Source organism: Chanodichthys erythropterus, chromosome 8 (assembly GCF_024489055.1).
Source record: "Chanodichthys erythropterus isolate Z2021 chromosome 8, ASM2448905v1, whole genome shotgun sequence".
Classification (NCBI taxonomy): Eukaryota; Metazoa; Chordata; class Actinopteri; order Cypriniformes; family Xenocyprididae; genus Chanodichthys; species Chanodichthys erythropterus.
Genome location: NC_090228.1, coordinates 29,697,382 through 29,769,470, shown reverse-complemented (window position 1 = coordinate 29,769,470; position 72,089 = coordinate 29,697,382). Strand labels below are relative to the sequence as shown.

The 72,089-nt window shown below is 40.5% G+C and overlaps 3 protein-coding genes across 6 annotated transcripts; all 3 read right to left on the bottom strand.

The window, feature by feature from the left end:
- Window positions 1-8,311: 8,311 nt before the first annotated feature.
- LOC137024693 (E3 ubiquitin/ISG15 ligase TRIM25-like) lies at window positions 8,312-22,365 on the bottom strand. Its single transcript, XM_067392513.1, has 6 exons — window positions 21,787-22,365; window positions 20,568-20,663; window positions 20,255-20,488; window positions 14,161-14,320; window positions 12,955-13,002; window positions 8,312-9,139 (listed from the first exon to the last, which is right to left on the bottom strand). The coding sequence occupies exons 1-6, from the start codon at window positions 22,363-22,365 to the stop codon at window positions 8,595-8,597; spliced, it is 1,662 nt and encodes a 553-aa protein (XP_067248614.1). The 3' UTR covers window positions 8,312-8,594.
- Window positions 22,366-43,497: 21,132 nt separating this feature from the next.
- Window positions 43,498-52,631, bottom strand: arfgap3 (ADP-ribosylation factor GTPase activating protein 3). Its single transcript, XM_067392515.1, has 16 exons — window positions 52,187-52,631; window positions 51,693-51,811; window positions 51,526-51,598; window positions 51,310-51,441; window positions 51,153-51,233; window positions 49,704-49,779; window positions 49,555-49,623; window positions 49,438-49,487; window positions 49,147-49,280; window positions 48,826-48,963; window positions 46,262-46,381; window positions 46,118-46,186; window positions 45,920-46,037; window positions 44,566-44,653; window positions 44,351-44,481; window positions 43,498-44,258 (listed from the first exon to the last, which is right to left on the bottom strand). Exons 1-16 carry the CDS (start codon window positions 52,382-52,384, stop codon window positions 44,241-44,243), a joined length of 1,614 nt encoding a protein of 537 aa, XP_067248616.1. The 5' UTR covers window positions 52,385-52,631; the 3' UTR covers window positions 43,498-44,240.
- A 1,781-nt stretch (window positions 52,632-54,412) lies between these two features.
- On the bottom strand, window positions 54,413-71,476 carry pacsin2 (protein kinase C and casein kinase substrate in neurons 2). 4 transcript variants are annotated; one of them, XM_067392518.1, is made up of 11 exons: window positions 69,852-71,278; window positions 65,407-65,462; window positions 65,174-65,330; window positions 63,288-63,523; window positions 61,692-61,844; window positions 61,213-61,388; window positions 60,855-60,975; window positions 59,134-59,255; window positions 57,604-57,753; window positions 55,944-56,134; window positions 54,416-55,862 (listed from the first exon to the last, which is right to left on the bottom strand). In XM_067392518.1, exons 2-11 carry the CDS (start codon window positions 65,458-65,460, stop codon window positions 55,753-55,755), a joined length of 1,470 nt encoding a protein of 489 aa, XP_067248619.1. In that variant the 5' UTR covers window positions 65,461-65,462; window positions 69,852-71,278; the 3' UTR covers window positions 54,416-55,752. The 4 variants fall into 4 exon arrangements, with proteins under 4 accessions (XP_067248620.1, XP_067248619.1, XP_067248618.1 ...); XM_067392517.1 differs by lacking the exon at window positions 69,852-71,278 and adding an exon at window positions 66,702-67,180; XM_067392516.1 differs by lacking the exon at window positions 69,852-71,278 and adding an exon at window positions 71,319-71,475 and having other exon boundaries at window positions 54,417-55,862.
- Between the last annotated feature and the right edge of the window lie 613 nt (window positions 71,477-72,089).

Genomic DNA, 72,089 nt, shown 5'->3' with positions numbered 1-72,089 from the left:
ATATTTCTGGAGTTTCTGGCCTCCAACTAGATGATCCTAAAACAACAACAAAGGCACATTCCAGTAAACAGTACAGCAACAATGGAGTCTTTGCCAATAATACCTATTGTGGCTTTTCCTGAAAAAAAAAAAAAAAAAAGTTTAAAAAATAAATAAAACAATCTAAAAAAATCAACTCAAAGGCTAAAAATTTGTTTTTTATAAACACGGCATCCTTTGTTGCTGAAAATGTCTTCCTGCATTTGTTTCTCAGAATTACAAATGCACTGCTAAAGTTGTGAATCACCCTTTTTTTCATTTACGCATTTCATTAGTGTTTTTGTCCTCCACAAGTGAGCAATCCTTGAGATTAGCCCTTGATATTTTTCTGTCAAGTTTCAGACTTTTTTCTTGAATGATTTTCTAAAAACAAATAAATTAATTAAAGATATTCTTTGAACAAACAAAAATGAATTGCCCTCTGAGTGCAAGATCTCATTTGACTGGGTGTTGGTAAAGACATAAGATTCATCATTGCCCTTTATCCAGAAGGCTGGGCACCACTACACGACTAGATGCCACACGTCTGTTTAGATTTCAGAGATGTGTATGGATCTGTTAAAGAAACACATTTATGTAATGTACTAAAAGTGCAACTTCAATCCAGAACAATTAATAGTTTGAGTATGTTTAGAGTACTAGCTGTAGGTGGTGCTGTACAGTTCACCACTGGTCAACTTGAGGACATTTGAGCGAAAAAAGCTGTTTTACCACTATTAAACCTCATAATGCCCTCTGTCAGTTGGTCCAAGCTGCAAAAATCTCAATTTTGTATCAACCTGAAACAAAAATGAGAACTGAAATATGCCTTTTACATCTAGGGATTCTTTCAAAAAAAAAAAGTTTGTTTGTTTGTTTGTTTTTTACAATTAGTAGCCCTTTTAGCATATAGTTTACTCTGTTATTGACTTATAGACATATTCTTTCAATAACATGATTCTGTTTTATAAATGAAAAGAAAAATAAGACAGTAAAGTTTGATGATGCAAACTATGGTGTTGTGTTGGACAAAGACTAGTCTGCAATTTCTGAATGATTAAATGCTTAAAGTTTGAAAGTTTTACAGCAAAGACAGACAGTCATTAAGAGAGAAAGACTTGCCTTGCCTTATTACATAGTTTCAAAGACTTAGATGTCCAATCCTGTTCCTGGGGGGCCACTTTTCTGTACATTTCCCACTCACCTGCTCTAACAAACCTCCCTGGAAACTTATATTTGTGAAGGAGAACCAATCATTCATTCATGTTTCTCATCATTTATCTTTGGCTGCATTATAATGATTTCCTGATTCCAGATTGTAAAAATGTATGGGTGTTAAGAGAACTTAGCCACTGAAAATATGGCATTTTAATTCTGCTGAAAAAACTTGAATAAAGTTTAGTTAATTTTGCTTAACCTACAGGGTTCCAGTTTTCCAGTCTAGAGTATTACTATATTCGATTGTTCAGGTTTGTTTATTTAGGGTTAGTCTTAAACTGCAGGAAGGTGGCGCTCCAAGAGCAGGATTAGACACAATCAGTGCCGTCAACAAAGTATAGCATCTTAATAAAAAGTGTTAAATAAAACTCCTTCCCATGATCCTCCCTGACCTGGTCCCACATACCATATTCAATCACTGAACTTCTGAAAGACACAAAAAGTACAGGTCAGATAAAAGCACTGAAGGTAAAATGGCTGTTTAGACAGTCAAGTTATTGTTTCTCAGCTTTATGATGACTTCTTGCAGAACATGAATGTATGAACAGCAGTGCTCTGAAATGAGGAAAAGCCTAAACTATTTCTTTTAATCTAATGTAAATTCATGTTCCAAATATAGCTGCAAGCAGCAATTCGGGGCCAAGCCCCAGAAGGGGCAGTAGCGCAATACGGAGCAGGAAGAGCAAAAACAGCAGAAATTGAATGTACATGCAAAACAGCTGGTTCAGAAGGACAGGTGGAAATGAAATGAAAATCAATAGAAGTTCAGAGAATGAACAGGGAATGAACTAAAAACACTTGTATCTCATTCAAGAGGAATAAAGATTAGTACAATGCTTATTTGGATAAAAAAGGTATCAAAATGACTCATTACACACAATTGTATAAAGGCACCCCACACGGGATTCGAACCCACGACCTCCGAGTCCAGTGTCCATTTCTCATCTCATTGCACCACTGTGCAGGTGAATGTTGGCACACCTGCAGAAGTTCATTAGTTCATGTGAAAATGAACTCAAAATGAAGAATTTTTATAAAACTGCACTGAATGTTATATTTAATAACTACTTTAGATCATTCTGCAGCTCATCATGCTGTAGTGCAATACAGAGCAGGAAGAGGAAAAACAGCAGAAAATGAACAAACATGAAACAGCTGGTTCAGAATTACGGGCGAAAATGAACTCAGAATGTACATAAGCTTAGATGAAAATGAACACAGCATGAAACAAAAAGCATTTATTTCTAATCCAAGAGGCAGTAAAGGAATCAAAACACACTATTTCATAAAACCGCTCCACCTGGGATTCAAACCCACTATCTTGGGGTGCAGAGCTCATCAGGTAACTGGCTTTACACATTGAGCTACTTGAGGATGCACATTCAACAATCTGTGGAAGAGAACTTTTAGTGTAAGAAAGAATTTACAAAAAAGCATTACTTAGCATGCTAACCATATTAACATGCTAAGCTAACTTAATGCTAATGAAGCTCATGGTTAACTTGATAGCTGAAGAGCCACATTAAAGAGAATGACAACTGGTTAGCATGCTAAGCAATTAGCATGCTAAGCTAACTAGCATAAGACAACAAACACAAGCAAGGTCACATTCAGAGATGAATATCTTGGGAATGGTAGCGAATATCAAAAATCCGTTCTGTCATTTCTGTGCGGCTCGGTCCAAAGATCACCTGAGCTGATTTTGGACAAAATTGGACAAAAACTGTAGGAGGAGTAGTGAAAAAATGGAATACTGTACTTTTCAAAATGACCACTACTGTACTGGGTGGAGACTTAATGTAAGATATTGAATGTGATCAGTATGAAGAGAGGAATCAGTTGTATTGACATTCATTTTTCTGGAACAAAGGGTTCAAAAGTTATAACCTTTACAAAAGTGAATATTTGAACTGGTGGTGGCGCTATAGACTTAGTCCTAGATACTCCAAAGTTGGTCAAATTACTTTTAATTACTATCACTACAAGCATGCCAAATTTGATAATTTTCCTTCTTATGGTTCATTGATTACCATACAGGGGGAAGAAGAATAACTACGAATTTGGACATAAAGGAATTGCATGTGATAGCTTCAGATTAGACCAGTTTTAGGCAGAATGCCTAGAACAGACACAAGTTCTGCATCTTTTCCTGCCACAGTACCTCATGCGGTCTGGGCATGTGTCACACTGAGTTTCGAACCCACGATGCAGAGCATTCGGGATCCGTGGCGTAACACATTGAGCTAATCAGCCATGCAAGTTCATCAGTATGCTAAGCAGAGGTTTCAGTGTGAGAAAGAGTTCACAAAAAAAAAAAAAGCTTCATAGCATGTTAACCATATTAGTATGCAAAGTTATTTAATGCCAACTAAGTTTTGGTTAACCTGTTGACTGAAGACCACATTAGAAAGAATAGCAATAGTTTAGCATGCTAAGCAACTACTGTGCTAAGCTAACTAGCATAAGACAACAAACACAAGCAAGGTCACATTCAGAGATGAATATCTCGGAAATGGTAGTGAATATCAAAAATCTGTTCTGTCATTTCTGTGCGGCTCGGTCCAAAGATCATCTGAGCTGATTTTGGACAAAATTGACCAAAATTTGTAGGAGGAGTAGCGAAAAAACTGTTTTTCATTTACTTCAATAAGGCAGACAGGTACATTTAAGGAAAATGACAAATGATACATTGTCGGAATCGGCATAAGCCAGGGAATAAAATGACATGAAGCATACACATTTTGGAAAGTGTTTTCAAAAGTTATAAGTGTTTTTGAAATAATCATTACATCTGTGGAACAGTAGGTGGCGCTGTGCTGAAACTTCTCAGGTACCTTCACGACCTTCTAAAGGTCATACATACCAATTTTTGTGAAGATATGTCAAATTGTTTAAAAGATATCGCAATTTATGACAAAATTCAAAATGGCGGACACGTGATTCATCCAATATTGACAGAATCGGTATCGTCGGATTCGGCATGATCCAAGGAATCCATAGACACCAAGATCTTGATTTTCTGACAAACTGTTCAAAAGTTATTGGCTAAAATAGCCATTTTTCATATCTCATGACCTGTAGGTGGCGCTGTTCCCAAGTTTGGCATAGACCCTCAGACCATGGTTCTGATGAAGGGTACCAATTTTTGTTTCGATTGCTCAAAGTTTGGCCGAGATACAGCCTCTATACTAATTTTGGGTCGACCTCGTTAACTTTGTGACATCATAACCTTTGAACAAAGATGAATAAAAAAAATCTGTTCAGTCATTTCTGTGCGGCTCAGTCCAAAGATAATCTGATCAAAGATTGGACAAAATTGGACAAATTTTGAAGGAGGAGAAGCGAAAAAAACAAATACTGTACTTTTCAAAATGGCCGCTACTGTAATGGGTGGAGACTTAATGTAAGAAGTTGAATAGCATCAGCATGAAGAGACGAATCAGATGAACTAAATTTAATTTTTCTATGACAAACAGTTCAAATGTTAAAACCGTTAGAATGTTGAAATTTTGAACTGGTGGTGGCGCTATAGAGTTGGTTCTAGAGACTCCAAATTTGGTCCAATCACTATTCATGAGCATCTCTACAACTGTGCCAAATTTCATCATTTTCTCATGTTCCGTTGATAGGGCTGCCATAGACTCCCATTCGGGAGGAAGAATAATAATAATAAAAGGGAAAACATACAATTACAATAGGGGCTACAGCCCCTTCGGGGCTTGGCCCCTAATTACACTTAATGTTGACATTTTCAGGGTAAATTAAACATTACATAAACTATCAAGAAAACAACTGATACATTTCTATATAATAACTGTTCTATTTATTAAATCCATGTATAAATCTCAAAGTGTTTCATTTGTTCTAAAATAATAACTATAACAGTTGTTGTGTAATATGCATAAGAATGCAATTACCCTGCCTCATTGTTTGACGTATTTAGCTAATTATGTATAATGGTTTATTATTTTGTTTATTTCCTGGTAAAGCCTTATTGGGGCAATGATGTAACTGATATGTTTTACTGTAGGTATTGTATTTATAATACAATGAATATAACATTCATTTGATGTCTTATAGCATTCACCCAGTAGTGCTGTGAGTGTTTGGCTGGAGAGTGTTGCAGAGTTATGTGTGCAGAAGAAAAAGTTAATTCAAGGTAAAAGAGAAAAGGATGAGACTGCTCTACAAATATCTCTACAGATGACTTATTTATGCTCAAAGTAGAAAATATGTATTAGAGGAAGTATGTTGCAGTGGATGAAACATAAAGTCAACAATGGGAGAGGAACTCGCCAAATGAAGGAGAAGACATAAAACAGGCCTTTTAAAGAGGGGCCTTTCCAGTCTGGATCACCTCATATGGAGAGGTCTCTAATTTATCTTTAAATATCTGTGACATCAGATAACCACCTGAAGAGCTTCTCCGGCACCAGAACCATTGCTGATATTGCTTTAATTGAAAAAAACTTTTTGATATTTGTACTTTACTTAATACTTGTATTGAGTATTTGTAGAATACTGCTAGAGAAATGTAATAAATAAATTGAATTCTATTTTTATAACAATATATCCCTCCTGGGGCATTGATTTATGGGCCAAAACAGACCGTAAAGAAGACTGCTGTCTTCTGCTTATAATATAGGCCAGATTTGCTTTACTTTACCTGAGAATAATAAAATAAGGTAAAGGTGTCAAGTTACGCAAAGTAAAACGGCTGCTATCAAGGTTTTTACATAGCTGTTGCCGATACCTAAGTTTACAGAGGGAAAAGTCACAAGAAACAGCCGTAGTCTAATATTTTGTAAGAATTAAATGAGAAAGAAGGTATTCCATTAACTCTTTATTTTACAGTGTCATTGTTACATGTTACATGTTGTATATAACTATAGATTATGCATAATTATATGCAATTAACCCTAAATCAAACTCTAATCCTAACCCAAACCCTATAGTAAGGTGCTAAACACACAAACATAACACATAACAAACACACACATAAAAATAAATACAATACAATATTTTTGTATATAACATCCAGTAATGTGGGGGTTTTCAACCTATTAGGACACGCGGCCCCGTATGTTTATCTAATATCACTCATGCACCCCCACCCAACGTGACTTTAGAGTGACGGCTGAGCTTGTTTTTCATTCAGTTTATTAGTTTTTATCATCTCTGCTATTCTTGATTTTTACAAACTACCAGTCAATTTTGTTTTTAGTTGTTTTTGCTCAAATTCGTTTGCGCCAAACCTGCTGTAACCATAGCGAACGATTATCTGGGAGAATAGTCAAATTGCCCCCTCTAGTGGATAACTAAAGATTTGCTAATGAAATCCCACATTTACAGCTGTTTCACTCGAGTGTATGCTTCTGAACTAACAGGTGTTCGCCCCACAGGTTGAAAACCCCTGCAATAATGTACACTCATTGATGTATTTATTCTTGATGTGAGTTTTTAATAATTTATGGTTAGTTAAAGGATGATGAACAAATCATCACCCGAACCGTGAAAAACAAAACTTATATTTTTTGCATTAATATAACATCAGTTAAACTAAAGATGACACAGAGGCATGTATAATCACAAACTAAATGACATGAATAATAATAACATGAATACATGAATACACGTGTAAATCAAATGACAACTACATACATCACTAAGTATTATAAATGATTGAACTGAATATAAAATCAAAGAAAATAAAGCACAACACAGATGTATGGTTACACACAGGTTTTTGATCCTCAGATCCTTCATTTATAGGAATTGATCAATAAACTGTGCGATTGATTCATTCTCTTCAATCTGTCTATATTCCCTCAACTTTGACATTCTGTTCCTGTATTTCTTTCCTTGTTGCTTCTAACTCAATGTCTTCTTTAAACTCTGCAAATTCAGTTTCCATTTGTCTTTTGAGATCATCTTTGAATGTGTTAAATTCAGTTTTGAAAGTCTTGGATTTGCTGGTTTCATCCAGACATGTTTGCAGTGAGTCTCATTGTGTCTCCATCTTCTTTTGTCTCATATTTCCTCTTTAGTTAGTTTCCTTGCCTGTCTTTTCTGGGTTTCTTCACAAGGTGAAGAGCAAGAGACCTCTTCACCTCTCACTCATCCTTAAACCTTCTCTGACTATTATTATAGAGTTTATTGGGATCTCATGGTCTACTCAATCAATACGGCTCTAGGGCTCGACCGGAAGAACCTGAACATGTTATTTCAGTGACAGAAGTTCAGCGGTAGTATTAATGTAATGAAGAAAAAATAAGAGTGTTATGGTGTACCGGCGGTGAAGGTGTAAAATCAATTACGAGGAAAATAAAACATACAGTCCAGGGTGATTATGTTGGTGCAAAAATCATGGTTCCCTAGCAAAATGAATGAAACTGCAGAAGGCCACCAATGGCATATTACACCACATAAACCGAAAATTAACGACACATCTCCTATCCACCTTATTTCTGACGAGCCTACTGTGATTTGAATTATGGGTGGCACGTCCGGTTTGGGAACTTCCGTTCAAAAAGACTGAAACTAATCATTTCAAATCATAAGGTTGCCCTACAAATAAAGCTTATCTGTCAGTTTGACTGAATGAGCTGTCATTGTTCCTTCCTGTTTTATTTTCAGACATCAAGAGAATAATGTAAAGCTTGGTATTTGATCGTGACGTTATAACGAGAATACCTATGGCAAGAGCTGCATTCTTTTCCTTATTTTCTTTTTTTCCCTTTGCATTTCGCTGTAATAGTATGAAAAAGGACAACATATACTGCACATTTGTAGTCTGTTCTCTCAATTTAATTTATGATATATCCCATTAATAATTCACTGGAATGAACGAAGAATCTCTGTTTTTTCTCCTCAAATCCTCACGTCTCTTTCCAGGTTTGTTTTCACTGGTAAATACAATTTATTATCTGTCAAAATGACAGAAATCAATTTGAAATAATATCACGCAATGCTGAAGTTAATGAACATTTTTAATTAAGGCAATGTATGTTACATTATACACATATGTATTACTACAGTGATATTTAACCCGTCCGTTATCGCTGGGGAATATTTATCATCTGTTGAAAGTACTGATGCTTTTACATTTTTAAATGTCCTTTTAATGTTCGATGGTTGAAGGGTGAGTAGAAAAATGTCATTTCATTGTACCAGTTTTAAAAAAAAAACATTATTGTGTTTCATAGAGCGAGCCTTTCACTGTTTGCAGCTTAACAGAAGCTACACCCATAATTAGCGCAAAGCGTCATGAGGCGTAGGAATAAGGTGGATAAGTCACTGATTTATCATGCAGCTCAAAGTATTATGGTTAGAATGTCTCTACAGTCTATTCTGATTCATCAACACAGTTTCACTGATGAGTCATAATAAAGACTATATGGTCTCGAACCAACCCTAAACCCAGGATAGAGCGGTTGAGTGAATGTGGTCTGGACTGTGTGGATGAGGATCATTGTGTCTATGTTGACGCTGTAGAAGGACAGAGTTCCTGCACTGTGATCCACATACACTCCTATTCTACTGCTGATGAACTCTACAGGGAGATCAGTCTTTATGTTATTGTGTCTGAATGAGCAACTGAATTTAGAGCAGTACAAACTCCAGGACTGATCATTATATCCAAACAAACACTCATTACCCCGTCCCTTCCTGCTGATGCTCTTATATGACACTGCTATACGCACATCATCAATCCCCCTCCACTCAATCTCCCAGTAACAGCGTCCACACACACACTCTCTACACAACACCTGAAACACATCAAATCTGTCTGGATGATCAGGATACGCCTGCTCTGTTTCAGTGAATGTAAACACTGTGTTATTCTCAGAGAGACGGAGGCGTTTATTCAATGTGTTCGGATCCAGAGTGAGCTGATGAGAATCTGATGGAGATAAAACACATCACAATCAGGAATTATCAATCTGTTTGATCTTCACTGTAAAAATTATTTTACTGCTTATTTAATTTATTTAATTAAAATGTATTAAAAACACAAAATTATTGAATATTTTGTCTTTATTTAATTTTACTGTATAAAATCCACTAAAATATTGTATGTAAAATGTTTCGGTTACAACTGTAACCCTGGTTCCCTGGGAACAGGGAACGAGACACTCCGTTCAAGACACTTATGGGGAAACGCCCTCGCATGACTGATATCTGTAGCAATTGTTCAATCACGACAATCCTATGACTTCATACTTGTGCGACCAGAAAGTATAAAAGGAGCGCCCAGAGAATGTCATCCACTTATTATCTGAAGGGACTGATGCAGGCAGCCCAGAGGCATGGCAACGAAACGCAGTGTCTCGTTCCCTGTTCTCAGGGAACCAGGGTTACAGTCAGGACTCAGCAAAATGCTTCCTAACCCTCAGATCAAGGGGAATACTCTGCTGGACCTCGGATCCACAGAGCGCTTAAAACAGAGCACTCTGGAGGCTGGATATTCTACATAGAGTCCCAAATGTGGACAAACTTATAGCTCTACCAGAGGCTGGTCTGAAGGGAGCATAAGCGCCTTGGACGCAGTGCGAGTTTCCTTTCGAAAGGGAACTGAAGTTTACTTAATCAATTTTTGTTGGAACTACCTGAATGAATAGTGTTGTATTAACTGAAACTGGGCAGTGGATCTTTAGTTCCCAGCATGCTTTGCACAGGTCTGGATCAGGAGAGTAAATGTTGAAATTAAGTGTTATTTTATGTGTTTTTGAGGGAAAGGCCTGTTAGTGTTTAATGTTCAGTTACTGTATGTTTGACATGTAAAGAGTTTCTTTTATGTTATTTTTTTTTTTCAGAAGAGTGTTCAGGCTGTGTGAGGAGACATGACAAACATCATGTGTGTCGCTTCACTGAATGAGCAATAACTGCACTCATGCTAATATTGAGGCCCCGTTTACACCCATTTCAACTAGAAAAAGAAATTTTTTTTTGCATTTGGGCTGTTCATTTTTACAACAAACAGCATTTTTGAGGCCTGAAAGTACAAGCTTTTAAAAAAAACGTACTGTTATTGTCTCCATGTAAACAAATGTGTAAAAATTTGCATGTTACATGTTCAGTCAATAGGTGCATAGTGTTTCTTTACAAATTACATCGCCATCTACTGGCCTGGCAGCAGAATACAGAGTTTTTAATGGTTTTCGTGAATCCATGTGAATTGGGATTGTTTTGACAATGTTGTTGTCTGTACACATAAATACACAAAGAAAAACTTTTCCATTTTTAGTACATCATCGTTATGTAAACATACCCTGAGACCAGTCTCTTCTTACTTACTCATCCTGTATGTTACAAATTATAATAATAATAAACATAATTATCTTTAGCATGCTAGCAAGCTAGTTATTTTATAACACAGGAACATAAAACTATTTAGTTGGTTCAACAAAACATTATTTATTTAAATGAACTTGTTTTAGTCTTGTTGTACAGAAATAAACTAATTCTGTGGAAAAGTTGTCCTTAATTTAAGTTCAATTAACTATTTTTTGAATGTACAGAATAGTATCAAATGATGACATCTCATAAATATTTTGTCTGTTCAATCTAAAGAATTGCTTACTTATTTTTTACAAAATTATTTTTTGTAAAAATTATTTACTTTGGCAAGGAAATTTAAAAGTTCGAACAAACTGAAACTGATTTATGGTGATTCAAGTTAAAAATACTTTGTGTGAATTATTATCTCAAATTTTTTCAGTTTGAATTAATTTTATATATATATACATATATATATATATATATATATATATATATATATATATATATATATATATATATATATATATATATATATATATATGAGCAATATCACACGAGTAGCCGTGCGATATGGCTGCCGAGTGCCGTAGGTAATCACAGCGTGCTGATATACAGCCATATCGCACGGCTACGAGTGTGATATTGCGTTTATACAACAGTTCGACGGCACGAGTGTATAAATAAATAAGAACAACAACGGAGTGTCTTTAAAACCCTCTTTTGTGCAGCACTACTTCCTTCCGCCACGGATTCAAATCTTAGGTTGTCAGTTGGACCAAGCCTCCGTTACTAATTCTAAAACGTCACTTCAGAAGTAGTAACGAAGGAACGTTTCAAAACTCAAGTTGACAGTTGAACCAAGCCTCCGTTGTTAACTCTAAAATGTCACTTTAGAACTAGTAACGAAGGAACGTTGAGTCGCTTCATTGAAACACATTGAATTTTGAACAATATTAGAGAGAGCCAGAGAGAGAGAGAGAGTAGGCTATTACCTGTGTCTGGTATATTGCATTACATTCATTCTTCAAGTCGATGTCCATAATATTATATCCTTTATACAAGTCCGTTTGAATGTCCGCTGAGGAAAGCGATCTTTGTCTTTTTTACAGCTTTGGGAATTTTCCATAGCATCCATTAGATTACACCACAGCGCTAAAACAACTTCCTTTTGCAAAAGTTCCTTTCAATTTAAAAGTCTCTTGTGCTTCACTGACTCATTCTCCTGTAAAGTGTTGCCGCCATCTAATGGCGTATTAATGTAATGTTCACTCAATCCATATTACTTAATGGACATATTTATATAAAATAATATTTATTGAACAACAAATAAGCACAATGGTACAGTTTAGTCAAACATAAAGCACTAGTTATTTAAAAAAATAAAAATAGGTCACCATTTACGCTTGTATGTGGGTTTTACAAATATTTAATGAATGAAAATGATTTTAAAGAGCTTGTGACAAAACCTCCTAACTCCATTGGATCCTCAATCTGTCAATCAAGCCTCATTAATCCGCCTCACCTCCTGAATGAAGTGCGCACGCAGTTTGGACATCTCCTCTGTGCAATGCAAAGGTAAGTAAAGATCTGATGTTTGAAAAAAAAATGCAAAGCGTTTTCTTTCCTCAAAAAAACATATGTTTATAAAGTTTAATGTTTTACGTATTTGAAGAGCGGAGAAGAGTCTGATATGTCCAATATGCTATATAAGGATGTAACGTAACGTTTATTATTATCAAATTTAATATAGCACAATTCGACTTGCTCTGTAACAAATAATAGATTAATAAAGAACAAAGATTGCCCGTTCTATGTACTCAAATTGAATTATGTCTCGTGTTTAACCACTATAAGAGCCAGCGGCAAATCCCCGAGGCATGGCCGAGATGAAGCTGTTCTCGGCGGTTACAGAAGCACTGAACGGCCGCTGACGCACTCGAGATCGCATCTCCGAAAAAGTCAAAACAAATTGTAAAATAGGCGCTGTTATTAAATATGAGTCACATATTTCAGGTTTAAACAACTACATTCTCGCCTAAAAAACTATTAAAACTACAGTTCGTGGTACAAGAAGTAGTATTTGTAAAAATTACGGTTGATTTGATCGGCTGCCATGGCGGTCACTTCAAGCGGAGTGATACAAACGGTGAAAAGGCAGTAGGAGTGCTGTTATCACTGAAATATCGCATGGCTATCAGCCAATCAGATTCGAGAACCAGACAGAACTGTTGTATAAATATATATATATATATATATATATATATATATATATATTTGTCAGTGTAGCTATTCAATATATAACCAGTGTCTGCAAATCATCATTCACATGATAACTATAAAACTATAAAACTGTTCTGTCAAGTTTTCTTTCACCTTCTACAGGAAGAACATGAACACACTCAGTGAGTTTATCTGCTTGTTTTCTTAGTGACTTACATTGTAGGAAGTCGTTCCTGGTCCTGGGAACAAAGTTAGTGAAAGTGCCTGTGGAAATCAACAGACAAGAAGAGTGTGATTATCATGTCAAGATATGATGATCTGCATGATATGAGATGATAGAGGAGCATTTCTAAGAGCAGATGAATCTCCTGATGTATAACCCCTTGTTTACACTTCACAGGTCTGTGGCGCATTACGGCTCCAACACGGGCACCTGAGCTGATTGTGGCCACTCTAGTCAATGCTTGTATTTATACCAGCCACACTCCAGCGCGTTTCAGAAGTGGCCTAGAAATGGCTCTCAGCACTGCTTCACTAAAGATAGGTGCCTGGTCTATTTTTGATGGATGCCGAGTCCAAGCCGCACAGTTCAAATACAAAAGCCAGTGTTCTCCTCCTGCTCACCAGCAGTGTATGTGAAATATAGATAAAAGATAATTAAATGTATTAACTTTGTCTGTAAGCTACTTAGCAATAACCACAGTTACCACCACAATTAACCTGGACAAAGCACAACCATTTAGCCAAGTTATCAATGGTAGTACCAAAAAAATCAAGAAAAAACACAAAAAATCAAGAAAAACTAAGGCCTTTAGCAGGACTTGACTTGACTTGCTTGGTTTGTGTCCACTGCAACTTGACTTGAACACATGTGACTTGCTCCCATCTCTGCTGAAAGGTATTTTATACAACTTTGTCGAAACGTTTTTTGTTTAACAGCTATGGTTATTTTTATTCTAAAAAAGACAAGGATTTTTAGCAATGTAATGTGACAGCACTAACAACATTTACAATCTGTATCTCATATTTATACAAGTGTCTTACAGTTAAACACAGAATTATCACATGGATGGGGATATGCATATGGAAATTTTATGCAGATGAGGTTATGTGTAGCCCATCCAGTTCGCACCTGCCCACTCCAAGCAAGATGCGAACCCAGGCCCGTCCGCATGGGAGGTATTACACATGGATAGTAAAACTAGGCATTGTAAGCTCCATGTATGGTTATTTTGGGGAGGAGATGGGGTGGAGATGCACGTACGAACAATCTTCCACTGACCGGAATTTCTAAAGGGAATTTGTGCAGATTAAGGCATACGTATTTTACACATCTGAAAACTTTTGTGTGTACTCATATTCCAGGATTTGCATATGCATGAAATCTACGCAAAGTTTTATAAAGTTTTTACAGGACTTTACCTCTGTCTGAGATCTTCCTGAGCTCCTCTTTGAAGAAATCCTCCAGTTTGTCTCTCAGCTGACTGACAGATTCTCTCACATCATCAAAAGAGGAGAGAGAACTGAAAGGATTATCATTTACGTCTGTAGATTCAGGAGGAGCTGAGAGGGACTGGAAACTCTACAGAAAACAGAAATCAAAGCTCATCACCTCCACACTTCAGCCAATAAACTGCACTGCTGTCAGATTTGTGCAGCTCTTGTTGATCTTTAACAACTCACCTCAATCCAGCACTTATCATTTTCATTAAATGACATTAGAACTACAAATTCTAGTATTTGCCATTTACATTATATGTGAACTTTCTAGGAAATCATTTGGATGAAAAAGCATCTGTCAATAACATAAATGTTACAGATTAAGCACATCAATGGCACTGATGAGGGTCTCAACGCCCCATTAACACGGTAACATAATGACGCAGCACAATGTGAATTTTTGTAAAAACGGCAACAACATTTAATACCTAGGGTATTAGATGAGAATTTAATTGCAGCAAATGACAGGTATTAAACACAGGAATAGAAACCAAACTCTTTTGTTTATGGATTCGCTGGCTCCACCTCTGGAGTCGTGGAATCCAAACACCAAACCCAGGAGGCTGGGCAGGACCAGTGGAGACGAAGGAGCCAGGAGACTGGGCAGAACCAGCAGAGGAAGGAGGGGCAGAGAACTATTCGGTACCAGGGAGTCCATTAGGCCTGGAGGGACTGGCAGAGAATGAGGGACTTTAAGGGTGGGAGCATGTGTAGGATTCCATTCCAGAATATGTAGGTCAGTGAGTGCTAGCTCCAGGACCACAGTGTTTGTGATCCTCCTCTTCCTCACCCACTGTGAAGGGGGAACCACAACTGGACCGACAACTACCGACTCCACATACTCTCGGAATGTCCCTTGAGGACAAGATATATACATGCTGCCAACTTCTCTTGCCAACTGACACCTTCATTTATTCTTTGATATAAGGCACACAGGGAGTCATCTGTGTAGTGCACTATGCGATCTAGATGGAGATACTCATGGGTGTGATCCTCAAGGTAACGGTCAAACAATTAAGAAAATGCAAATGCATTTCATCATGTTTGAAGTTCACCTGAAGCAACTTTAGTGAACATTACTCAAAACTGGTACCATCAATTTTACAATGATGTAAGAAATCAGAATGAAAATTTTTGTTAAAAAAGGTTTAAATGTTATGGAAGTTTTGAACTGTTGGTGGCATTAGTGGAGTTTGGCAGCTCTGAAAACTGTTTCCTAAGAGATTCTCAGGAGCTGAACTGCATTTGTAAGTATCTCTGTGATGGGTGTTGCCCTGTTCACAGCAATGTTAGCACTGTTATTTGTTTCCCATCAAAGTGCTCCACTCTAAGAAAAGCGAGTCAGCGTGTCCTTTATGAGATCGTGGGGCTCACGTGTTGATCTAGCTAAAGGACAAGTGACGGGTCCTTCCCTTTCTCTTGTTCTCTCACCAGATCGTGACGTCCTTCAGTCCACTTTTGGAGTGCGTTCTGGTGCTTCTTCAAACTGGGCTGAGGTTAGGAATGCTTTGATCACTAAAGAAGCCCACGCTCCCTCTGTGCAGGGCGACCTCCACGCTGGTCGGGAAATCGTTTCAGGTGGAGGGTCAACCTTGGCGGTGTTGCAGGCGTACCAGGCTGACCTGCTAAAAGAACTGAGCAAAAGGATGTGTTCTCTGAGCTGCATCGAGTCACAGATCTGTCTCTTCATGCGACCAAGCAAACAGCCCGTGTCATCGGTCATTCCATGGGTGCTATGGTGACCACGGAGAGACACCTGTGGCTCAACCTCACTGGCATTAACACTCTGAGGTCTGAGGTATCGTCGGTGATACCACCGTGGTTTTTTCCTTTCCAGTGTGAAAGAGACTCAAAATACTCCGTCAATGTTGCACATACAATTAAGAGTTCTACACCATTTTAATCTGTGGAATATCTTCTTTTATTTGTGTACACTCAGAGTAAAAACAAAATGTTGTGCTTTTTGTAAAATAAAGAAAACTAACAAGATGCGTGATCTCTCGTCTCCCTCTGAACAAAGTCCAATCTGATAGTTCTCAGAAAATGAACTGTAACTTTGTGAATACTAATCACAAAAAAATGAGACTTACGTCTAAAAAAACGTTGAAATGTCAGGTTTTAAATCTTGTAAGTCAAATCGAAAACAAAAATTCTGTGTTTATGTAATCTGTATGAAAAGAGAGCCATGTCAGAAGTCCGTGATTCAGCTCATTATCCGCTAATGCGGCCACGCCCACGGAACGAGCGCTATTCAGACGCAAATTCAGTCAATACATGCATACATTGTTTCAATCGTGTATTTATTTTCTTGAAAAGTGTTTTGAATAGCCATAGTTAGCGATCTCTGGCCTCTGTTAGTTCGGTTAGTTCCTGGATTGTCTATTCTTCTGTAGCAGGCATTTGTGGACTAAAGGTGCACAGAGCGCCCTCCGGCTGCAAGAAGGCTATGAATTGAAAACACAGTATCCAGCGCTAATAGTAATGACAATAAATCCTGAATAAATATTACTCCTCTGTATAGAAAATTGACATAAACATATGAGAATCCATCAATATTTCTCCAAATGTGCATGCTTTTAAGATAAAAGCCTATATGAAATGCCTTAGAGGTAACATAATTTTTCAGACACTTTGCATCACAGAAATACATTATATTTTAAAGTATATAATAAAATACCATTATTTTAAATTGTAATAATATTTCAGTGTTGCTGTTTTTTCTGTATATTTGATTTACAGCATGATGAGCTTTGAGACATGATCACAGAGGGTTTTTTCACAGCCTACCTGACTGAAAGAGCTCATTATTTATGCAGGTCATTAGAGCTCTTTATGCGATTCTTTTGTCTTCTCAGGTGTAAATGACCCATTATTCATTATGATTCACACCTCCACGCATACTGTGTTTCTTGACCAAAGATGTTTTAGAAAATTTAAATCTCTCTATTGTTTTATATGAAGGAGTAGGAAGGATAATTTTTACATCATTCTGAAGCAAAAACTCTAGTCTACAACCTCCAATACCCGGAAGTCTTGTGAACACATATAAAATATTATTTTTTTGGCCTTATTTCAGTAACTTGAGTTTTTTGTTTTTTCAATAACCATGCATAAACGTTATTCCTTCACAAATACAAACATGTACATACATGTTTCTCACATATTATTGTAGCCTAGTTTGTGCTGAATACAGTGTAATGACACTTTTTCCATTAATATGGTTATGAACAACTGAAAAAAGCACAAATGTCAGGGCATGTCAAAACTTCTCCAGGCCCCAAATCAGCCTCAGACTCCAGAGGGTTAAAGAGAAGGACAAGGTCTTCCTCCTTGATGTGCCCATGTTGCATGGGGCATTTGATAAGTTCCTCCCCCTCGTGTTCAAGGTTTGGGGCTGCCAGCCACCCAGCCCCAACCAGGTCCGGTCCTACCGTGGAGAAAAGTTCAAAGGGGAAGGATGGTGGCGAGCCGTACTCCCCATCCCAGGACCCGGGGACTTGCTTGCCGTGCCTCTACATCCAAAAAGAAGCTGGACCTCAGATCACTGATCTTAGCAAAAAAGATGTCTTGATGCTTTTGCTTCTGGACCGAGGGGGTGTGCCCATCCAGGGATGTGGCGTGTAAAAATAAAACAATTATAAAAATGTGATCCTTTCAGACAGGACATTACTGGTTTATTCCTGCCACCTCTGGTGTTTCCGGGGCAGCGGTGTTCAGCGAAATGTTAAATATAACATCCATCATGACCATACATAATAATTAGTGTCCCTTTCAGAGAAGTTGGCAGCATGTAAACTACTGCCAAACATTGGATTTTGAAAACCTCAGTAAGGGGCTACAGAATACAGTTTGCATGCCGCTCTGTGTTTCTGGAACAAGAATTACAAGAATTGCCATAGAAAATGTTCCCCTCCCAGAAAGAGAGTCAGGCCATTACAGCCAGTATTTTCTAGTTCCTAAAAAAATATAAGGTGTTGCGTCTGGTTCTAGACCTGCATGGTCTTAACTGCTCTCAGAACTTTCAAGTTCAAAATGTTGACAATCAAAATTATGTCTCAAATCCAACACAAAGATTTGTTTTAAAGATCGTCCTCAAGGGCATATATTTTCATGTAGAAATTCTGCCACAGAAAGATCCTGAGGTTAGCTTTCATGGGTGAAGCTTACCAATATCGAGCTCTTTTATTTGGTCTAGCCTTGTCACATGCCACATACAATATATACAATGTGTATGGATGCAGTGCTGGCTCCATTGCGACTCCAGAGCATTTGCAGCTGTCTCCCACGCATGTCAAGTCTATCTTAAACACCCTGAAAAATGTCAGGTTAGGTCAGGAAGTTACACTTTATTATTTTCAAAGAATTCTAAATCTCATGGTAGCTGCATCAACGGTGATCCCTATGGGTATTTTGCACAGAATTTCACCCAAGGGCTAGTCCCCAAAGACAAATAAGGGTTACACTCCATGGGCTTTCCACCCTTTCTATGTGGCTCAGACCCAGGTTCCTCACCTTGGGTCCCACTCTAGGTGCGTGTTGTCATTGCAAGATGCAAATGACAGACGCTTTCCGGACAAGCTGGGGTGTTGTCTTAGGTGGCCGTCTAGCCCAAGGGATGTGGAGAGGCAATCATCTCAATTGGCACATCAATTCATGGCTGTATTTCTGGCCCTGAAATACTTCCTCTGGCAGTTGAGGGTCTACTATGTCCTAAACTGCGGTAGTTGCTTAAATAAATCTCCAGGGCGGACTGCATTTGCGCCATTTGAACAAAACAGCACAGCATGTTCAGCTTTGGGCTCAGGACAAGTTCCTGTCCCTCAGGGCAAATTACAGTCTTGAATGCATAAATGTGTGTGCAGATTTACTGTCCAGACAGGCTGTGACACATGGTGATTGGATTCTCCACCTCAAACATAGTCAAATCTGGGAAAGATTTTACGAAGCAGAGGTACACCTCTTCGTTTCACAAGTAAGAGCGCAATGTCCCCTCTACCTCTTGCTGACTCATCCAGCCCCTTGGGTCTGAATGCATCTTTATGCATCTTTATACCAATCACTCTGTTCCCAGGAGTGCTGGCCAAGGTCTGCCAACAAAGTTCCTGCCTCTTGCTGATAGTGCCTCGCTGGCCAAACAGAGTTTGGTTCTCGGATCTAATATCCCTCCTTGGTGGCTCACCTTGGGCGATTCCAATCAGGAGAGACCTTCTGTCTCAGGTGCAGGGTATCATATCCCATCCCTGGCCAAAGCTTTGGAACCTGCATGTTTGGGCCCTGAGGTGGACCGGCTAAGAGATTCTAGGCTTCCAGCAAATGTAGTAGTGACCATTCTGAGTGCCAGGGCTCCCTTCACAAGCCTACGAGCCTACGAGGCACACAGGCAAGCTTCACATCTGTGTTAGGGCTCATTCTACCAGGGGGGTTGCATCCTCTAAGTCCTTGACAAGAGGTGCCCTCTTGCAGCAAATATGTGATGCATTATATTTTATGACTTGGATGTTCATGTTACTCCGGGTTCACATGTCCATGAGTCAACATGCCAAGCTCATGTCTGAGGCCTTTCTCATGTCTGTGTGCACACACTACACAACCTTGAAGGGTCCTGACACTTCCATTGTGGCGGCATTGGTATTCTCATTCCCATAGTGCTTAAATCAAGTGCAGCATTGAGAGTAGCTTTTGATAGGGAACGTCTCAGGTTACTTGACTCGGGTTATAACCCTGATCCCTGAAAAAGCCAGAACAAGATGCCAAGCTTCATTGCCGCACTGGGGAGTGGTCGGAACGTCTCTTCAGACAAAGTGGCCTGAATGCTCACCTGCATCACAACTATTTATAGCCTCTCACATGCACATTCCCATGACGTCACAGTCAAAGGTTATATAAGCCACATTTTTGGCATGTTTGCCACACATGCTTCACAACCGGTCAGGAAAACATGCCTTCCCATAGCACTTAAATCAAGTAACAGAGTTACAGTCGAGTAACCCAAGATATTCTTCTAGATCTCTGTTACCTGCAGAAAATGGATATGATTCTGTGTGTGTAAAAGTTGCTCCAGCTCAGCGTCTCTCCTTCTCAGATCATTGATCTCCTGCTCCAGTCGCTCCAGTTGTCCTTCAGCTCGACTCACTGCAGTCTTTTCCTGATCTCTGATCCGCTGTGTGGCCTCAGAGCGGCTTCTCTCAGTGGAGCGGATGAGCTCAGTGAAGATCCTCTCACTGTCCTCCACTGCTGTCTGTGCAGAGAGCTGTTTGGACACACATCACAAGTGGCTTCAGTGAGCCCTGACTGAGACTTCTCAAACTTCTCTTCTTCTCCAGACTCACCTTATGAGACTCCACAGCCTCTCTCAGCTGCTGAAGATCTTTCTCTCTCTGCTGGATCCTCTGCTGGAACGACTTCTGCGTCTCCTTCAGCTGCTCCTGCAGCACAAACAAATAACAGAGATGCCAATAATACTTTCACTAAATCATTGTGTGAAAAGCTGAATCTAGTAAAAGTAGAATGATAACCAATGGCTGTAGGTTCAAACTCCTGAAGGGATGACTGATCAGTTTCCACCTTTGTACATGAATTAAAAGAAGCATAAGTTTCACACTGCAAGCATAAGTATCATAAAAGTTAATCTGACACAGATGTAGAGCTTCATACTGACAGTGTTTCTGTAGCATAACATACCTGCAGACTTAATAAAAAATGTGATTACTTCATAACTACATTGAGTATTTCTAATGATGTTTTATTAACAAAATTCGGGAGGAGCAATTTTCAAATAAACTGACTAATCATCACGTCATCTCGGCCAGCTGTCAGCAATCAGTAATCAACATATCTACCCAATCAGCACGAGTGAAAGCATATATGTAAGACACGGTCGTCTCACCCATATTCCTCGACAGTTTGACAGCATCCCTCCACCACCCCATCTCCTCACACCTGCACTGGTTACTTTCCAGAATACTAACCAGAATGGGGGGAGTAATCTGGGTTACCGAGCTCGGAGCCCTCTCCTCGGACAGCACGCCAAATACGCATACTACTACGCATACATTTTTCTATCTGATTATTTGTAAGTGTGAACTCGTGAATTAATAAATGCCATTCATTGTAAAATCTTTATGGGGCATCACATTTCCATCAAAAACTGATGTCTACACAGAACAGAAGCCCATCTTGAAGTGAAGCTATAAAGACTGAGTTCGTTTGGAATGAGACAGATTTACTGAACAGAAAGTGTTTGTGTGTCTTTCACTGCGTTTAACAAATATATATTTTGTCAAACAATGTGTGAATATTTTCCATTATTTTATGTTACTTTATCAATGCCTATTTTTCAAAAGTATGTGTTGATCAATGTTTATGGTTCCTTTAACCATATATTTTCTGTTAAGATCAATGGAGCACAAATACACTCAGGCAGTGAAAGTCCAGCAGCTACTGTTCACTTCTGCTGACATCTGCAGTGTGAATGATGTTACCTGATCACATGGGTGCCAATAATAATAGTCAGTATTATTTCAGCAGTGTCTAGATTATACTTCATACCTGTTTCTCTGTTCTCTGTGCTGCAGCTGATACAGTGTCATGGTTTTTATGTTCATCCATCGTACACAGCAGACATATCAACTTCTGATCAGTGTGACAGAAAACCTCAAGGACTTTATTATGTTGACGGCAGATCATCTCCAGCAGTCGTCCAGTGGCTTCAGTCACTTTATGTGGCTTACGTGAGTGAAATTCCTCATGACGGTCAAAATGAGTTTGGCAGTAAGACTCCAGACACACCAGACAGGACTTGATGGCTTTGTGTTTTCTTTCAGTACAGACGTCACACTGCACATCTCGAGCTCCAGCATAACAGTCAGCAGGAAGTTTAGTCTTCTTCAGTTTCTCCACCACTTCAGCCAGCATGGTGTTTTTAGCTAAAGCAGGTCTTGGACAGAAGGTCTGTCTGCACTGAGGGCAGCTGTAGACTCTCTTCTGATCTTCCTGATCCCAGAAGCCTGTAATACAGCTCTTACAGTAACTGTGTCCGCAGGAAGTGGTCACTGGATCCTTCAGGAGATCCAGACACACTGGACACATGAACTCATTCTGATACACTGAAATTCTGGCTTCTGCCATTTTAATGCATGAATACAGAGACACAAGCACGCAACAGCTCAACTACACTTCAGTTTCTCTTTCCTTGAACTCATGTGATTCCTAGTTCTGTGTTTGAGTGACGTGTGCAAAACAGGTTTATCTGCAAGTCTGTAAAGCAGGTTCCAAGTTCAGCCATACTCCCACATACCTGGATATTTTTTTTAAAGGCAAAAACCTTTCTTATTTGATCCAGGTGTGTTCAGTAACAGCTGGAACTAAACTCTGTTATGTCTCTCCAGGAATAGAAAGAGAAACCCTGCTGTAAAGTCACAGATCATAAATCGTCCACTAGATATCAACTCAAAGAACACAAGTTATTGAGAATCAGGACTTTTACTATCTGCAGCAATACTGCATCCTAATTACTACACTTGTACTGCAGGGCAGAAAAGTTTATCCAGTTCCTTCAGTACCTTAATTTCTAAAACTTGTACACAGTGTTGTAAGAAATGTTATTTCCCTGGTTTAAACGGGGGTCTTGTGGTGTCATCAAAACCCCTTGTGGGGTTGAAATTTTTGCTCACCACCACCATAAATGTAGGAATCTGTTTTCTGTTGTAATATTTGATGATCTAATGTGATCGATCACTTATTTTGGTTCCAAAACGCAAAAATTAGTTAAAGCCAAAATCAGTATTGTATCTGTTTGATAATGAAAAGTCAATTTGTAATTTTACTCAAAATGTGATATCCGCCATGTTATTCTGTCATGTTTTCTCCCTATTTTTCCAAACCATGACAAACGCCAGTCTCCTTTCTCTGCAGAACGCGATATATCCACTCAACCAATCACAGGGCACCATTCCACACACGATAAACAATAATGGCGGCACTCTGAATACACCCGGCATCCTAGTTTTCCTTATCTACTTTGTAATTTGTGATCAACAAAAACAGAAAAATTAATAATTTTGACGCCATTGATGAACCTGTGGTGGTTTCTGCGGTGGGGAAGAAATGTAAATCGTCGAAATGTAATCATTTACAAATTCATTTATAGCATTATCAATATGACTCGTTGAATTCATTTTGGGAGTAATGACTGAATGTATTTTTAGTCCAGTGTCTGTATATTAGATTAGTATTGACCAAGTTCAGAGGCTGTCATATATGTGGATAAACTTACTTTGTGTATTTTCAACAGTTTCAATATGAAAAATAACTTTTATATTTATCTAGTGGATTAAATGCATTTTAATTTAATAAAAAACGTGTCATGGATTTATTGCATTTTGGAAAAAAAAAAAAGTTTTTATAATAAATCAAAGTCAAAATCTGGGTTTGAATTTTGGTAACACCTTATTTTAAGGGTCCAGAATAATGCATTAGTTAAGCATTAATTAATGATTAACTTGTTCACAATTAAGCATTAGTTAAGAATTAACACAATAGTAATTAATGATTAACCGAATGTACAGTAAATGCCTTTTAGTCATTATCTACAACTTAATAAACCATATATTATTTTTGTGTAGTGATGTAATTATATTTCTGTGCCATTCTATTAAGTTAACTGAACAATAAACTAGTAACTATGCTTAATTACTGATGGTTTTGCAGTTATAAATTGCTAAAATAGCGTAATAAAGACAATTTGACCCCCAAAGTGAAATGTATATCCACATTAATTATGGCACTTATTGAGTGATATTCAACTTTATTGAGGAGAATAAGCCAACAATTAAGGCAAAATTACCATTAGTACAGTACTAATAAAGACAATTTGACCCCCTATTCTAAAGTGAAATGTATATCCACATTAATTATGGCACTTATTGAGTGATATTCAACTTTATTGAGGAGAATAAGCCAATAATTAAGGCAAAACTACCATTAATACAGTACTAATAAAGGCAATTTGACCCCCTATTCTAAAGTGAAAGCTAAATCTGCATTAATTATAGCACTTATTGAGTGATATTCAACTTTATTGAGCAGAATAAGCCAATAATTAAGGCAAAACTACCATTAATACAGTATTAATAAAGGCAATTTGACCCCCTATTCTAAAGTGAAAGCTAAATCTGCATTAATTATAGCACTTATTGAGTGATATTCAACTTTATTGAGCAGAATAAGCCAATAATTAAGGCAAAACTACCATTAATACAGTACTAATTAAGGCAATTTGACCCCCTATTCTAAAGTGAAAGCTAAATCCTCATTAATTATGGCACTTATTGAGTGATATTCAACTTTATTGACCAGAATAAGCCAATAATTAAGGCAAAATTACCATTAGTACAGTACTAATAAAGGCAATTTGACCCCCTATTCTAAAGTGAAAGCTAAATCCTCACTAATTATGGCACTTATTGAGTGATATTCAACTTTATTGACCAGAATAAGCCAATAATTAAGGCAAAACTACCATTAATACAGTACTAATTAAGGCAATTTGACCCCCTATTCTAAAGTGAAAGCTAAATCCTCATTAATTATGGCACTTATTGAGTGATATTCAACTTTATTGACCAGAATAAGCCAATAATTAAGGCAAAAATACCATTAATACAGTACTAATTAAGGCAATTTGACCCCTTATTCTAAAGTGAAAGCTAAATCCTCATTAATTATGGCACTTATTGAGTGATATTCAACTTTATTGAGCAGAATAAGCCAACAATTAAGGCAAAACTACCATTAATACAGTATTAATAAAGGCAATTTGACCCCCTATTCTAAAGTGAAAGCTAAATCCTCATTAATTATGGCACTTATTGAGTGATATTCAACTTTATTGACCAGAATAAGCCAATAATTAAGGCAAAAATACCATTAATACAGTACTAATTAAGGCAATTTGACCCCTTATTCTAAAGTGAAAGCTAAATCCTCATTAATTATGGCACTTATTGAGTGATATTCAACTTTATTGAGCAGAATAAGCCAACAATTAAGGCAAAACTACCATTAATACATTATTAATAAAGGCAATTTGACCCCCTATTCTAAAGTGAAAGCTAAATCCTCATTAATTATGGCACTTATTGAGTGATATTCAACTTTATTGAGCAGAATAAGCCAACAATTAAGGCAAAACTACCATTAATACAGTACTAATAAAGGCAATTTGACCCCCTATTCTAAAGTGAAAGCTAAATACATGGCCCTTATTAAAACAATTATTAATACATAACTTTTACAGACACAAAACATACGTTTTTTTTGTATGTTTGGATAAAGGGTGATAGATATAACATGGACGTATTGGCAACATTTAAACGTAAGAATATTACGCTTTTAGCTACCGCCGAAATACTTAAAAGATTTACTAATCTTTTACATCATAAAGATATCTGTATAATTTCCCTTTTACCGTTTTATAGATAAATGTTTTATCCCAAAACTCAAACATAACCATTTTCTACTTCTAGCAGAACCTGTAGAATATTTCACATGCGCGACTGAACGAATCACCCCCCGAGACGACTCGTTCTTCCCGAGTCACATTAAAGATTCGTTCAAAATGAACGAATCGTTCAAGAACGACACATCACTATTGAGGACGGAGATGAAGATCGGCGGATGAAGAATTCAATTTGGATCTGTTCCTCGCAGTCGTATGGATTATAAAGATGTGGATTAAAGTGGATTAAATTGACGTCTTTTGTGAATTTATGTTGCGTTTTGGTGTATTGTCTAGTCCTGTGTCTGAGAAAACGCCTTTTGTTTCCCACGGCGAACAAAATAAATATTACATGATAGTTAGATGATTACAGAAATGTTATTCATTTTAAGGTTTTAAAGTGTTGTTTTGTTTAACATAATTCTTTGAAACGAGTTTGCAGTGAAAGTCACGAATAGCAAACTGTTTTTACATGTAATAATTTTTAGTGCTGTCAATATTGTACGTTTCAGTGTATGAAAACGTAATTAAATATGTGTTGTAGAACCACACTTTGCGCAAAAATACATTCTCGTGCGATCACGCTGCAGAATAATTCAAAACAAATAGTGTAAATAAGAACCTATAAAGGAATCAAATTATCTTTACTGTAGCTATTAATGGCAGTTTAGCCTTAATAATTGGCTTATTCTGGTCAATAAAGTTGAATATCACTCAATAAGTGCCATAATTAATGAGGATTTAGCTTTCACTTTAGAATAGGGGGTCAAATTGCCTTTATTAGTACTGTATTAATGGAAGTTTTGCCTTAATTATTGACTTATTCTGGTCAATAAAGTTGAATATCACTCAATAAGTGCCATAATTAATGAGGATTTAGCTTTCACTTTAGAATAGGGGGTCAAATTGCCTTTATTAGTACTGTATTAATGGTAGTTTTGCCTTAATTATTGGCTTATTCTGCTCAATAAAGTTGAATATCACTCAATAAGTGCCATAATTAATGAGGATTTAGCTTTCACTTTAGAATAGGGGGTCAAATTGCCTTTATTAGTACTATATCAATTGCAGTTTAGCCTTAATTATTGGCTTATTCTGCTCAATAAACTTAAATATAACTCAATCAGTGCCATGATTAATGTGGATATACATTTCACTTTAGGGGTCAAATTGTCTTTATTACACTATTTTAGCAATTTATAACTGCAAAACCATCAGTAATTAAGCATAGTTACTAGTTTATTGTTCAGTTAACTTAATAGAATGGCACAGAAATATAATTACATCACTACACAAAAATAATATATGGTTTATTAAGTTGTAGATAATGACTAAAAGGCATTTACTGAACATTCAGTTAATCGTCTCGGTTACAAAGGTAACCCTCGTTCCCTGAAGGAGGGAACGGAGACGTACGTCGGACAGACCGACGAATAGGAATCTCGCTAGAGAGGCCAATCTACTTCGAGTGTAACTAAAACGAGCCAATGCACATTGGCATGCAATCATATGCATCAGCTGCTCGCCTCGCAGCGCGGGTATATAATGAGCAGCAGGTGCGTTGCATCTTCAGGTTTTCGCTGAGGAGCCGAACCGGATAGGCGGCAGCATCAGCGGGTTACAGCGACTGTGGCGACGGGACGTACGTCTCCGTTCCCTCCTTCAGGGAACGAGGGTTACCTTTGTAACCGAGACGTTCCCATTCAGTCGGTCACGTTCGACGTACGTCGGACAGACCGACGAATAGGAATCCCTACCAAAGCGCCACAGGAGCTGCCCCCTTCCAGCGCTTTGTTGTAAGCCACCTGAACCCCCTTGCCTGAGGATGGTGGGACAGGGCTAACACAGAGAGAGTCGATCACTGCTGTTCCCCAAAACCCATTCAGTGAGACTATTGGATAACGCTGGGAAAGCGTACCCTTCGCTGGGAAAGGAACGCTGCGGAAGCCACATCCTTCCCCGAAGGAGTTATGTGGAGAAGTACATATGGACTAACCCTGTAGGGCTCTGCTACATATGGAAGAGCTGTGGTGACTCCAACCCGATGATGGGTAGGTTCTCCCAGAGGGAAAGACACGGGCTTCGTTTAGGAGCAACCGTGGAACCAACCATATGGGATCCCCGTAGGGTCACACATATGGAACCCAGCCTATACCCGGTTCTCAAGGATACAACGGAGTATAGGCCTGGCGCCAGACGCTCCACCACGTCGGCTGCCGAAGGGATATCGGAGGACTCGACAGGGTCTGCCTTGTAGGGACTCTCTGGAGAAAAGAAGCGCATGTAGCGCAGCAAGCCGACACTAAGCCGGGGCCTCTCCGTGCCTCTGACCTGTGGCGAGAACATGGGAGGAGACCGGCTCGACACGAAGGCTATAGTATCTAGCGAACGTGTTAGGTGTCACCCAGCCCGCAGCTCTACAAATGTCTGTCAGCGAGGCGCCACGAGCCAGCGCCCAGGAGGATGCGACACCTCTCGTGGAGTGAGCATGCAACCTGAGCGGGCAGGGCACGCCCTGAGCTTGGTAAGCCAGGGCGATGGCATCCACTATCCAGTGGGCCATCCTCTGCTTGGAGACAGCCTTTCCCTTCTGCTGGCCTCCATAACAGACAAGAGCTGGTCTGAGGTCCTGAGGCTTTAGGTTCTGTCTATGTACAGTCGCAAAGCGCGGACTGGACAGAATAAAGCCAGGGCTGGGTCTGCCTCCTCCGAGGGCAGCGCTTGCAGGCTCACCACCTGGTCCCTGAAGGGAGTGGTAGGAACCTTGGGCACATAGCCAGGCCGGGGTCTTAGTACCACATGGCTATCACCCGGCCCGAACTCCAGGCACAATTCGTCGACCGAAAATGACTGCAGGTCCCCTACCCTCTTGATGGAGGCCAATGCCCCCAGCAGCAAAGTCTTCATAGACAGAATCTTTAAGTCTGCTGACAGCAAAGGCTCAAAGGGAGCAATCTGAAGTGCTCTCAGCACCAGAGTGAGGTCCCAAGAGGGTATGGAGAGGGGACGAGAAGGATTTAACCGTCTCGCCCCCCTAAGGAACCTGATGACCAGGTCGTGCTGACCAACAGATTTGCCATCTAAGTGGTCGTGGTAAGCGGATATAGCAGCAGTATGGACTTTGAGGGTGGAGGGGGGACAGCCTACGCTCCAACCCTACTGCAAGAAGGAAAGCACGACTCTGATCGAGCATCTTCGGAGGTCTTCCCGGCGAGAAGAGCACCACTCGACGAACAGGTTCCACTTTGAGGCGTAAGCACGTCTCGTAGACAGTGCACGTGCCGAAGTGATGGTGTTAAGTACCTCAGGGGGTAAGTCACCTAGAACCTCCGCATCCCGTCCAAGGGACAAGACATGGAGTTTCCAGAGGTCTGGACGCGGGTGCCAAAGAGTGCCCCGTCTCTGAGAAAGAAGGTCTTTCCTCAGAGGGATGGGCCAGGGAGGGGCTGTCGCAAGGAGTGAGAGTTCTGGGAACCAGGTCCGGTTGGGCCAGTAAGGCGCAACTAACAAGACCTGCTCCTTGTCCTCCCTGACTTTGCACAGGGTCTGTGCAAGTAGGCTCACTGGGGGAAACGCATATTTGCGCAGGCCCCGGGGCCAGCTGTGAGCCAGTGCATCTGTCCCGAATGTCCCCTCGGTCAGAGAGTAAAACAACTGGCAGTGGGAGGTTTCTGGTGAGGCAAACAGGTCTATCTGAGCCTCTCCGAATTCTCTCCAGATCAGCTGAACCACCTGGGGGTGGAGTCGCCACTCTCCTGGCAGCGCAGCTCGTGATAGCTCGTCGGCCACACGTTTGAGCACACCGGGGACATGAATGGCGCGAAGCGACCTCAGAAGCTTCCGACTCCACAGGAGGAGATGGGGGGCGAGTTGCGACATGCGACGGGAGCGTAGACCACCTTGACGGTTGATGTACGCAACGGTCGCAGTGTCCGTACGGACCAGTACATGCTTGCCCCGTAGCAGGCCTTTGAGGCGGCTCAGAGCAAGGCGTACTGCCAGCAACTCGAGGCAGTTGATGTGCCAATGCAGATGGGGTCCTGTCCAAACCCCTGACACTGCATGCCCGTTGTACGTGGCACCCCAGCCGGTGGCAGAAGCATCTGTGAACACCACAGCATGCCGGGACACCTGTTCTAGGGGCACTCCTGCCCGAAGAAACAAGGGGTCCGACCACGGACTGAAGGTTCGGCGGCATTCCTGAGTGATTGGCACCCGGAATGTGCCGCGCTGCCACGCCCATCTCGGGACTCGGCCGTGAAGCCAGTGCTGAAGCGGTCTCATATGAAGCAGACCGAGCGGTGTTACAGCCGCAGCAGCCGCCGCCATATGCGCCAGGAGCCTCTGAAAGAACTTCAGTGGGACCGCTGTCCTGCCATTGAATGTATTCAGGCAGTTCAACACCGACCGAGCACGTTCCTCTGTGAGGCGTGCTATCTGCTCGACCGAATCCAACTCCATACCGAGAAAAGAGATCCTCTGCACCGGGGCGAGTTTGCTCTTTTCCCAGTTGACCTGAAGCCCCAACTGGCTGAGGTGTCTGAGCACCAAATCCCTGTGTTTGCACAACTGATCCCGGGACTGTGCTAGAATGAGCCAAGATAGTTGAGAATGCGAACACCCTGTTCTCTCATGGGAACAAGGGCTCCCTCCACGACTTTCGTGAAGACGCGGGGAGACAGGGCCAGCCCGAAGGGTAGGACTCTGTACTGATATGCTCGACCTTCAAACGCGAATCTCAGGAATGGCCTGTGTCGCGGAAGAATTGAAACATGGAAGTACGCGTCCTTCAGGTCAATTGCTGCAAACCAATCTCGGGGACGGATGCACTCGAAAATGCGTTTCTGCGTGAGCATTTTGAATGGTAGCTTGTGGAGGCTCCGATTCAAAACTCGCAGGTCCAAGATCGGTCGTAACCCGCCGCTTTTCTTGGGTACAATGAAGTAGGGGCTGTAGAACCCCGACCTCAAATCGGCTGGAGGGACCGGCTCTATCGCGTCCTTCGCCAGTAGGACTGCGATCTCCGCACGCAGGACAGGGGCATCGGCATCTTTCACTGTAGTGAAGAGGACGTCCCTGAACTTGGGGGGGGGGAGCCGGGCGAACTGAATCGCAAAGCCGACCCTGATGGTCCGAAGGAGCCAGCGAGACGGACTGGGGAGTGCTAACCCGGCTCGCAGAGACCGTACAAGCAGGACCAAAGGGACCACCGGTGTACCCGCAGCAGGGCAGCGAGGTGGAACACAGGGACGCGGCTCGGGGGGCTCTCTTTGTGAGGCGGCCCGAAGCGGCGTCACAGTGTACTAGGCAACACTTACCTGGCTCCACGGATGGACAGAGGGAGCAGTCGAGGCTTTGGCTGCCCGCTGCTCGCTGCTGTCCGCTGGCGACAGAAGAGGGGGATGAGAGTGGTGAGGTTTTTCTCCTCCCACTGCTCTCCAAACCCTCTTCAGACCTGGAAATGGAGGAACTGCTCTTTAAAATTTGGGTACCGCTGCCTCTTGGGTCAGTGGCGGAACAGAAACAAACCCAATAAAGGATTTACCACCTGGCCCTCCTCCAGGGGTGGAAGAGCAGCCCCACCCATCTCTGGGTCGCCCGTCTCAGGGGTGATTCTCACCAACCAGTTAAACAGCTGCAGAGACGGGAGGCGTCATCTCCCCGCAATGGATACAGCAGAGCCTGCTGGGCCGGAGTTTCTTGCAGGGGATGACACCCTTGGCGACGAGCAGACTGAGGGGCGGCCCAAGAGGAACTCAATGGTTTGTCATGGGAAGCTCCCCGATCCGTTACTAACTGAGGAGAACCGCTGGGCTCAGTCCTCGACAGTGTCACCGAAAGGCCACCTCGTAAGATGGGAGCATTGAGAAAGCATTTAGCTTGACAACCTCTCACACCTCACAAGGTAAGCCAGGGGGCACTTCTGGACCACGGAGGTGGACATCGTCTGGCTGAGGGCCTGCGCCGTGACTTTGATCACGGTTAGTCAACAAGCGCAGCTCAACCCCAGCACAGAACTACCCTCATGCAAAAAGAGTGCCTTGGCCTCACATGCAGGGTGGGTGTGGTCTGTGTACAGCCACCCCATCCAAGAGGGTAGTGAGAGAGGAAAAACTTATGCAGATTGGCATCTTTGGCATTCCATATTTATGGCACCAATATACCCCCATACTGCCAAGTTTTCCATGCACATCTGGAAGACCCAGGAAAGCATGGCTGTAAACTCTGAATCTGAGTCAGCATAAGCACACACCATTACAGTGGGCAGCGTCACCCTCATTTCCAGAGCATAACAGCACTCTCTCCGATGCTGCAATCGACGTCTGTCCCTCAGCTGGAGCTCTGAATGAAATGCTAGGTTCCCCTATGAAAAGGACCAGCAATCCAATCCAGAAACTGCACAGCTTGCAATGCGCTAGAGAGGGAGGGGCCCTAGGGGGTTGGTTCCCCGAAGGAACCCCTCAACCTCATGTCACCCAAGCCATATCAGCAAAGTAGACCTCTTCTGGTGCACCAGAGAGGGCGCTACAATGGGGATTACGCAAGGGAACCGCGCATCTAGAGCGCCGAGCGAGCGCTGGGTTGCCGTGACAACCCGCGCTGCAGCCCGGCAGCTCGACGGCACACGACACGCAGAGGAGCGAGAGGTTTGCTCTCGTTGATCTCCACGGTGTCCCAGAGTGTCGGGCAGACCCGCGGCTGTGCTTTTACACACAAGCGGCAGCTGGCCAACAACAGAGGGGACTCAAGCTTCCCGGAGAAAGAAGAGTCACAACCGGCGTGTCGACGTGATCATGTTCTCATATGAAAACATGAACACCCACGAACATCATTTCAGCATGCGCCCAGACATGCGAAACGGTGATCGTGGCCGTCAGTGAGGACAGGAACGATCGCATCCAGAAACACAAGTAGGATGTCGTCTTTAAAAAGACGCGAATCTACTTGTGTAAGCTCTTTCAGGGACTTTACTCTTTTAGAAGTGCTGAAGCACGCAGGGGAACGGCCACCGCAACACAGGCAGGGATTGTGTGCAGCCTGTCATGTGCTTTCTCTCTCTTTGAAGGCGCTCACTCTTACCAGCCGTAAAAACGGCTTTTCAGCGCTCAAAAGCGCACCGTACCGGCCGTGAGAACAGCCTTCTGACGCTGTTAAACAGCTATTTGCTCAAAAACGGCAAACGAAACAAAAACAGAAAAAGAGAGGACTTCGACCCCGCTGCTGTGCTGTTCGCCCGCACTCGGAAAAAAAGAGAAGTTCAACCAAAAAGCTTGACTTGTCTTCTAGCAGACACTCGCTTGCAGAGAACAGGAACAAACGCCGTTCGGCTCCGAAGCGAAAAGCTGAAGATGCAACGCACCTGCTGCTCATTATATACCCGCGCTGCGAGGCGAGCAGCTGATGCATATGATTGCATGTTTTAGTTACACTCGAAGTAGATTGGCCTCTCTAGCGAGATTCCTATTCGTCGGTCTGTCCGACGTACGTCGAACGTGACCGACTGAATGGGAACATTAATTACTAGGTTATTTTTGGTTAGTTATAGCATGTGTATTTTCAAATATTTAATAAATTGTAAATAATGGCTAATATGCCCTACTGTCATGAATGTGGCTCCCTCGTCTCATCCTCCGGACCGCCGGAGGGAGCCATCACCGGAATACTGAATCTCATTCGGACTCCATTACCCATAGGCCCTCATTCCTGGGACTGATTGCACACACACCTGCACGGCATCACACACACCCTATATAACACACACACTTGCATCCATACATTGCGAAGTCTTGATTTGCTACGGTGGTCATTTCTGAGCGTTATTCCCTGGACTGTTATCTCGTTGTTTCTTGGACTGTTACTCTCTGCTGAACCTTTGCTGCCTACCCCGATCTCTGCCTGTGCCCTGGACTGTGTTTGTTTGCCGCCTGTCTTGATCTCTGCCTGTGACCCGACTCTGATTCTCTGCTGCCAGCCTCGACCCCTGCCTGTCCCTGTTTACGGTACTGCTTTGCCCTTGTTTGTAAACACTGCTGTGTTTTAATAAAAAGCTGCAAATGGATCCGCACTCTGTTGACCCTTCATTACAGAAGACTTCGCCTCCCGGTGATCCAGCAGCTCTAATACAGATTTCCTCCGAGCTCTCAGCTCAAGCCAACCAGCTAGCGATACATCACCATCAGCTGAGTCGACTAACTTCATTAACGGAGGAATTAGTAAAGACACTGCAGGGCCTACAGCTCAACCCCACCGAGGTCGCCACGCCGCCTCCAATGGCGTCTGCCACACCAACCTTCCCGTCTCCTCCTGCTGTCAATCCCCGCCTGGCCCTTCCTGAGAAGTTTGACGGTACCCCGGCCAAATGTAAGGGCTTTCTGCTACAGTGCTCCCTGTATGTTAACCAACAGCCCTCTCTGTATACCACCGAGACGAGTAGAATATCATTTGTCTGCTCGTTACTGACGGGTAAGGCTTTGGACTGGGCTACTGCTGTTTGGAGGAATGACAGCTCAGTATTCCCCACTTTCACTGAGTTTCTGAAACAATTCAGAGAGGTGTTCGAACATCCTGCAGGCGGCCAGAGCCCGGGTGACCAGTTAATCTCTCTCACGCAAGGTAAAACAACAGCCTCTGAATATGCCCTGCAATTCCGCACTCTAGCAGCTCAAACTAACTGGGTGGAGGATACACTGAAACTGCTGTTTCGTCGAGGGTTATCGCTGGAATTACAAGCAGAACTTGCTTGCCGCGATGAGGGAAGCTCACTAAACACGTTTATTGAACTTGCTATTCACATTGATAACCTCCTTCGTACCAGGCGCCCTGCACTGATTCCCAGCGCAACCAACATTGCCCCTGAGGCCATGCAAATCGGATACATTCCACTTCTGCCGGAGGAGAGAGAGAGGAGACGGCAGATGCATCTCTGTCTATACTGCGGCCAGGCTGGCCACGTCAAGGCTAACTGTCCAGTTCGACCCACGTCAACCAGCTCCCGGGCGGTGAGTTCTCCTCTTCCCTCTGATTACGCATCTAACTGCCTCAAAATTCCTGTCCAGATCACCTTTCATGAACGGAACATACTCACTCACGCCCTGCTGGATTCTGGAGTTGCGGGAAACTTCATGTCTGACACGTTCATTAAAGATCACCATATCCCCTTAACTGACTGCCACTTTCCCTTAACAGTGGAGGCGCTAGACGGGAAACCCATTGGAGGAGGAAAGATCGCTCATATCACCGACGAACTTTAACTCCAAGTAGGAATCCTTCATCAAGAACCCATCCGCTTCTACTTCATCCACTCACCTAACAACCCCATCATCCTTGGTATACCGTGGCTTCGTATCCATAACCCACATATCTCCTGGAAGGAGGGTCAAATCCTGCAGTGGGACACTCTTTGCCACCAAAACTGTTTAAAACACGTCACTCCTTTACCCATTCGCTCTGTGGAAATACAGGAAACCGTCCCTGGACAGCTTGACATCCCAGCTGAGTACACAGACCTGGCCATAGCCTTTAGCAAACAAAAAGCTACAGAATTACCACCTCACCGACCTGGAGACTGCGCTATAGACTTGCTACCCGACACCTCGCCTCCTAAAGGCAGAATTTTTCCCCTGTCACAACCAGAATCCGCGGCCATGAAAGCTTACATTGAGGAGGAACTACCCAAAGGTTTTATTCGACCATCCACGTCCCCTGCATCATCAGGGTTCTTCTTTGTTAAAAAAAAGGATGGAGGTCTGAGACCCTGCATTGACTATCGAGGTCTGAACGAGATCACAGTCAAGTTTCGCTACCCATTACCATTAGTACCTGCTGCTCTGGAGCAACTAAGACAAGCCAGATACTTCACGAAACTCGACCTCCGTTGTGCCTACAACCTCATTCGGATACGTGAGGGGGACGAATGGAAGACGGCATTCTCCACAACCACCGGTCACTATGAGACCCTTGTTATGGCTCTCCAACAGTCCATCCGTCTTCCAATCCTACATTAATGATTTGTTCAGAGACATGTTGAACCGTTGGGTTATCGTCTACATCGACGACATCCTCATATATTCCAATACACTGGAGGAACACATACAACATGTTCGGGCCGTGCTACAAAGACTCATCCAACACCAGTTATACGCAAAAGCAGAGAAGTGTGAGTTCCACCAGACTTCAACCTCCTTCCTGGGGTATGTTATCAGTCAAGATGGCATCGCAATGGATGACACGAAGGTGAAAGCCGTACTGGACTGGCCGAAACCACGCACGCTAAAGGAACTACAGAGATTCCTGGGCTTCGCTAATTTCTACAGGCGGTTTATATGAGGCTTCAGCAGTGTTGCAGCCCCTTTAACTTCCATGACTAAGCGTCACATATCTCGGCTGCACTGGTCCCCAGAGGCAGAGGCGGCTTTTAAAGGATTGAAGGAACGGTTCACTACAGCTCCCATACTCCGTCATCCTGATCCTGAAAGGCCCTTCATCGTCGAGGTTGATGCCTCCAACACGGGCATTGGTGCCTTTCTTTCCCAACGCCAAGGTACCCCAGAGAAAATGTTTCCTTGTGCTTTTTACTCTAGAAAGTTATCCGCGGCTGAACGTAATTATGATGTGGGAGATCGTGAATTGCTGGCAATGAAGGCGGCGCTGGAAGAATGGCGTCATTGGTTGGAGGGAGCCCAACATCCATTCACGGTACTCACGGACCATAAAAATCTAGAGTACCTCCGCTCAGCCAAACGGCTTAACCCTCGCCAGGCTCGGTGGGCAATGTTCTTTACTCGCTTCCAGTTCAAGGTGACATACAGACCTGGGTCCAAGAACACGAAAGCCGACGCACTATCCCGGCAAGCTGAACACCTAGAACGTACTGAACAGGCAGAACATATCATTCCTGACACTCTGCTTCTTGCACCCGTCCAGTGGGATGTAATATCCGAGATCACACAGGCCAACGAACAGTCTGCTCCTCCAGCTACATGCCCCCCTAACCGTCTGTTCGTACCAGTTGCTCTGAGAGAGAGGCTCATGCATCATGTTCACGATTTGCCCAGCTCTGGACACCCAGGAATTACCGCCACTCACAACCTCTTGCAAAACCGGTTCTGGTGGGACACCATGCTCCGTGACGTCACCCAGTTCATTCACCACTGCACCGCTTGTCAGACATCCAAGACACCACATCAATCTCCCGCTGGCCTGCTTCAGCCACTACCCATTCCACAACGTCCCTGGTCACACATAGCCATAGACTTTGTAACTGATCTACCACTGTCACAGGGCAACACCACCATACTCACGGTTGTTGACAGATTCTCCAAAGCCTGCCGCCTCATTCCCCTTCCTAAACTTCCCACTGCCTTCGAGACTGCGGAACTACTATGCAACTTCGTGTTCAGGTTCTATGGGCTGCCTGAGGATATCGTGTCAGACAGGGGACCACAATTTACCTCTCGTGTGTGGGCAGCGTTCTTTAAACAACTGAACGTCAATATCAGCCTGACATCGGGCTACCACCCAGAATCTAATGGCCAGACAGAACGGCTAAACCAGGAGATCACACGGTTCCTCCGCACCTACTGTCAGCAGAACCAGGCTGAATGGAGTCGGTATTTGATGTGGGCGGAGTATGCCCAGAATTCTCTGAGAAAACCGGCCACGGGTATCACTCCCTTCCAATGTGTCTTAGGATTTCAACCACCAATGTTCCCGTGGTCTGGTGAACCCTCTGACCTACCCTCTGTCAACGAATGGTTACAAAGGAGCGAGGAGACTTGGAACTTGGCTCATCGCCACCTACAATGGGCAGTTCGGCGACAGGAGGTACAGGCCAATCGACACCGGCGTCCCAATCCCCAGTACACCGTGGGTCAATGGGTCTGGCTCTCCATGAGAGACCTCCGACTAAGACTTCCATCCAAGAAACTCAGTCCCAGGTTTGTAGGGCCTTTCCAAATTGTTAAACAGATCACTCCTGTCTCTTTTCGGTTAAGTTTACCTGCTAACTATCGTGTTTCTCCCACTTTCCATGTTTCGCTGCTGAAACCCTCCGGGGGTCCGAGAGGAGAACCAGAGGGAGCCGAGGGCCGTCATCTCCCACCGCTGGTAATTGAGGGCGAGGAGGCTTACCAAGTTCGGGAACTGCTCGATTCCAGGCGTCGGGGTCAGAGACTACAATACCTGGTCGACTGGGAGGGGTAAAGACCGGAGGAGCGATCCTGGGTCAACCGGGATGATATCCTAGACCCCACACTCATGGAGGAATTCCATCGGACGCACCCGGAGAGGCCGGCCCCTCGACCACGTGGTAGACCCCGGCGTCCGCCTCCTCGCGTCTGGAGCCGCTCGCAGGGTGGGGGCTCTGTCATGAATGTGGCTCCCTCGTCTCATCCTCCGGACCGCCGGAGGGAGCCATCACCAGAATACTGAATCTTATTCGGACTCCATTACCCATAGGCCCTCATTCCTGGGACTGATTGCACACACACCTGCACGGCATCACACACACCCTATATAACACACACACTTGCATCCATACATCGCAAAGTCTTGATTTGCTACGGTGGTCATTTCTGAGCGTTATTCCCTGGACCGTTATCTCGTTGTTTCTTGGACTGTTACTCTCTGCTGAACCTTTGCTGCCTACCCCGATCTCTGCCTGTGCCCTGGACTGTGTTTGTTTGCCGCCTGTCTTGATCTCTAGCAGCAGAGAATCAGAGTCGGGTCACAGGCAGCCTCGACCCCTGCCTGTCCCTGTTTACGGTACAGCTTTGCCCTTGTTTGTAAACACTGCTGTGTTTTAATAAAAAGCTGCAAATGGATCCGCACTCTGTTGACCCTTCATTACACCTACTATATGTTAAACTAATCATTAATTACTATTGTGTCCATTCTTAACTAATGCATAATTGTGAACAAGTTAATCATTAATTACTAGTGTGTTCATTCTTAACTAATGCTTAATTGTGAACAAGTTAATCATTAATTAATGCTTAACTAATGCATTATTCTGGACCCTTAAAATAAAGTGTTACCTGAATTTTTAATGTCATTATAACCAAAAGATGCTGTGAAAGTTTGAAACAGAAAATAGTGTTTTTTATATTGCCACTTTGTTGGTAAAGAAAACACCTTTTTACTCAACATTATGCCAGAATGCTGTTCATAGACTTTAATTTAGCATTCAATAGTTATACCAATAGGGCTGGTTGGGAAATTGTGCCTACTGGGAATGATCATTTCCCTCTGCAGTTTAATCCTGGACTTTCTGACTAACAGTCTGTCAGTATTGTAAAGAACACCTCCAGGTCCATCAAGCTGAAAGATGGTGCCCCCCAGGGCTTTATGCTCAGACCTCTGTTGTTCACCCTTCTCACAAATGACTCAAACTATATCATTGAATTTACGGATGATAGAATGGTGGTTGCAGTCATCAGGAACAATGATGAGACTGCAAACAGAACTAAGGTCAATTAGCTAGTAAACTGGTGCAGCAGCAATACCCTGTGTTGACTTCAGAAGAACCAGAACTGCCCACACTCCCTTAATTGGCAAGAGTCTACAGTGTTCCTGGGTGTGCAAATAGTGGAGAACCTCACCCTGTCTGTGAAACTGGACCTTTATGCATTTCATTTAATATTAAGCTGTTCTTTGATTTAGGTAAGAGGTTTGTATGTGTCATCAAGTGGTGAAGAATGTCATTGCACTGCATAGTAGAACAACTGAAAGTCTGTAAAGTAGTAGAAGAGACTCGCCACCTGTGACAACACTGTTCAGAACTCAGTGGAGAGGATTTTTTCTGTCCTTGCAATTGAGATATTCCTTCATCTAATTGATTTTTCAAGGCAGCATAGATGTATCCTTAACTGCCCATTATATTCCACAATCCTGTGCATCTCATTCTGACAGTTGAGCTAAAAAATAAAGCTTTCATCTGAAAGTTGTGGTGAATGGTCAGTTAAGTACAAATGTATATATTTTGATATTGTTGTATAATATCAAGGAAATGCAATTACCCTGCCTCCTTGTTTATTGTGGATGTATTTTTGCTACACATATTTAGCCAATGTACTGGATATAATGCATTGCTTACAGTGTTTTTTATTTTTGTTTGTTTCTAAGAAATGCCTTATACTGTATTGGCAGAGATGTACAGTAATTGTTAGTTATGTGTATGTGTCTGTGGCTATCCATTAGAAAGAGAAGCAGAAGAGTTTGTGTGTGTGCTCAAGCAAAGAAGTGTGGTTAGACTCCTAGAAACTTAAAAAGAAATCAGCCATCTTGGTTGAGTTTACTGGAGTTTAAGGACAAGGAAAGGCTGACAGCTTACACCTGCAAGGCTTTGAGAAGGATCTTGGAAACTGGGAAAGTTACAATTTACATCAATCAAGAAGATTAAAACCTAACTTCGGAGGTAGACAACAGGGGCTGTACTCCCAAAACATCTTTACAAAGTAAAGGCAGCTCCAAACTTGCCAATTTAGATGAAACTTCTGGGCATGTCAGTCCTAAATTTAGGACACCTAAATTTTTGCTCTAAGAATATTTCACAAAGCATTTTAGCGTTAAAACTAGCTAAAACTAGAAGTTGTAACAATTCAGGAGTCACATAAATAAATGAGGACCAATCACCACTTAATACCACCTTGTATTTCTCTTGTCATCAAAATATACAATATTGGAACACCACAAATGTCTTGACAAAAGTACATAAAGCAGAATTATCAACCTTTTCACCACTGGAAGCAAGTACTTATAAATGTATTAAAGGCATTAAAGTCCTGAGTTACCACAAATGTCCTTTGTTCATCACTCCATTGTAGATATTAGGATGTTAAGAGCATGAGATTGTAGTTCACCCATCACAGGTTAATCCAAAGTTGGTAAAGGAGCTCAGATATAATTCCAAATCAAGGAGAAACACAAATCAAAATCTTGAACCAGATGAGATGTCCTCAAAATCAAGTAGATACAAAAAACCCTCTGCACAAAGCAAAACAAACAATACAACATGAGGTTCAGCAAACAAAATACATTTTCCAGTATAAAACCTCTTATAAAGATAAAGAAACCAAAAAAACTAACATTGAGATGTAGAACATAAATGTTCCTCAACCAGGGTTTCCAAGATGAAAGCACTCCCAAGCCTTGTCCAAATACCCACATGTTGTTAAAGTTTGGTTATTTAAAAAAATATATATAATAAATATTAATAAAGCAAGATGCCCCGTTGAAATATATGAGATGTAAAGTTTATTTAAACTGTGAAAGTAAAGCATACATTTAAATTATTGTGACCGATATGAAGGGGGAGGAGAATGTATGTGTGCATCACGTTTCTCTACGAGAAAGACTTCCGCAAAGGATGCACCTGTGTATCCTCGCTCATGACTCCTCAGGAAGCCTCCTCACTCCTCGATCCTCGCCTCCTCGCGATGCAATTAGAGAATTGAGATGTCCTTCAAGATGGCTGAGCTCGATCGGTATCCGGGTCATAGGATGGAGGACGGAGGAGCAAGGATGTCCTAATTGCTGTTGCTGCCAATCCGCCTCAGCAATCCACCTAAAGACACTGAACACCATTGAGGTGATAGTGATAGAGGCTTGGGTGCTGAACCTTTTCTTCATAAATGCAATACATTATTTGATTTATAGATTTAGATCTGCGATGACAAAACATAGCTTCATTTTTGTAGGCAAATTGTTTTTATGATGGAGAATTGCATTTTATTTTTCAAGTTGAATGTAGTATCCTATCACCGGTGCTGATAGTCTTGTGGGCAGCTCTCGTGACCTGAGTTATAATTCCAGCTCATGGACCTTTCCCAATACCGCCCCCCCTATTTCTGTCCCATTTGCTTCCTATCTACTCACTGTCCTATCATGGCAAAAAATAAAGCTTTGAAAATAGATAAATAAGAAAATAATGTTACCTGTGGCAGTTGTTTTTACAAGTTCAGACTCACAAATGATGAAAAAGAGTAAACAAAAAAAATAAGCGTATTTGGCGTGCTGTCCAAGGGGATCTAGGGCTCTGAGCTTGGAATTTAGCCAAACCCAGAGTACTCCCCATATCCTGGGAATAGGAACCCGCCGAGAGTGAGGAGCGGGTTGGCGGAGGGATGCAGAAAACTGTCGAGGTAACTATAGGTGTGTCGGCTCTCGTCTGTGTATATATTCCTCCTCTCGAGCTGATTAGATAGACCGTTTGAATAAGCTCCTCCCAAACTTTGTTTATAAAACATCATTTGTTGCTTGAATTCTGCAATCTCTTGAGACACAGACATGTAAGAGGCGGACAATTAGCTGAACATTTACTAATTTATTTAGTGACACTTAACTTACATTTTAAAACCTTTATTTGAATATGGCAACATGATACCTCATTCTGCAATATTTCTATGATTAAATCGCTGACAGAGACTCCTCCCCCATCAGCCAATCACTGTGGGCATAGTTAGTAAGCGTGTTAACATCATCCATAGCAATGAGGTCAACCCCGCCCTTACTTTTAGCCGAAGACTTCTGTCTATTCCTAAGTAAAAGTTTGTCTCAGCAGTTTTGTGAATAGGTTTTAAGAGATTGCCTTTTTGGACACCTAGAAGCCCAGAGCTAACTACACCTTTGATTCAACCTTTTTTTATTGTAAAAAGAAAAGTAATAAATTAAAATAAATTTAATTGATTTCAAAAACTTGATTTGTAGTGTTTTAAGTCTTTGAATAGGAAGATACCACCGAGAAGTCTTCTAACCAAACTGTTCGTAATTCAAAGACACAATATGTAAGTTTCACCACTAGAGGTCGCATATTCAAAACAGAGGCATAGCTTGATGACGCCATGAATGAGTGTTTAATTATGGAAGTCATTGTTTTTACCTCCATTCCCAATGGAAGGGAATCCGATGGACTTGGGCAGAAACATTTTTGGAGAGGTGCACATCAGGCAATGCGTGCTACAGCAGAACGAGATCGCTGGAGCGAATGCTAATGAGAGACACCTGTGATACACACCGGTCTCGAGACCTGTGGAGCTTTTATTATGTACTGCAGTCGGCCGCTTCCTCTCTTTGTTGCACATGTGGAGTAACGCAGCACTGTTTTACATGGTTAAAACAATCATACTAAATACATTTGAGTGAAAGTTATGCTATAATGTGCGTTCACTCGGTGGCTGGTATAAGAGACTTGTTACACACTGCACTAAGCTAGATCGATATTAGAATATCATATTAATAAAAGCTGGATGACTAAATGACTGTTGCTAAGTATATGCAACTAAATTAAATGTATGATAGAGAAAGCGCTCTCTGATTATGCTATTTTAGCCACATAATACAAAAGTGTTGTCCCCGAGGCTTGGTAAAAACATGGCGCTCAAGAAAATGAGATTCAAACAATAAGTTGAGTTGTATAACAATTAGTTTTGTCAATGAATGTATCCAAACAGTTGCTCACCTGTCTAATAAAACAATATATTAAAGGGTCTTTGTTGTTTCCATGGTTTCTATGGAAGTAAACCTGGAAACTGAGGGTAACGCAGATATGATGCCATTCAAAAATTAAGCATTTTTCTGTTGGGTTTTCAATTGATTTCCTTTCCTGTGAATCAAAGAAGAAGAAACAGGAAATGTACTTATTTCTCCATTCTTTGGTTCTGTATTATTAAAAGAAAATACAAATATATGTCCTTTTATTTTAGAAAAATAATTACATTCTCTTTTTAAAATGAAAATGGGATGACCAGAGTGAGAACACGGAGCAGTTATTCATCAAATCTGTACTTTATTGAATTAAACCAGATAAATCACCCACCTTCATGTTTGATAAATGTTCATAAATGAGAAAAACAAAACATATAAATGGCAATGAGATTAATAAGGCTTAGGTCAAGGGCAGGCAAGTTCAGTCCTGCAGAGCTTATCTCCAACTTTAATCAAACACCTGAACAAGCTAATCAAGCTCTTAAGGATTACTAAGGCTATAGGTAGGTGAGGATTTTTTAGGGTTGGAGCTAAACTCTGCAGGACCGTACTTGCCTACCCCTGGCTTAGGTAAACGATTGTCACATCAGATCATTGGTAGTGTGTGAAGCGAGCTGCTCATCATCATCATCATCATCACACATTCATACAGCATATAAAGCCCTTCTATGAGCAGAACATCATCACATTCGCTGCTCTGATGAGCATGTGACCATAATCCTCCTCCTTCTCATGATCAGTCAACAGTTACTCCCGCTTTACTGTAGGAAACACAGCTGAAGTAGTGCAGTTTGAGAACTGAGTTTATATCTCAGAATAGTGCAATAGTAAATGAGTGCAAATATTTCACTTCAATTACAGATTTCTGCTCCCCAAAGCGCACATTTCCCAAACGACAAACAGAATCCCAATCAAACACACCAAATGCTGCCCAACTAAATAAGATATAGAGAAGAAAAGAGAAAAGCTGATAAGAAGCTCCTTCACTCAGTGATGGTCGTGTCCGCGGGTGCTCTAGCAACGCTCATGTGCCGTAGCGATCCTGCAGGAAAACACAGAGGAACAGTGTCAGTCGCATGGATCCAAATGGATGAACGGGTTTGGTTAATGGGTTCAGCAGAAGCTGAAGCTGACCTGTATAGAGGACACCACTCCGCTGGCCATGACCGACAGCTTTCCCGCCACTGACCGAACGCCGCTCTTCAGCTGCATCATGTCCGGCACGGCGGGCATCATGTTACTCAAGCGGGACGAGCCGCCGGACACTGGGACACAACCATAAACGCATAAATCACTCCGAATAATCACTGAAAGAAGAGTCCATCATTGATTTCAGCAGTGACACACACCTGAAGATTTCTTCTGCTCGTCAAACAGATCCGCGGAGCTGATCGCTGAGCTGCCCGAGTAATGCTCCAGCCGCGCCCGCACTTCATACTGAAACAGAGAAACACCCGCGTTTAGCCCTTGTACGGTCTTCCTTTGGGAAGTCACACTCAGGGTCTGCACAGACCCCAGCCAACAAAATGTAATTTTGTAACAAAATACTTGGTTTTTTAACGCAAATGTAATTTTACTCTGTTTATTAATGTTTTTACTCAATATTTGTGCAGTTTTTGGAGGATTTATCATATCTTTTAAATTTATATAAATAAATAAAACAGTATTTTGTTGAGTAGGTTTTTATACAATAAACAGCTTTTTATGTAAAATTCACTTTATAAAAGTCCCACATTTCTAACTTTCATTCATGGGGATCACATGGATAATTTGACATGGTTTAATGTGAGATTTTTGTCCATCTTTTGGAAAATGCAGTTTTAAAAGTAAAAAATGATCACTTTTACCAGTAGATGGCAGCAGAGCTCCACTATTTGCTTTTTGACTGACTGAAAAACATCTTTTCACAAGTTTTTTTTTCAGTTTGATTCATATCTAAATATTATGAAATCACAATTATAGCAATAAAAGCTACTTTTTTGTCAAAATTTAGTATTTTTTGTAATTAAGTTTTCAATATTGTTACAGACCCCACTTAGAAAATGGACAAAATTCATCCTCAAAATCAACATTTTTGAAAAACTTTCAAAATTTTTTTTTTTTCAGTACAAAAAAATGCAAAATTTTGACAAAAAGCAATATTATTGTTGTGTTTTCATTTAGATATGAATCCAGCTGAAAATACTTGTGAAAAGATGTCTTTCAGTCAGTCAAATAGCAAATAGTGGAGCTGCCATCTACTAGATAAAGTGATCATTTTTACTTTTAAAACTGCATTTTCCAAAAGATGGGCAAAAATCTTACACTAAACCATGTCAAATTATCCATGTTATCCCCATGAATGAAAGTTAGAAATGTGGGTCTTTTATAAAGTGAATTTTAAATTTAAAAAAAAAAATACTGTTTTATTTATTGATATAAATTTAAAAGATATGATAAATCCTCCAAAAACTGCACAAATATTGAGTAAAAACATTAATAAACAGAGTAAAATTACATTTTGTTTTTAAAAAAAACAATTATTTTGTTACAAAATGACATTTTGTTGCCTGGAGACCCCAAAGACCCTGAGTGTGACTTTATTTTCTACACTAACATAAAAACAAGATATCACTCCAATTTTCTTTTTTATTTGTAGATCTAGAAAGTGTTAACAACACAGAGATCCTCACACTCCTCAGGCGAGTGTTCGCAGCGCCTCACCTCAGAGTTGTCCTGCTTCCCGAAGAACATGTCGGATGAGATGGCCTTGGCATTGGCGAACTTCCTCTGGGCATCATCAGAGACGTACTGCGGCTCCGTCGTCCTCCTCGCCGCGGGCCTGTGGGAAAACACAAGAACACGGCGTTCAGAGCACGGCCTGCTGGGATTGAGGCCGAGCACAAGAACGCCTCGTCTGACCTCTCAGTTTCCTGGTCGACGTCAGCCTGCTGAAAGAAGAACGGATCCGAAGACTCTTCCTCTGGGAGCCTACGGGAAGAGGCAGGACACACTCATGAACGAGAGCACACATAAGCTGTTAGAGCTTCAGCAGCGAGACGTCACCTGCAGGAGAAACGCCTGTCCTCGTCCTCCGCCTCGTAAGCTCTTCTGCTGGAGGAGATCAGAGCCGGAGAATCCTGCTGGATGATCCGCATGTCCTCCGTCACCGAGTGCGACAGGCCGCTGGAAACACAGGGAGAAACGGCTGCTTAGCTCCGCCCACACTGACATCTCATTGGCCAAAACATTATTATTCGACTTATTCAGGGCTGCTGACTCCAGAAGTTTCTTTGTCATTAATTTCTCTCATAGGGATTTAAAAATAAGTGTTTGTGAAAGTGTTTTAAGACGAGCAGCTATGAAGAGATTCATAACATCACAAACTTTGATTTGAAGCAAAAGAATAAAATACAAAGGAAAAGGGAATAAATATGTGAAACATATTTCACTTAAATAATTAACTGAATAACAAAAAAGCTGTATAGGCGGAGTTCATTTTTGTGACGCCCTCCAAAAACAAGGAAACCAGGACGGCAGAAAGCATATCCTGTTTGTGTTTGTGTTATTTTTGTTATTTTGAATGTAGTTTCGATTGATATCTTGACCATAAATGAGCGTTTTAGGTTGATTTTGCTAATAAAATATTCAACCAAACACTCTGAACCGAACGCCTCACTGTGTTGTCATGACACATTATGGCGCGTGTGAAGTACAAAGCCTTGTTTACATAATCAATAATAGCTTAGTATCCAAATACATGGTGAATATGGAAACATTTGGATTTTCAGTTTCAGTTTCACTTTAAATGAATTCATTGTGGCTTGATGGTTGTTGTTTATAATGAATGTCACTATAAAAACATAATTATGTTAAATATATAATTTATAGCTAGGCCTACTTATTTTTTCTTCTCGTTCTGTTTTGAATACCGTTAAATGTGAAGCATGTGTTATAGCCCTAGGCTAGTGTTTATAATGTTTGTATAAGATTCGTTTTATTGGTATTTACTATTCATCTAAATTAATGTTTGCAGTTGTTTTTGGTGTTTGCAGTTGTCATTTCTCTTTCATGAGACTACTTCCCCTTCTTGGCCGGGTTATGTTTCTCTGTGTCATAAACTGTAGGGGCGAGGCTTCTAAACCGTGAATTTTTAGATATTTTTATTTAAATGATGATTGTTTTGAGCCGCCACCTTTATGTACGATAGGATTGGCAGCCTATGAATCACACGTAAACCCCGTCATAAGATGATTTCTGCACTCGTTTGTTTCTACCTTACATTGATGAATGAGGCCCTATGACTTTTGTCACACTTGAATTTGGAATGCATAAAAATTAAATGGATCTGAGGAGTTTGTGTGGTCGTAATTAAAAAAATAACAAAAGAGTCCCTCGCGGGTCAATTTGATCTCCTTAGGAATTAATGGAATGTGTTTTTAATTGGACAGAAAAAAAGTTTTTCAAATAAATGTCAATCAGTCGGTGCAGACTGCAAACAGATATGAAGTGGTTAGATTTGACCAGGCAGGCTTTAGGACCCTGGAGAACAGTTCATTTCACTCCATACAAGGCCATCTAGTGGCAAGAGTCATGAAATATCATGTTATATATATTTTAACACCAGAGGTCAGCAGAGACACCCAATGTGAGATATTCTGAGCAGGTTTTGGGTGTGTTTTGTATTTATGATGAAAGAAGGCAAACAATGTGCTTAAATTGTGCTCATTTGTAATTCACTTTGGAGAGAAATGTCTGCTAAATGATTAAATGTTAAATTAATATTATTTTTGATAAAATCTAGAATTTAAAAAAGGTAAATGAAATAAAAAAAGAACAAAAAAAATAAAAAATTAGGGAAAAAATATCAAAATGAAATAAAATAAGCCTTCTGGACAAGAAAAAAAAGAAAAAAAAAAGTATAATTTTAGGGCTTCGGGTCATGTTGCCCCGTGAAGGACACTTCTGTCAGTAGTACGGGAGGGAAGGAAGAGGGTTCAGTGTTTTGAGAGCGTAGGGAGGCCGACTACATTAAGTCATTTGCAGTGATTCATGGGAGTGATGGAGCTAAAGAGCTCTTCTGGTGTGGTTTGCTCACCGCAACTCTGGCATAACCTGATATTGCCGAGTTCAACATGTCTGTTGATCCTGGAACAACATTCAAATCAACCAATCAGATGTGAGGGACAAGTTTACAAATCATGAATTGGTGCTTCTACATCAGTGTTATTCATCAATCATTTCCCTCTGATTTTTGGGATATCTTATGGGCAGGGTTAGGTTTAGGGGTAGGAATAGGGTTTAGACTAAATTTTCAGACTGGAATGTTGTTCCAGGATCAACAAAACATGTTGACCCTGGAACTCATCTAACTCCGCAATATCAGGACGTGTGCAACTCTGATAGGTGGAATTTTCAGCACAGAATCATGGGTAATGTAGTTTCCCACCATGAATTCAGCTGATAAACATGATTGTTTTACAACTGAAGCAAGTTAAAATAATGCGGACTGACGGCTTCAACAGCAGCAAATAGCATTAATTAACAATCTCGGAGGTCACTGTAAAGCTGTCAGGAGTTTCCCTGTGGAGAAAACGAATGTAGTTTTAACAGCCGCCCCCAGCACTGACCTGCGTGCGCCGAAGCCCATGCCCAGCCGCTCCGCCTGCTCCTTCCTCTTGCCGTCCATACGGCTCATCAGCTGCTCGTCCCTCCTCGCGCTCTTCTGCAGCTCCAGACCGTCAAACGAGCGGCTCAGAGACGAGCCTCTGCACACACACACACACAGAGAGAGAGATGTGAAATCTCCTGATCAAAACACAGGTGAAGAAGAGGCAGATGAACCTGATGAACCTTGCTGTAAAGAGTTACCAACAGATTAATCAATCTTTTAACATGCAATCAAATGATTCTTCTTTGGCGAAGGAGATGCAGAGCGGAGATCAGCTCACGTCAGGTGTTGAGGGTCATCATCGCTCTTCATCTCCTCCTGGAGTCTGTCGACGGCTTGAGCTCGTTTCTGCTGCGCGCTGAAGCTCTGACTGCTGACCTTCTGAGCGCCCAGACCGCCCTTCCTGCTGCCCGCCTGACACACACACACACACACACACACACACACACACACACACACTCATCATCTTTGATCTCTTTCATCTTTCTCCTCATCTCTGACCCCACACAGGTTCTTCAAATACTGTTAAACTCTGGTTTGCTCTGTTAAATGATGTGTGTGGTAAACTCACGGCCTTCCTGCCGGCGGCGGCGGGTTTCTTCTTGATCAGAGAGGGCCGCTCTGTAAGAGAGGGTTATGAGTTATGATGATTTCAGCTGTATGTGTGTGTCTGAGGGGTGAAGGTCACCTGATGAAGATGATGATGGTGATGGAGACGCGCTGAGATGCTCCACGCTGGGACCCTCCTCACCGGCACCTGCGCCCATCAAACACAACAGTGTCCAGACAGAGCAGACAACACACTGTATCCTGTACACGAACAGCTCACTGTCATACCGTTATTATTCCGGTCCTGGACGGAGTCCTGCGCTGCACTCGTGTTCAGCTGGTGTCCTTCCTTCAGCATGGGCAGCTGAACACACACATGAAGAAACATCCTGTTGACTGTGTGAGAGTTTGACTTTCTTATTCTTCTACAGCAGAAAAACTATAACTGAGGAGTTCTGAGTGGTTGCTAGGGTGTTGCTAGGGTGTTATCTGATGAAGTATTCATCACAAGCTTAAAGGGATAAATATCATAAATGACTTATTACAAATGTACAAATTCATGTGTTCAGAATGTAAACTTCTGAAAAAAATACATATGACTCAATTATATTATATTACATGTTATGTTATATCATATATTACTTTATATTATATTGTTATATTAAATCATGTTATATTATATTTGTTATATTATATTACATTACATTACATGTTATATCATATATTACTTTATATTATGTATGTTATACTGTATTATAAATTACATTATTTTATTTTATATTATACATTGTTATAATATGTTATATTATATTATATTATGCTATGTTATGTTATATTATAATTCAAGTTATATTGTTATCATATATTACTTTATATTATATTGTTATATTACATCATGTTATTTATATTATATTATACATTACTCTATATTAAATGTTATATTATATGTTATATAATGTCATGTTTTATTATTTTGTTATATTATATTATGGTGTTATATTATATTATGTTATAATATATTATATTATATTATATTATATTATATTATATTATATTATATTATTCACCAGACAAACTATAGTAGACAAATTATTAAAACCATTACATGATAAATGCATGAATCAGTGACTCATTGTTTGTAAATTTATGTCAACAGCCTTCTAATAAACTTTGTTTACTATGTAAGATTTTGACTTGTTGTTGTTGATTTTCTGCTATAAAAGAAAAACAACTAGATTTTATGAAGAAAACTCACACAAAATGTGGTTGTTAGAGAGTTGCTAAGGTGTACTGAGTAGTTGCTAAGGTGTTCTGGGTAGTTGCTAGGGTGTCGCTAAGGTGTTCTGGGTGGTTGCTAGGGCGTTATAACACATTAATATATATGTTATTTTTTACATAAAAACAATGACATGAAATATTGGTAACACTTTTCAAAAAGGTTTTGATTGGTTAGCATTAGTTAACAACTACATTAGTTTACATAAATTAACAAAAAAAAACTCTTCTAAAGCATTTATTGATGTTAGTTAATGTTCATTTACTAATACATTTTTTTAAGTTGTTACTGATAACATTAGTTAATGTGAACATGAACGTAAAGTTGTATATGGAATATAACACTCCGTTAGTTCATGCATTAACTGATGTGAACAAATGAGTCCTTATCGTAAAGTGTATATATATGTGCCTTATATTATATCATATGATTTTATACTGTGTATGTGTGTTGATCCTGACCTGGATGTGCTGCGCGAAGAAATCCTCGTGTTTGTCTCCGGGTGACGTGGGTGAGAGTGGAGCCTGACCCTCCAGCCACAGCTAGAGAGAGAGAGAGAGAGACATGAGCTTCATCATCATCATCATGATCAGGTGACCTGTGTGTCAGCGACATCACCTCGGTGCCGTGCCGGCGGGTGGCCTGCGTGGCCAGACTCTTGATCCGCTCGCGGTACAGCAGCGCCGCCCTGCTGCTGTATTTGATGTTGGCGGCGCTGGAGCTGCAGCCGTGCTGACTGAAGAAGGCATTCTGTGGGGACACAGGTGTCACAGTCACGCCCCTCACTCACGGGACACACCATCATCATCATCATCATCATCATCACACACTCACCGCGCTGGCGTTGCCGCCCACTTGCATGCAGCGCAGCTGGAACCACGACCAGTTAGAGTCCAGCTCCGTCGACCTGCAGAGAGACCATCAGAACCTACAGCCATGTTTGTGTTCATAAATACCCGTCTTTCGATAGTTCAGTGTGTGTGTGAGACAGGTGTGTGCACCTGATGAAGGACAGGTGAACCCCCAGAGAGCGGTGCGTCCCGGAGCAGTCGATGCACAGGAACACGCCGTATGTGATGCTCGCCCAGCTGGGGTTCTTCACCGAGCAGTCGAAGCACATCTGTGGAGACACACGCCACCATCTTCATCATCATCATGACCACCATATAACAGTCTTATAATGTTTCACATTCACACAGAGACATTTTAGCTCATATCTGATGTTTTTCCACTTAGTTTTGTGTTTTTTGTTCTGCATGTTTAATTCCAACACGAGTTAGTTTTCATAAATAATGTCTAAAAATGACAACCAAAGCTCGAGTCTGAGTCTGTGCACTTGTTTTCACGAGTTAATCCGGTTTATAAGCACAATGACGCAGGATTCGCGTCCAAAAACAGCAACTTCTCCTGCCATATGTTTGATGTAAACATGTGACGTGTCAAACTCTTCCTGCTCCCGGCGGGACAGCGCCTCGTCTCCGCGGGTCACACTCACCTTGTTGGTGGGAATGGAGCGCAGTCTCTTGAGGACGGTGGTGATGTCGTGTTTACTGGGGTCCGTCATGTTTACAGCTGCGTGAAGACGGAATGAAGAAACTGATCGATCCCGCATCTGCGCTTCACTTCCTCCCGCGGTGACGTCACCGCCGCGCCGCGCGCTGATTGGCCGAAGACTCACGAACGCTCCACTCATGCAAACAGACACGACGAACTTTTTCTTTGTTTGTTTGTGTATGTATTGTTACATGTATGGGTCATTCTACTGAACTGGTGCTGTCCCACAACCAAAAACACATTTGAAAAGCATTAAGATATTCACATTGTTTACTAAGATCCTTCTATTATCTACTGAATCCCACAATATTATTTAAAATATCAGTAAGATTAATATACATAAAATCATCATTTATTGGGTACTTTCAGTTGGGAGCTGGCTGTCCCGAACCCTGTCCCCTAAATGTCAACTTGTGAAAAAGTGAAGCTCCAAAAATATTTATTTTATATTTTCTTTGTAAATCATGAAATTTGATGTAAAAATAAAACGTGTTCTGCATTGTCATGTCATTACCGAAACAGTGTGTGTTTGAGTCTGATTTCAACACACTTCTACATTTCTGAACAGGAAATCTCTCTTTCACAGCAGGGAGATCCATCATTCTGAGTTAAATGTGTTCAAGTCTGAAAATCTGTGTGGAGCTTTAACGTCACTAACACGGTTTTCTGCAGCTAAGCAAACTTTTTAGGGTGTTATTCCATAAAATTTAGTTTTTATGTGTGTACAACTGTGTTAGCTAACCATGTGCTGATTATCATCTGAGCTACACTCAAAAATATTGAAAATTGTCACTACTGAAACGTGAAGTTTTGGTAGTGACATTATTGTTTTTTGAGTGTTATTCCATATTTTTTTTTTCTTTGTTCAACTGTTCAGAGCTGTGCTAGCTAACCATGTGATGATTAGCATCTTTGAGCGTCTCAAAAGTGTCTGAAAGTGCACTGTGTATTTTTTAGAATGAGTTTTTAGAATGAGTGAGTTCTGAATATGTAAAATTGCACTGTGTATTTTTTAAAAATTTAATATCCTTTAATTATTATTTATTCTAGAAAGGCCCATCCAGGGACGGGAGTTGAAAATTAGCACTCGCTATAAACTCTCTGTGCATCACATCGGCTGCAAACTTTGCTCTGTAGCTATGTCTGACTGCATTGTCCCTGTCAAATAAACTAATAAATAAATAAAAATGTTGGTAGTGACATTGTTTTTTGAGTGTTAATTGATATTATTTTTTCTTTGTACAACTGTTCATAACTGTGTTAGCTAACCATGTGATGATTAGCATCTTTGAGCGGCTCAAAAACATCGAAAAACTACCGAAACAGTCTTAACCGAAACGTGGTAAAGTTTTGGTAGTGACATTGTTTTTTGAGTGTTATTTGATAAAATTTAGTTTTTTTTCTTTGTACAACTGTTCAGAACTGCGTTAGCTAACCATGTGCTGATTTGCAACTTAAAGCGGCTCAAAAGTGTCTAAAATTGTCATTACCGAAACAGTCATAACAGAAAAGTGGTGAAGTTTTGGTAGTGACATTGTTTTTTGAGTGTTATTTGATAATTTTAATTTTTTTTTCTTTGTACAACTGTTCATAACTGTGTTAGCTAACCATGTGATGATTAGCATCTTTGAGCGGCTCAAAAACATCGAAAAACTACCGAAACAGTCTTAACCGAAACGTGGTAAAGTTTTGGTAGTGACATTGTTTTTTGAGTGTTATTTGATAAAATTTAGTTTTTTTTCTTTGTACAACTGTTCAGAACTGCATTAGCTAACCATGTGCTGATTTGCAACTTAAAGCGGCTCAAAAGTGTCTAAAATTGTCATTACCGAAACATGGTAAAGTTTCAGTAGTGACATTAATGTTTTTCTGAGTGCTATTTGATAATTTCTTTTTTTTCCCTTTGTACAACTGTTCAGAACTGTGCTAGCTAACCATGTGATGATTAGCATCTTTGAGCAGCTCAAAAAGTTGTTTCACCACGTTTTGGTCATGACATCGTTTTGGTAGTGACAAAAAGGAACACGTAACCATTTATTTTGGGAAATAAACAAGTTAGTTATGCAAATCATTAGTATTTTACTATGTTTTAGTATGAGTTAAATCGTGTCACGTGGTCAGTACTGAAACTGTGCAGTCACGAAAAATAAAGTATATTGAAGATGTTATTATAGCGTTTGGTTCAATGTTTATTCAAACTAAAGAATCCTCCACTTTGAAACCAGTTGGATAAACTTTATGACTTTTACAAAGAAATACTGGATTCAAAATACAACAAATCTCATAAATTACACTTGAAATATTGTTAAAAGGTTTTAATGAAATAAAAACTATTTACGAGGCAGATGTAAACAAAATCTTAATAGGTCAATGTGACCCTTCTTATTAAATGATTTATTATTGTGTTTCGGTAGTGACAAATTTGGGGAGAGGAAAAATATTTCAAAACTTTCTGAAAATACAATATGAGAATTAAATGTACAATTACTAGAAATGTTGGATATTATACAATTTGCATACAAACAAAATTTGTGGAAAAACAATTCAATATTTTTCCATACGTTTTGACTTTTTTTTTACCAATTCTGTAGAATGACCCATATTTATTATTTTGTTTTTTTTCAGTTTTAATTCATAAATATTTTAATTTTTTCCTCATAATTGGAAATTATATACAGAAAAATACGGATGAAATTTAAGAAAAAACAACCTCAACGAATGTAACTTGAATTCATTTATTGCCAGCTCGACAATATACAAAAGTAAATAAACTCCAACTGTGTAACTGAGTTTTGCCATGTGACATCAAACAGGTCACGTGACGCTAACAGCAATGTTAAAAACTCATTCGCTCCATTTTGGCTTCGTTACGTCGCTGCACATATACGTGAAAAACACGGCAGCGCGATCACACGCAGCGAACAGCATCCGCACGGACGCCGTCATGACACCTGAGAGGCGGGAAGGCTTGGGCGTCGACTCATCTGTACACAACAATCAGCTCGGGTCAACATTCATACGGCGTAACGCTCAGAATACATTCTCATGGTGATCACAGCATCTGTGCACTGAAGGACAGGAGAACTCACGCTCACACACACACACACACACACACACTTCAGATAGGATATGCGCTTCACGAGTGTAACTACAGCATGTCGTCCAGTGTGCACGTCAAGGTCCAGCTGAAGCTGACGGACCCGCTCCTAAAAATGAAAATAAAAGTACACAGCGCAGTCTCGATGGCCTGGGAGGTCAGAGGTCAGGCGTACAGACGGGTCATTGTGATCTGCATGGATTACGTTCCTAAAAGCAAACAGCATTGGTAAAATATCTTTAAAATGTCAGGTGACTGATCCACGCTGGTTCTCCTCCTCAACGTCCTTCTATTGGCTAAGGTTGATATTATAGTGAATGTAGTATGATTGAAGTGAGGCACTGTTTCCCATCATGCCGTTGGGTTTGCGGTGACAGTGCGGTCGTCTGCAGTCATACGGGCCGGATTCACTACATGTCTTCCACGTAATTGGCCGGATAGAGTCCGACGGTGCCGTTGCTCAGCCGTCCTTTACACCAGCCCTGCTCGTCCTCCTCGCCGATCTTGGTGAACTCCTCTCCTGCGCACACACACACACGTGTCACTCGTGAAATCACACACATGACTCTGAGAACACACTCGCTCCACTCAGGTCCTGTACCTGCTTTGAAGCTCAGCTCGTCCTGCTCCTGACCCTCGTAGTCGTACAGCGCGCGCACCGGCACCGACACTTCCGGGGAGGACGGCTCGTCCTCGAACGGATTGCCGTTGGCGTTAGCGGAGGCGAAGGGATTTCCCGCTTCCTCGTCCGAGCCATCGACCACCATCTTCTCCTTCTCCACCACACTGGCTCTGAGAGGACAGGAAACAGGACCCATGTAACAGACAGACACCTGTGACACAGAGCGGGACAGACGGCCGGACCGCAGCGGGAAGAGTGAGCGTCTCAGAGCTGTGAGGAGGAGGAAGAGGAGGACGCCAACATGCCACACCCACCGGACAAACATGACTGGAGTTTGTGTTCACATTCAGACACTCAAGAGTGTCCTGACCAGGCAACTGCAGTCACATGACCGTCTGAAAATCACTTTCCTTCGGTTCATTCAGAACAAGACCAAACACACTGAACTTTAAAGGTTCATTTTAAATTGTTAAATGTTTATCAAACATTTTGAATCTACTTGACTATAATGACTGTCTGGTTGAAATTAAAATAATATAATTTTAAATAATATATGATAATTTACTATTACTAATAATAATGATTACTACCACTTCGATATAGTGACTGTTTGGTTAAAATAAAATTAAATAAATAAACAAGGATCTAAAATATATCAAATAAATTATAGCATAATTTAAAATAACAAAATATAATAATAACTTACTTCAATACTGCTAATAATTGATACTACTTGACTATAATGACTATTATTGATAAATAAAAATGTGAAATAATACAATTTAAAATAACATACATTAACTGACTTTACTATTAAAAATCATAATTTCTACTATTTTACTATAATGACTGTTGATTTAAACCAGAATAAATTAAACACACATTTATGAAATTATAATATAAATGTAAAATAATATATGAATTTACTACTACAAATTACTACTTCTTGACTATAATGACTGTTGAATTGAAATGAAAATAAATAAATAAATAAATATGAAATAATAGAATTTAAAACAACATAATATAAACATTTTATAATATAAATATAAAATCTAAACAATTTACTTCTAATAATAATTACTAATGACTGTTTAGCAAAAATAAAATTCAATTTAAGTAGTACATAATATAACAAATTACAATAAATAATATAAATAATTTAGTTTACTATTACTTGACTGTTTAGTAGAAATATATATATATATATATCTATATAAATGATGTGTAATAAATTACATCATTACTAATAAATTATAATTACCCTTATTTTAAAATGAAAGTAAATAACTAAAATGTGAAATAATACCTTTTTAAAATAATATATAACAATATAAAGATAATTGACTTTATTGGTAAGATAATAATAAGAATGAGACTGACTCTCATCAAGCTCAGTCTGACACTTTCTGGTCAGGACACGGTGTGTGTGCGTGTGTGTGTGTGTGTGTGTGTGTGAGAGAGTGTGTGAGAGTGCAGCACTCGTCTGTGTGTGAGTGTGTGTTAGTATGTGTGTGTGTATCAGTGCAGGTTCAGCACAGCAGCAGTCATGCAGAGACACAGACAGACTCCTGAAACAAACACAAGCAGAGGCCGGAGGAGGGAGAGAGAGAGAGAGAGAGCTGTGCAGGTCACCAACGTTTGCGCTATCATCACTTCCTCTCGTTTCACACTGAGCGGGCTGCTCTCGGGCCGCTGCTCCGCCACCGCCGAATCGTCTTCATCCTCGTCCTCGTCCTCCTCGAACGGGTTTAAGCAAGCTGCTTCTGAGCTACTGGCCACAGTCACGCTAACAACACAGAGACAGCGTTACACACACACACAGACAGACGTGTGAGCTCATCTAGCACTCACACACACACACCCACAGGCCGCGGCGCGCTTCAGGCAGGATCTGTGTCAGACACACACTGACAGAACCGGTTTCACATGTTCTCACACACACACACACACAAGCGTTCGGTGATGTCAGCTGACTGACTGATCACACTCTAACAGAGGCTTCTTCTGCTGCTGCTCTTTCAGTATGAAACGGACACTGTGATTGGCTCATGTTTTCACTGCATTATACTAACATCAACTAATCATCACTCAGTCGAAATGATGAGATCGAACTGAAGATGAAAGGCTCATTAATGGATAAAGTCACATTTCAAGATAAAGTCGTACTTATAATTATTAAAGTCAAGATCATGATTGTTTCTCATTATCAACTGGATTTCATAATTAACTCATGATTACTAGATTAAATGTCAAACTTTTAAATGTAAATCTCATTACTCATAATTATAACAGCATCTGATCATTTCAAATCTTAATTTTGACCTTTCTATCTCATTATCATGATTTAGCCTCATAATTGACACAATCTCAATAACTTCATGTCAGTATCTTCTGATTTCATCTTTATCTCATTGTGACGGCACCTCGTGATTCTGAATATCAGTGTCATAATTCTGAGCTTTATATCTTATTTTTATGACTCTTCATCTCATATTTCAGCGCTCTCATAATTATGGCAGTATCTCAGAGTCACAATAGTGATTTAATGTGGCAGAAACGGGCCTCAGAGAGCACTTTAAACTCTGCTCCCTCACTTCTAATCACTGCTGACATCATTTCCTAGCACTCAGTAAACAGTAGTCAGTGTCTGGTGTCACAGGTGAGTGGTGATTAGTGCAGGTAAGAGTCGTATTTCTTGACTTAAAGGGGCTGCGTGTAGAATTCAGAAAGCCCTGTTATTAGCGCCACCGGTGGCCGTTAGGTGAACTGCGGCAGTAACGTACTGCTCGTGCTCGCGCTCCTGCTCACGTCCTGATGCCCTCCACATGTTCTTGATCAAGAAATCAGTGTCTGATGCATTTCTGTTGTAAGGAAGTGACCAAATATGAAGTGAATGCATCGTACAAGTCTTGTTTATGAGCGGTTCACACATTGGCAATAAAAAAAAAAGAGATTAATACATATATTAGCCCCTTTATGAACTCTAACTAATTCAGATCATGAGTGAGGACGAGTGTGTGCTCCAGCAGTGGCTTGGGAACAGGAAACCAGAGGTCAAAGGTCAGTTAGTGCTCATGATGCTGCTGCCTTCTCCTGTCGTCACTCAAGCACACTCCAGCTCAACACTGACACACACACGTCTGCAAACTGCTTTAGCTCTGTGTACCTGCTGCTGGCCTTCGACACCGGCTCTGCCGTCTGACTGATTCCCGTCAGAGTCACTCCATCGGCCGGTTTCCTCTTGGTCTCCCGCCGGCTGAGCGTCCGATTCAAGTCCGTGGACCACTCCTACAACACAAACACACACCTTCAGCACTTCCTGTCTGTCCTGATTCATGTGTCAACAGCTGTGGGCTCCAAAACGACAAAAACACATGTCAGTGTCATAGTAGTCGCCCATATGACACTTCTGTAGTCATGTGATGTTATGTGTGAGGAACTGACTGACATTTAAGATGTGCTGCAAATCTTTCCCTCCAGCAAACTCTTTTGTGCTTGTGTTTTCAGACAAACACTGTGACGTCACGGACACGATCCTGCTGCAATGACAACTTCAGAGCTCGACTTTATCCCATCATTATGACTAAATATATATTAAATCTCGTATTTTACACTTTGTTCCTCATAATTACAACAGTTTCTTATGGTTTGGTCTTTTTATCTCATAGTGTTCAACTAATATCTCATTATTTTGACTTTTTACTTCATAATTATGACTTAGTTTCTCATAATTTAGACTTTGTACTAATAATTATGAGTTAATATTTCATGATTTAAACTTTATTATTATATTTTGACTTTTCATAATGACTTCTCTCATGATATTTGACTGTTCATCTCATTAAATGTCTAATATCGATTAAATCTCATTTTTGAAACTGTTTCTTATTATTTGGTCATTTCATCCCATAATTTTCACCTAATCTCTAATTTTTTTGACTTTCTACATAATTATGACTCAGTTTCTCATAATTTGCACTTTTTCTTCATAATTATGTTTTTCATGATTTGGAGTCATCTCATAAATATGACTAATTATCTAATATTAAATCTCATATTTTACACTTTTTTCATAATTCTAAGAGTTTCTTATGGTTTGGTCTTTTTATCTCATAGTGTTCAACTAATATCTCATTATTTTGACTTTTTACTTCATAATTATGACTTAGTTTCTCATAATTTAGATTTTTTTACTAATAATTATGAGTTAATATTTCATGATTTAAACTTTTATTATATTTTGACTTCTTTCATAAGGACTTCTCATGATTTTGACTTTTTATGTCATAATTATGATTAAATATCTAATATCTATTAAATCTAATATTTTAGGCTTCTTCCTCAATTTTAAACAGTTTCTTATTATTTGGTCTTTTTATCTCATAATTTTTACCTAATCTCTCATTATTTTGACTTTTTACCTCATAAATATGACTTAGCTTCTCATAATTTAGACTTTCTACATAATTATGTTTCTCTTGACTGACTTTTATCTCAATATCAATGTTTTATCTCATAATTGTGACTGAATCTCATGATGTGCACTGGAAATCTTTCCCTCCACCAGCGCTATCTAAACTCATCTGTGTTTGTGTTTTCAGACCAGTGCTGGTGCAACGAATGAACGAGGCTTTCAGAGTGTAACGTCTTAAATTTCATCCTGTTCCTCACACATGGTATTGTATGACATCATATGATCTGTCATATGAACTGCTGTTATGACACGGTTGGTGTGTTTTGTGTCATTTCTGGCATTCGTTAGCCCCGTTCTCTTTCACTGTACATAAAGGAGCAGCTCGAATGTGTCCTGTGATCCACAGAAGACAGGTGTGGAGCTCCTTAAGGTTGTCTAACCACACAGAAGAGTGTGTGTGTGTGTGTGTGTACCTCAAACTGAGGCCAGTTCATGGGCATGCCGGGCCCGTGGTTGGAGCGGAACCACTTGAGGTCTTCCTGTGCGTCGGCTGCCTGGATGGTGTCTTCTAGTGTGTTATACACCGTCTGGTACCTGAGGAGAGAGACGCCGAACACGTCAGACCTTGTGACTACACTGAGAACTAATCAAGCTATCACAGCTGGAGGGTTGCGTGAGGGCGACTCATCCCAGGGCTTTGCATGCTGGTCTCTGAACAATAACAGCGCTTCTGTGCTTGTCTATGCAAATGACCACAAACCAGCAAGAGCCGCCCTGCGGCCTCAAAGCAGGTCCTGCCCCACACAGACATGACAGCGCTGAGGTCCTCACTTGTGATTGGTGGAGAGGTCGAGGTGCTGCTTAACGCCGAGCAGCAGCTCCTTGAAGAAGCGCAGTCTCTTGTCCTCGAACTGCTGCCACTGTTCAAACACCTGCTCCATGTTCTCCATGTACTGAGGCGTCACCTTATCCAGATCCTCCAGGGACTTCTCGTAGCGCTCCTTAGTCTGGAACACACAACCACAAGAGATATCACACCTCTCGCAGCGCTTCATCTCCAAACATGATCAAAACACAAGAAAGGGCTCATGTGATGAAACAAGGAAGCGTCTCGCTCTTTTGAAATAAGAGACTGATGTTCTATATAACTCTAAACTTCCTCTCCAGAGGGAGAAGCTGCACAAACCCTCATTCAGAAGGACAGAAAGCACATGTGTTCATCTTACAAGCCAGAATTCACTCACTTCACCAATCACAGCAGAGCTTGTTTACATCAGAAAGAGCAGGGAGAGGGAAAACAGTGACCTGACCTTCTGAACCTCCTGCTGGCACTTCTCCACTTTCTCCTGCAGCTTCTTCTGGGCCTCCGGGTTGTTGTTCTCCAGTTTGCTGGTGCTCTCTCGGCTGGCGGCCGCCTTCTCCTCCTTGAAGGCGGTGTGGTACGCCTTCTTCATCACATCCACCTGTAACACACATCCTGCAGCATTATGATCTACTGCGTCAGGGGGGACGTGGGGGAAGTTCATCAGCACGCATGGATGGACACCTTGCTAATGACACCCTTCATGCATACCTCACAGAACGGACAAAATGCAAATTTACACTAAGCCCTCAAAAGCATAACCATGTGAAACTTTGATCACATGACTGCACTGACAGGTGTAATGGACATATTTACGCTCTTATTTATTTTCATATGTGTTTTATGCAAAGTGACTAAAAGAACAAAAGAAACCGGTCATTTTTAAAAAAAAAAAGATTTTTAAGGAATCAGATGTTTAATTACTTTTTTTAATGAAATCAAAAATAAAATGTACAATTTTATTTACACTTTTTAAGGACTTTAAGGAATCAGATGAAGAATAATTTAATCAGAATCAGAAGTAGAAGGATTTTTAAGGAATTTTTTAATGGAATCGGAAGTGGAATATTTGGTTTAGTGAATAATAAATCAAATGGAAACTGATTCACAGATCATCTTCTTTAAACGATTCTGCACTGATCAAATGATGTTTAGACCGATTCTGCTGTCTTTGCGCTGCATCAATCAGATGTTGTCCTCGTGAACAACTCTGGGTCACAAACAGAACACAAAGACAACAACAGATCCAAGTCTCTCAGGAGTGCCTCAGGGTTCGGTACTGGGACCGCTGACGTTCATTACTATTCTCAGAGCCGCACCACACAAAACCAAAGCACACGCCCTTCATGCATACTTCACACAACAGATAAAATGCAAATTTACACCAAGCCCTCAAAAGCATAGCATGTGTATCTTTGATCACATGACTGCACTGGCAGGTGTAATGGTCCTATTTATGTTCTTATTTATTTTCATATATGTTTTATGCAAAGTGACTAGAGGAACAAAATACATTTTAAATGATTTGAGGAATCAGAAGTAGATTTTTTTTTTTCAAGGAATTTAACTAAAAATGATTATTGTACAATTTTTAAGGACATTTATTTTTAAAAGAATCAGATTTCATTAAGGAATTTTTTATATAAAGAATCAGAAGTCAAATGATTTAATTAAAAACAAATTTAAGGAGTCAAATAATTAAGGAATTTAAGGAATCAGAAGTAGAATGACTTTTAGGGAATTTTTCTGATGGAATCGGAGGTGGAATGATTTCAGCCCTGCTGGTTTGGTGGAGAATACAGTAAATAAGAAAATAAAATAATTAGCAGATGATTCTGCACTGATCAAATGTAGCACATTCTAACAAATCGAGTGTGAGCTCTGTGGGTGTGTTGTGGTAGATTTACTAAATATCCTCATGTGCAAATAGGCTGGACACACCCATATTTAAGAGAGGCTTTGCTAACTGTACACACAGGAGCTGAAGCTCACGGACAGCTTTAAGCCCGTCTTTGTCCTTGCTGGCAGAGTTGAGTGATTGTACCTCCTTGAGTTTCTTGGCCCAGGGTTTCTGTGCCTTGCGAAAGCCGTCGTCTGCTTCTTTGGTCTCCTTGAAGCCCCCGATCATCTGTTTGTGGTAAGCGTCCTTCTGCCAGTTCTTGACTTTCTCAAAGTCCTCGCCCATCAGAGCAGCCTTCACCTCCATATGCAGGTCGCTGACCTTCTCGGCCTCGGTCATCAGAGCAAACCACGCTCGCTCCACCGTCCCATACTGAGGCCCTGCAGGAGACAGTGCAGATGTTTAGACAGATTCTGCTGTCTTTGTGCTGCATCAATCAGACTCGTGAACAACTCTGGGTCACAAACAGAACACAAAGACAACGACAAATTGAACCCTGAGGAGTGCCCCAGGGTTCGGTACTGGGCCCGCTGACATTCTCCGAGCCGCACCACACAAAACCAAAGAGCGAAGGGCGACACGTTAGAGTATTCTGTAGTTCACATGGAAACATTTCTGTGTTGACTTGCTTCTTCCTCAGTATCACATTTAAATATGGCCTTTAGCTAAACAATGATATGAAGCTAACGCCAGAAGCTACAGGACAGCTGTGTGTGCGCCATCAAAACACAAACAGACAGGTCAGAGAGCAACTTTCACAACATTGATTCATCTAATGCAGCTGGATACAGGAATGTTATGAGTCCAAGATAATGTACATTATCAGAAAGATAACGGCACATGACCAAATCAAAGATCACGACATCTTATCAGAAAGCAGCATTCCTGGGAACTCTGGGTGAACTTTACTTTCCTGAACACCTGCTGCAAAGTCATTCGAATCACCATTATTATCAATCAGCAAACATGGGCCTTATTTACAAAGCCGTTCTGATAAATCTTCATACGTTCATATATTTTCATGCTTTCATGAAAGAAAATCCAAAGGTTTTGTGCTCTTAGGTTCTTCAGCAATATTAGGTATTTATCATAATAATACATAACAAAATTAATGGATAACCAATTAGATTAATGGGAAATTAGTAAAAGATTTTAATTGAATGATTTTCATATGGTAAAGTTACAACTTTTGCATTTATGAACATTACTAAAATAATTGTAGTAGGTTCAGGAAGCATTTGTGAAAGATTTGTGTGAGAAGAAAGAGCAGATATGATCAGGGATGGGAGGAGGTCTAAAAACCCTCAATAACTACCCAAAATAAGTCAAATTCAGTCATGGTTACTGATGCTCTCTTTATCTCAGACTGCAGCTGACACTCACTGTGAACACACAACAACACACACCAACAGTGAATGAATCACTCCAGTTCAAACTTAAGTCCCGCCTCTAGATTCTGATTGGACGTGACACACATGTACGGTTGATTCTTCTTCATAATCTAGAATATTTTTTTAGAAAGAACAACAGACATACATGATCAGCGGTGTTTGAAATGCAGCGCTCGGAGCTAACGAAGCCTGTCGTGACTCATAAACAGGGCGTCGCCAGCGGGTGGAAGGGTGACTGACTACACCATAGGATGATGGGAAGAGATTGATGTTCAGTGATGGTTTCAGAAGCAGCTTTCTCACACACACACACACACACACACACACACACACACACGTATGTCACATAAGTTCCCAGTCTTGAGAAGCCCACTTCCACTTCCTCATAATAAGGCTTCCTCAGATGATTCACAATCCCATCAGCAGCTCTTTTTAGAGTGTTTAGGGGAAGTGAGGTCACACTCAGCAGCCTAGTAACCATCACAAAACATCCTTCAGATGAAGCAGATTTCTAGAGAGAAATGATTCAGTGGCGATGAGAGCGCACCTTTCTCCACGAGCTGCCTCACTCGCTCTCTCACACACACACACACACACACACACACACACACACACACACACACACACACACACACTCACCTTTCTCCACGAGCTGCCTCCAGCGTTTGGCCCACTCGCTCAGCTGCTGCGCGTAGCTCTTCTCGATGCGCGCGCGCTCGTGAAGGCAGTTCATCAGGTCGTTGCACAGCCGGTTCCCATCATCCACGCGCTTCACCACGCGCTTGTAGTTCCCCACCTGACGGACACACACACAGAAGCGTTACAGACACGCGACGCTAACGGGAACACGAACACTGACGAGAGATACGTACCTCCCAGAAGCTGTCGCTGGAGACGTCGACCAGAGAGTCGTGGAAGTCTGACATGGCTGAAACCACATGACAGTCAAATTAACACTGAATGTTTCCACAAAAATATGACTGTTTCAAATTATAAATGTTTCTTCAGCAGCAAATCATCATATCAGAATGATTTCTGAAGGATCATAAAAAAACTGTTATTTTACATTGTAATATTTCTTATACCCAAATTACACTTTATTATTTTATTTTTTTTTCTGAATACTGTTTTAATGGTTAAATTAAATTTTATTAAATCAAAAGGAATGTCTAATTAATTGCAATAATAAAACTTGTAGAATTTAACTTTAATTTATGAAAGTTTATCAAACATTACATTTTAGCGCTCTGTGAGTTTTACTTTTTTTTTTTCTGGATACCATTTTAATGGATCAATTCAATTTAATCAAAAAGTCAATAGAATTCAAAAACTTTTACAATTTAATAATTTATTAAAAGTTTGAAAAATTTAGTGCCTAATAAATGAGTTGACTTAATTTTTTAAGAAGTTAGTATTTAATACAAAGTTATAATCCTAAATGATGGTAATCAAATTTAGGAATAAACCATTAATCTTTCAAATGTAATCGAATTCAAATTAAATAATTCAATTATTTTTTATTAGCAAACAAAGTTTAAATCATAACATGGATGAAAAGTTTAGATTGATATAATCAAGAGATAAAGTTGCCATGAAAGGGAAGTTCAGCTCATCTTTTCTTCTCCGTATATCTGAGTGAAACGCTTTGCATACAAGAACAAATGTAGGGCGGGGCTTGATTCTGTCTGTGGGGAATTGATTGGATGGTTGTGGTTTGCTATTGGTGGATCTCATGTGAGTGACAGGTTGCCCCGCCCTCATCATCAGAGAAGATAAGAGATGCTGCAAGAGGAAGATATTCTGATTCAAGATTACCAGAACATGACTTTAACACAACAATGATGTGCATGGATAATATAGCTCTACTTTTCATTTATTTATCCTAAATTTGACCATTTCTGTAAAACCGTAATTTCCACTCAGTGATAGAGCTGAACGTACAGCACTGAAACTAAGAACAGGGCTGAAAACATGAACAGAAAACTGTGTGTTGTGTTTCAGTTTCCCTCAAGACGCGTGTCACCCGTTAGCTGAAAACAGCACCACACTTTCCAGGGAAGTGACGGACATTCCTGCCATTCCTCCAGCGGCTTTATCACACTCACACTGAGCAAACTCATACTTTCCACGATTTAGAGACTCAAACAATATTACATAATCAGATTACCTCACAGTGGGAAAGAGGAACACGGAAACTTCTAGACGCCGAGGCTCTTAAAGGCACAGTCAGTGAGAATCATGGAGCTGAACGTGTGTCCGCTGCGCTCGCTCGCTCTCGTCCAAACACACAATAGAGATTGTTCTTCAGCTCACTGCTGATATAAATATATCCCTGTGTTCCTGTCTGTGCATGTTTCTGACGTGAGATCACTGGAATGTCATATTGTCGAGATGCTTTACCGCACATATGTCATGTGATACACATTTACCTCTATCATAACGCAATCACTTCAGCTCTGACATGCACTTCATGTTAGCTGTTTTCATTGGTGGAGAAGAAACACATGAACTAACTGGCCAATTTCTGTCTGAAAATCTGTCAGTCATTTAGTGACGCACAGAAACGTTCAGTTTTCAGTTTCACCAAACACTTCTGAAGGGCAGAATCACTGAAGCAGTGGCGTTTAAAGAGCGTGTGTCCACTGAACACATCACAACAGGTAAACGTGTCAGCTGTGCAGCGATTCCTCGATTTTCATTCTCATTTTAATGAACTTATCAATTCTAGAATGGACCTTTCAGTCTGTGCTGTTCTCAGTCAATACGTGAATTTAAGTTCACTAAACATTATGTTTATAATTCATCACTAAATTCATCAATTAATGTGTTTTTGAGTCTCTTTAATTTATATACAAATATTATGTTATTATAAATAAAGTTTAGAATTACATAATCATATTTCTACTCCAATATAAACATTTAAATGGCGGCTGTCATAACTGATTTATTCAAACATGCATTAAATATTGAAGAACATTATAATGAATATGTAACGGTGCATAGCTATATTTATCTTTCTAGAGTCACTTTTCTATCTGACTAATGAGTTTATGGTCACTGAATATGTTTTTCTGAGGTAAATGTGACGTCACGTGACATTGAAGCTGTTTTATTGAGGTTGAAGCACTGATTGAGCGATTACGCGAGACATGATACGGATTTCAGTAAGTTGTACTGTATATTTTAACATACCTTCAGATGTTCATGTTTATTTCGCTGTAACTGGTATTAAAGCGGAGGAGAGGATGATCACATGCTTCTCTTTAACTGAGGCGCTAAAGCGATCTGTCATGTCACATTAAACAGCGCCAAAACGGTGTTTATTTTCTGAATCTCATAATAAGATGGACGTCATTTGAAATCTGAGACTTTCATATCAAAAGTAACAAAGATTATTGCGATTAATTGGATGGGAGGAGCTACATATTCTGCTCATTCATCAACTGAAAACACATGAGACTAATCGATTCTTGAGATTTAAGAATCGATATCGGTTCATAAAAATGAGAATCGATTAAAATCGAGAAATCGATATTTTTTTACCCAGCCCTACTACTAACGGCAGCAAATAAACGAATGATCATCAGAAGGTACAGTACAACATACTAAATCAATCATGTGTCATGTGATCAATCAATCAGTGCTTCAACCACCGAAAGATGTCAGCATGAGTCACGTAACGTCACATTTCCCTCAGGAAAGACGTTCAGTGTCCATAAAAAATAACTACAGATATATGCCCTTGATTACATATTCATTCTTTTTTGCAGTTTAAAGTTTGAATATAAAAATTTGTTTTCGTGCTTAATGGTGGAAGTTGTGGCCTAACGGTTAGAGACTTGTAACCCGAAGGTCGCAGGTTCGAGTCTCAGTGCCAGCAGGAAGCGTAGGTGGATGAGTGAATGAACGACGCCCTCATTATCCACAACCCTTCTGTGTGCAGTGAGAGAGAAAGTGCTGGTCAATCACAGCTGTGCCTTCATTGTGTTCAGTGAGCAGAACAACAGCGTCACATGTGCTTCACACAACAACAACAACAACAACACACTGATGCGGGAACATGCCCTGAGCCACACACACACACACACACACACACACAAGATCATCTCCTGGAGAACTGAAGCACACTGACTGTCACTGCATGAAAACATCTTCAATCATGTGACTCAATACAGTGTCTGTTCCAGAAGCATCTTACCCATTCATTTCTCCCATAGGATAGATCAGTTAACGTTAAATTATTTCCGTATAACACTGACAGCCAATCAGAATCCATTCAGTCCTCAGATTCTCAGCATTGAAATGAATGATTCACACACCAGAGTCAATCTGATTGGTCGGCTGGTGAGGTCAGTGATTGACAGCTGAGCTACACACACACACACCCCTGCTCAGCGTCTGATGTTTTTCAGCGTCACACATCATGAACACACACACACATGATTACCCAGCGTCTCAACCCGCCCTCTTATACCACAATAACACCAATCATCAATGACTTCACCCAAATTAAACTCATTCAGTCGGGGAGGCTCTCTGGTCATGTGGTGCGACTCAAACACCATCACATTTATGAAATCATAAAAATAAAAGTTATTTCAGTCTCAATCATGATCTAGTACAGTTCCTGTTAACATTTTATATGTCAGTATTTTCACTTTAATGAATATTTAGACCCTTATTTGATGCTTCGACTTAAACTAAATGAAGATTATATTTTATTTCAGCTAATGTTTACTTTGCTTCAGGTTAGGAACATGTTTTTCTGTGTATAGTTTGAGGTAATAATAATAATAGCTCTGCACCAAACAGGTGAGCTCTCACATTTCATGTGTTTGTTTTTGTGTTTTAGGGCTGACAATGATAATCTACAAACCGTGAGACCTTCATTCATCTTCAGAACACAAATTAAGATAGTTTTGATGAAATCTGATAGGGCTGGGTAAAAAATATCAATTTTTAATCGATTCTCATTTTTATGAACCGATATCGATTCTTAAATCCCAAGAATCGATTAGTCTAGTCTGTTTTCAGTTGATGATTGAGCAGAATATGTAGCTCCTCCCATCCAATAAATCGCAATAATCTTTGTTACTTTTGATATGAAGCAAAGTCTCAGATTTCAAATGACGTCCATCTTATTATGAGATTCAGAAAATAAACACCGTTTTGGCGCTGTTTAATGTGGCGTGACGGATCGCTTTAGCGCCTCAGTTAAAGAGAAGCATGTGATCATCCTCTCCTCCGCTTTAATACCAGTTACAGCGAAATAAACATGAACATCTGAAGGTATGTTAAAATATACAGTACAACTTACTGAAATCCGTATCATGTCTCGTGTAATCAGTCAATCAGTGCTTCAACCTCAATAAAACAGCTTCAGTGTCACGTGACGTCCCATTTACCTCAGAAAAACACATTCAGTGACCATAAACTCATTAGTCTCTCAAGTGACTCTAGAAAGATAAATATAGCTATGCACCGTTACATATTCATTATAATGTTCTTCAATATTTAATGCATGTTTGAATAAATCAGTTATGACAGCCGCCATTTAAATGTTTATATTTCACAAAAAGCGAATTGGAGTAGAAATACCATTATATAAGTCTAAACTTTATTTATTATTAAAAACAAACATCAAGGATTTAAGTGTTTGTATATAAATAAGTTAATTTAACCTTCAATATTACTATAGCTAAAATAAGCTGACTCTCATGTGTAGTTTACAGCATTAGTGGAGATATTTTTTTTGTCATGTACTGAAACTGAAATACTACATCCAAAATAATCGATATCGAATCAAAAGCATGTGAATAGTAATCAAATCGAATCGTGAAAACTGTGTCGATACCCAGCCCTAAAATCTGAGAGATTTCTGTCCCTCCATTGACAGTCTAAGCAACTACCACTTCAACGCTTCATAAAGTTCGTAAAGAGATCGTAAAACTAATCCACATGAATTCAGTTTAGTCGACGGCGGTTTTATTTGACTCCATAACTTGTTAAATATGGATATTGTTCATAGCCCCGTCACTTAATCTCGCCTCAGTTTATATACTTATATATTATATACTTACAGTGTAATGTACAATCTAAAAACATCTATCTATACTACAGCATATCTCAACTGCGTGATTATTTACATTGTCGCAAAATATAAACTATATTATCGACTAGCTCTAAGAGATTATAAACACTGACATCATGATTTTCTGTAAAGTTACTTTGAAACAATGAAAAAATCATTATTTTTACAGGTTGTAAAGTTTGATTATAAAAATGTAAACATTATTTGAATGGATTTAAGGCCATGAACATGTTTCCCAATCCTAATGACAGTAAACCACGCCATAGTGGGTTTGAGTCCAGTTTGTCACCAGGTTCAGTCAGTTCACACACACACACACACACACACACACACACACACACACACACACACACACACACACACATAAAGAGTGTGACGTGACACTGCAGCGTTATCACGTCACTCAAATAAACCGCGTTAAACACACAGAAAGAGTAAAAACGGACCGCGGAAAGCCCCACGCGAGCAGCGCCCGCGCCCCGCCCTACGGACACACCGCTGCGGGTGTCGAGTAAGAGTATAAACACTCGGATATGGAGATTTGAAGCGCCTGTGTGAATACAGCGTTTGGTCCGTCATCAGTGATCGATGATCGGACTCTCTCTGACCACAAACTTTCTCTAGACTGCGCCAAAAGTGTGTGAAGTGCCGCTCGCGCGCTGAGCCGCGGCAGACGCGATGTTTCATCGTTACCTGAGTGTGTGACAGTCGCGATCCGCCGCTCCGTGTCGATGTGACTCGGACTTTCTCCAGTTTTTCATCGAAATTCAACGACTAGTGAGCGAGCGGAGGGAGGCGCGCCTCTCTGACGTCACATCCCCTCCGCGCACGAGCTCTGCTCTCGACATTCAGGAGCGCGTACTAACATGTTACTTTTGTTATTTTTATCTCTCTGTGGTAGAAATAGTACATTTATCAGCGAAATGAAACAAAAAATATTATATTTTTAATATTGATTTAATTTAATTATTCGTAATCTTTTTATTTCCTGAAGAAAAAAAAGATCCGGTTTGAAGGGTTGTTGCCTTTTCAAACATACACATTTTACATGTATATAAGACATTATCAGTCTTATCACAGTATATATTTATATAGGAGACTCCAGTGAATATTTCTGGGGTTTAGTGTAAACACAGTCAAACCCAGTAACGGGGCATGTTGTCACAGTGAGAATCTGTCATTGAACAGCTTATTAAAAGCCTTTTCAGCAGAAACTAAACAGAAATACACAAAATATTTTGTTAAATAGAAAAAAAGGCTGTTCAAATAAGTCTCTTTTGTTCACCAAGGCTGCATTTATTTGATTGTAAATACAATAAAATTGTGATATATTCACTATATTTATTTATTATACTCTATAATATATATTGACATTGAACTGTTTATTATGTGAATATATAGTTATTCCTGTGATCATTTCCAGCATCATTACTCCAGTCTTCAGTCACATGATCCTTCAGAAAT

Excerpts from the sequence above, each read along its gene's own strand:
- LOC137024693 (XM_067392513.1), bottom strand. The coding sequence starts at position 22,365 with ATGGCAGAAGCCAGAATTTCAGTGTATCAGAATGAGTTCATGTGTCCA. Across the intron at positions 20,489-20,567 it reads AGGCTGTGGAGTCTCATAAG|CTCTCTGCACAGACAGCAGT; the intron begins GTGAGTCTGGAG and ends GTGTCCAAACAG. Across the intron at positions 9,140-12,954 it reads CAGGAACGACTTCCTACAAT|ATTCTCATCAGCTCACTCTG; the intron begins GTAAGTCACTAA and ends TATCTCCATCAG.
- arfgap3 (XM_067392515.1), bottom strand. The coding sequence starts at position 52,384 with ATGAGTGGAGCGTTCGTGAGTCTTCGGCCAATCAGCGCGCGGCGCGGC. Across the intron at positions 46,187-46,261 it reads GACAGGCGTTTCTCCTGCAG|GCTCCCAGAGGAAGAGTCTT; the intron begins GTGACGTCTCGC and ends CTCTTCCCGTAG. Across the intron at positions 46,038-46,117 it reads GTCGACCAGGAAACTGAGAG|GCCCGCGGCGAGGAGGACGA; the intron begins GTCAGACGAGGC and ends GTTTTCCCACAG.
- pacsin2 (XM_067392516.1), bottom strand. The coding sequence starts at position 65,460 with ATGTCAGACTTCCACGACTCTCTGGTCGACGTCTCCAGCGACAGCTTC. Across the intron at positions 63,524-65,173 it reads GAGGCAGCTCGTGGAGAAAG|GGCCTCAGTATGGGACGGTG; the intron begins GTGAGTGTGTGT and ends TGTCTCCTGCAG. Across the intron at positions 60,976-61,212 it reads GACCTCTCCACCAATCACAA|GTACCAGACGGTGTATAACA; the intron begins GTGAGGACCTCA and ends CTCTCTCCTCAG.